The sequence below is a fragment of the Phyllobates terribilis genome, unplaced genomic scaffold, assembly GCF_046119375.1.
Source record: "Phyllobates terribilis strain yellow unplaced genomic scaffold, ASM4611937v1 Scaffold_8__6_contigs__length_399053987, whole genome shotgun sequence".
Classification (NCBI taxonomy): Eukaryota; Metazoa; Chordata; class Amphibia; order Anura; family Dendrobatidae; genus Phyllobates; species Phyllobates terribilis.
This window is the reverse complement of record NW_027362768.1, coordinates 380,645,663-380,717,751: the sequence shown is the minus strand read 5'-3', so window position 1 is coordinate 380,717,751 and position 72,089 is coordinate 380,645,663.

Here is a 72,089-nt window from a genome sequence, read left to right as displayed (position 1 = left end):
AAATTCATGAGAGATCCAGGCCTTGTTCATTTTGAGAAAAGTAAGCCGGTCAACGTTATCGGAGGATACTCGCATGCGACGGTCTGTTAGTACACCACCTGCGGCACTAAAGACGCGTTCCGATAATACACTAGCAGCAGGGCAAGCTAGCACCTCCAATGCATACTGACTAAGCTCTGGCCATGTATCCAGCTTACAGACCCAAAACTTGAAGGGAGAAGAGCCGTCTGGGAGTACACTAAGAGGGCAAGACATGTAGTCTGTCACCATCTGACGGAAACGTTGCCTCCTGCTGACTGGAGCCGTCTGTGATGGTGTAGACATTTGTGGCGGTGGGGACACAAAACTTTGCCACATTTCGGCCATACTGGTCTTGCCTTGTGCTGAGGCGCTGCTTCTGCTCCCTCTTTGTGCAGAGCTTCCTCCACTGCCTCGACGCACTGAGCTGCTTTTTAAAGCACTAGCAGCACTGCTCTCGGTTGGAATGGAGAACATGATGGAATGCACCAGTGCGTCTTGGTACTCCCGCATTTTACGCTCCCGGTTCAACGGTGTTATGAGGCTTTGTAAGTTGTCCCGGTAGCGAGGATCTAGGAGGGTGGACACCCAATAATCAGCCGTGTTGAGAATGTGGGCGATGCGGCGGTCGTTTCTCAGGCACTGCAGCATGAAATCAACCATGTGCTGCAGACTGCCAACTGACCAAGAAACGCTGTCCCCTGCTTGAGGCGTGATCTCTGCCTGCTCTGCATCACCTCACCCTCGCTCTAGATACTGACTACTAGAGCATTGTGTACCTCCCTCCTCTGGACAGATGTCTTCCTCATCCATTGACTCCTCCTCATCCTCCTCACAAAGTGTCCCCTGCCTAGGCCTTTGTGAGGAACCACGTTGCGCAGACTGTAGAGAAGCAGATGGCATTTGTGACTCCTCATCCTCCACCTCTTCCAAAACCTCGTCCCTTAGTGCTTGCAGTGTTTTTTCAAGCAGGCAGATAAGGGGGATAGTCATGCTGACTAGTGCATCATCTGCACTCGCCATCCGCGTGGAATAATCGAAGGCACGCAAAACGTGGCAAATGTTCTTCATAGAGGCCCACTCGGTGGTGAAGTGTGAACGGCGCGCACTGCGACTTGTTTGCGCCTGCTGCAGCTGGTACTCCATTACTGCTGCCTGCTGCTCACACAACCTCTCCAACATATGTAACGTTGAATTCCACCTGGTGGGTAGGTCACATATGATGCGATGTTCCCGAAGACGTAATCGGCGCTGCAGAGCTGCAATGCGTGATCTTGCATTGCTGGAACGCCGCAAGTGAGCGCACTCTATGCGGACCTTGTGAAGCAGTGCATCAAGATCCGGATAGTCCCTCAAAAAACTCTGCACGACCAAGTTGAGCACATGTGCCAGACATGGGATGTGAGTGAGGTTGCCTAGGCCCAGAGCTGCCACCAGATTTCGGCCATTGTCACACACTACCATGCCTGGCTGGAGATTCGCTGGCACAAACCACACGTCGCTCTGCTGCTTGATGGCATTCCAGAGCTCCTGCGCTGTGTGGCTTCGATTCCCCAAAGAAATTAATTTTAATACGGCCTGTTGACGTTTGGCCACGGCTGTGCTCATATCGGTCATCATAACAGGTAACCGTTCACGGGTCGATGTGGAGGTAGACCGTGACGGCTCCTGCAGCGCTGATTCAGAGGAACTGGAGTATGAGGAGGAGTCAATGTGTACAGACTGGATTCCTGCAATCCTTGGAGTTGGCAGAACACGTACAGCGCCACTCTCAAGATTTGTACCCAGCTCCACAACATTTACCCAATGGGCAGTGAGGGAAAGGTATCGTCCCTGTCCATGCTTACTGGTCCACGCATCAGTGGTCAGGTGGACCTTGCTACTGACGGCGTTTTGTAGCGCATGTTTAATTTTTCCCTCCACATGATGTTGCAGGGCAGGGAAGGCTTGCCTGCTGAAATAAAAGCGGCTGGGCACGTTGTATTGTGGGACTGCCAATGCCATAAAGTTACGGAATGTGTCAGTCTCCACCAGCCTGAATGATAGCATTTCAAGGGCCAGTAGTTTAGCAATGCCAGCATTCAGAGCCTGTGCTCGGGGGTGGTTTGCCGAGTATGGGCGCCTTTTCTCCCATGCCTGTGCTAACGATGGCTGTAGACTGGCCTGGGAGTGTGAGGATGACTGGGAAAGTGGTGCTGTGGGTGGAATTACACTGTGTCTCTGTACAACAGTGCCAGAGATTCTTCCATGGCGATCCTGTGAGGAAGCCGAACCAGCTGTGTGTGAGCTGGAGGAAGAGGCTACAACACGAGCTGAAGAGGTGGTAGGTGGCGCTGTAGGTTGGCCTAGGTCTTCAGTGTGTTTTTGTAACTCCACCACATGCTTGGTCCGCACATGTTTCCACATATTTGTGGTATTGAGGTTGCTGACACTTTTCCCTCTTTTCACCTTCTGATTACACAGCTTGCATTTGACAAAGCAAATGTCATCTGCAACTGTGTCAAAAAAGGACCAGGCACTGCAAGTCTTGGGAGCACCCGCTTTGGATTTTGGAAGAGCCATGCTCCTAATGGGTGCCGAAGTGGAGGCTACAGGCAACCAAGTCTGCCCCCTCCCTCTCCCTCCTTTTTGGGCCGTTCGGGGAATCTCTTCCTCAGAGCTGCTCCCACCACCTTCCTGTCCCTCACGCCATGATGGGTCAAGGACCTCATCATCTACACCACCCTCTTCAAACAACTGCTTCTCCTGGGTAGTCTCGACAGCACAGTACGCACCAGAAAGTGGCACCTGAGTCTCATCATCAGATGCGTACTGAGGTGTGCTGCTGACCATAGGCACTGGCCCACCCGCCTCTTCAGATTCAGAGAGACAAAACGGTTGCGCATCACTGCATACTACCTCTTCTTCAAATTCTAGAATTCTGCTTGGCTGGCCCCCTCTTTCCAAGCCAAGAGATTCAGAGAACAGAAGTAGAGATGGCTCCTGTCCAGGGCTCTCTGACTGCCTGGGCAATTTGGCAGGTGGTGAAGAGACAGATGGGTGCTCTTCAGTGCTCAGGACCTGAGAGGATCTGGAACTAATTGAAGTCGATGCGTTAGCTGCCATCCATCCGACAACGGCTTCAATTTGGTCCTCGCGCAGCAGTGGGGTACGGCTAGCTCCTACAAAGCTGCACATAAAGGACTGTTCCCTGGTAAAACTGGGGGATGCTGAGTCACTGGTGCCCGCAGCAGGCACAGAATCCCCACGTCCTCTCCCTGCAGGCACAGAATCCTCACGTCCTCTCCCTGCAGAAACTCCACGCCCGCGCCCACGCCCACATGCCTTACTCCCTGCCTTCTTCATCTTGGTAGACTGATAAAGATAGGCAGAAAAGTACTAAGGGCTTAGTGTGCTTATTCCTGAACAGCTGCTAACAGGTATAAGAAACACTAATTTTATAAAGTGTGGACTAGACTTTAATATGAGCTAATGTGGCCTACACAACTGTAAAGTGGAGTGTTTGGTGAACTTTATTTAGGTTTTTTTTTGTCACAAAAAGACACTGGATGTGCCTAAAGATGTAATAACGATAGTATCACAAACTTTTTGTAGCTATTACAATGTAGGAAGGTAACCTACAATGCAATAGATGAGGCTGCAAAAAATAGGCTAATACTAATCTGGCTGGGGCTGCAGGGCCCAATGCTGCAGAAAGGCTCCTCTATCTACTCCTATATAGTGTGTTTGGAACCAATTTAGCTGAATACGGATGGAACCACCACACTAATAGGAGATATCAGGAAAAATTATGAATTGGCAAAAAAGGACAATGTATGAGGCAGTGACACACACTGAGTGCGCTACAACCAGACGTGGCTGAAGCATACACTACAGGGTGAGCTGCACTCACACACACAGACCTTGCAGACAGCGGTGAACAGCTCAGAGAACTGTGCACTAGCGCTGCAAGGCACAGCGATTTAGAAAGTAGCTTGGGTAAAGCAGTATAGAGCAAATAGGTAGCTAAAACTGTCCCTCAGAACAACAGCGTCCTATCCCTAACTGAATTCACAGCAGAGTGAGCTCAAAATGGCGGCGGCGGCTTTTATAGTGCATCATGACATCATTTCAGCAGCCAATCACAGCCATGCCATTAGTTAAGATGCCTACATGCCTAACAGGATGTGCCCACACTTCTTAGGATCCTCATTGGCTGAATAAAATGAAAATGGCTCATTGCATTATGGGAACTTCCGATTCCGGTATACGATATTGCAAAAGTATCGGAATTAAGTATCGGAATTCCGATACCGCGAATATCGGCCGATACCCGATATTTCAGTATCGGAATGCTCAACACTATACAGAACCATGTGTAGTCTCATCCTGCAGTCATGTGTTACTCTCTTCTAAATATCACCATGGAGACATATTTCTTTTTTACTGGAGCTGCATACACAAAACGGTATCAGATTTTTAACTAAGAAGATTATTATTTTTTCTTAAAGTTGCTTCATTTGTAGCATAGATGAACTGAAGAAATACAAATGTATCTAGCTACAGATAAGTATCCAGACCGTTCCTTACAGAGACTTTTCTGGACTCTTTGTATACAGTGTAACTTTTATCTTGGACTCTTTGTATACAGTGTAACTTTTATCTTGGACTCTTTGTATACAGTGTAACTTTTATCTTGGACTCTTTGTATACAGTGTAACTTTATCTTGGACTCTTTGTATACAGTGTAACTTTTATCTTGGACTCTTTGTATACAGTGTAACTTTTATCTTGGACTCTTTGTATACAGTGTAACTTTTATCTTGGACTCTTTGTATACAGTGTAACTTTATCTTGGACTCTTTGTATACAGTGTAACTTTTATCTTGGACTCTTTTTATACAGAGTAACTTTTATCTTGGACTCTTTGTATACAGTGTAACTTTTATCTTGGACTCTTTGTATACAGTGTAACTTTTATCTTGGACTCTTTGTATACAGTGTAACTTTTATCTTGGACTCTTTGTATACAGTGTAACTTTTATCTTGGACTCTTTGTATACAGTGTAACTTTTATCTTGGACTCTTTGTATACAGTGTAACTTTATCTTGGACTCTTTGTATACAGTGTAACTTTTATCTTGGACTCTTTGTATACAGTGTAACTTTTATCTTGGACTCTTTGTATACAGTGTAACTTTTATCTTGGACTCTTTGTATACAGTGTAACTTTATCTTGGACTCTTTGTATACAGTGTAACTTTATCTTGGACTCTTTGTATACAGTGTAACTTTTATCTTGGACTCTTTTTATACAGAGTAACTTTTATCTAAGTGTTCTGTGTTCTCATTAAAGTCACTGATGGAACCAAGGCCATATTCTTATGGATCCTGCCATGACAGTAAACTTTGTGACTTACTTATAGAACTTGGGAACTGAGAGTAGTTTAATACTTCAAAAACTTGTAAAAAAAAACTTATTTCAAAGCCTTTATTAGCATGCGTTGTCCTCTGCACCTTGACTGTTAGCGAAATAAAGGGAAAGTGCATGTTTACAGGTCGCCTCCATATTCTCCACAGTCTTTGAAAAAGTCTTTGTTTTTCTTTTTGAAGTAGTAAAAAAAAATAAAACAAAGAATTTCTTAAACCTTCCCAAATGTTCTTTGTAATTATAATCCTATATACAGTACAGCGTTGTTATATCGGAGCAGCAACACTTGTATATACTATATACACAATCATGGTTATCTTATATCGGCTGTACATATATAATTATATACAGGAGATGCCCAGGTTATACCAGCTGTACATATATAATTATATACAGGAGATGCCCAGGTTATACCAGCTGTACATATATAATTATATACAGGAGATGTCCAGGTTATACCAGCTGTACATATATAATTATATACAGGAGATGCCCAGGTTATACCAGCTGTACATATATAATTATACACAGGAGATGCCAGGTTATACCAGCTGTACATATATAATTATATAAAGGAGATACCAAGGTTATACCGGCTGTACATATATAATTATATACAGGAGATGCCCAGGTTATACCAGCTGTACATATATAATTATATACAGGAGGTGCCCGGGTTATACCAGCTGTACATATATAATTATATACAGCAGATGTCCAGGTTATACCGGCTGTACATATATAGTTATATACAGGAGATGCCCAGGTTATACCAGCTGTACATATATAATTATATACAGGAGATGCCCAGGTTATACCAGCTGTACATATATAATTATATACAGGAGATGCCCAGGTTATACCAGCTGTACATATATAATTATATACAGGAAATACCAAGGTTATACCAGCTGTACATATATAATTATATACAGGAGATGCCCAGGTTATACCAGCTGTACATATATAATTATATACAGGAGATACCCAGGTTATAGCAGCTGTACATATATAATTATATACAGGAGATGCCCGGGTTATACCAGCTGTACATATATAATTATATACAGCAGATGTCCAGGTTATACCGGCTGTACATATATAGTTATATACAGGAGATGCCCAGGTTATACCAGCTGTACATATATAATTATATACAGGAGATGCCCAGGTTATACCAGCTGTACATATATAATTATATACAGGAGATGCCCAGGTTATACCAGCTGTACATATATAATTATATACAGCAGATGTCCAGGTTATACCGGCTGTACATATATAGTTATATACAGGAGATGCCCAGGTTATACCAGCTGTACATATATAATTATATACAGGAGATGCCCAGGTTATACCAGCTGTACATATATAATTATATACAGGAGATGCCCAGGTTATACCAGCTGTACATATATAATTATATACAGGAAATACCAAGGTTATACCAGCTGTACATATATAATTATATACAGGAGATGCCCAGGTTATACCAGCTGTACATATATAATTATATACAGGAGATACCCAGGTTATAGCAGCTGTACATATATAATTATATACAGGAGATGCCCGGGTTATACCAGCTGTACATATATAATTATATACAGGAGATGTCCAGGTTATACCGGCTGTACATATATAGTTATATACAGGAGATGCCCAGGTTATACCAGCTGTACATATATAATTATATACAGGAGATGCCCAGGTTATACCAGCTGTACATATATAATTATATATAGGAGATGCCCGGGTTATACCAGCTGTACATATATAATTATATACAGGAGATGCCCAGGTTATACTGGCTGTACATATATAATTATAGACAGAAGATGCCCAGGTTATAACGGCTGTACATATATAATTATATACAGGAGATGTCCAGGTTATACCAGCTGTACATATATAATTATATACAGGAGATGCCCAGGTTATACCAGCTGTACATATATAATTATATACAGGAGATGCCCAGGTTATACCAGCTGTACATATATAATTATACACAGGAGATGCCAGGTTATACCAGCTGTACATATATAATTATATAAAGGAGATACCAAGGTTATACCGGCTGTACATATATAATTATATACAGGAGATGCCCAGGTTATACCGGCTGTACATATATAATTATATACAGGAGATGCCCAGGTTATACCAGCTGTACATATATAATTATATACAGGAGATGCCCAGGTTATACCAGCTGTACATATATAATTATACACAGGAGATGCCAGGTTATACCAGCTGTACATATATAATTATATAAAGGAGATACCAAGGTTATACCAGCTATACATATATAATTATATAAAGGAGATACCAAGGTTATACCGGCTGTACATATATAATTATATACAGGAGATGCCCAGGTTATACCGACTGTACATATATAATTATACACAGGAGATGCCAGGTTATACCGACTGTACATATATAATTATATAAAGGAGATACCAAGGTTATACCGGCTGTACATATATAATTATATACAGGAGATGCCCAGATTATACCAGTTGTACATATATAATTATATACAGGAGCGGCCTAGGTTATACCAGCTGTACATATATAATTATATACAGGAGATACCCAGGTTATACCAGCTGTACATATATAATTATATACAGGAGATGCTCAGGTTATACCAGCTGTACATACATAATTATATACAGGAGATGCCCAGGTTATACCAGCTGTACATATATAATTATATACAGGAGATGCCCAGGTTATACCAGCTGTACATATATAATTATATACAAAAGATGCCCAGGTTATACCAGCTGTACATATATAATTATATACAGGAGATGCCCAGGTTATACCAGCTGTACATATATAATTATATACAGGAGATGCCCAGGTTATACCAGCTGTACATATATAATTATATACAGGAGATGCCCAGGTTATACCAGCTGTACATATATAATTATATACAGAAGATGCCCAGGTTATACCAGCTGTACATATATAATTATATACAGGAGATACCCAGGTTATACCGGCTGTACATATATAATTATATACAGGAGATGCCCAGGTTATACCAGCTGTACATATATAATTATATACAGGAGATGCCCGGGTTATACCAGCTGTACATATATAATTATATACAGGAGATGCCCAGGTTATACCAGCTGTACATATATAATTATATACAGGAGATGCCCAGGTTATACCAGCTGTACATATATAATTATATACAGGAGATGAACGGGTTATACCAGCTGTACATATATAATTATATACAGGAGATGCCCGGGTTATACCAGCTGTACATATATAATTATATACAGGAGATGCCCAGGTTATACCAGCTGTACATATATAATTATATACAGGAGATGCCCAGGTTATACCAGCTGTACATATATAATTATATACAGAAGATGCCCAGGTTATACCAGCTGTACATATATAATTATATACAGGAGATGCCCAGGTTATACCAGCATCCTCCATATCACTATAGGCAATGATATGGATAAGTCTTTCTTTCTGTCCTATATACAGTGATGTTATACCCAGGTTGTAGCAGCAGATATTTATACTTCTTTGCAGCTGCTGGTTGTTCTTGCTGGTGCGGCCGCCTGTAGGTCTCATCAGGAGCTGTCCTCGGATCCTTGTGTCTCCAGAGTGTAAATCAGAATGAAAGTGTCTGATACCAAATGTACAAAAGCCAAGAAGTCAGAGAAACATCTGATACCAGAAGGCACCGGGGAGGTAGAAGGGCGCGGGCCCAGGTGGCGGCTCTATGGGCGCAGGTACCGGCTGTCACCTGCCTGAGTCGTTCTCTGTACCTGCACAGTGGGGCACAATCACTTCCAGCGAGCAGTGGCAGCTACAGCCGCTCGCTCCCCACACTGCAAAGGAATCATTGCACATAAGATCCTATTAACATCTGGACAAACCCTGATAGTGACACAAACAGTCCAGGGTGAGCATGTGGCCAGTGCGGCCTGTGAGGGCTCCTCTATAAACAGTACCTAACAGAACGTGTGGCCATACATGCTGACTGCCATATAGAGTGCTAACCAGAGAGTGCTCCATATGCAGAGCCTACCACAGAGTGCTCCATATGCAGAGCCTACCAGAGAGTACCCCATATGCAGAGCCTACCAGACAGTGCTCCATATGCAGAGCCTACCAGAGAGTACCCCATATGCAGAGCCTACCAGACAGTGCTCAATATGCAGAGCCTACCAGAGAGTGCTCCATATGCAGAGCCTACCTTAGAGTACTCAATATGCAGAGCCTACCACAGAGTGCTCCATATGCAGAGCCTACCAGAGAGTGCTCCATATGCAGAGCCTACCAGAGAGTGCTCCATATACAGAGTCTACCAGAGAGTGCCCCATATGCAGAGTCTACCATAGAGTGCTCCATATGCAGAGCCTACCAGAGAGTGCCCAATATGCAGAGCCTACCAGAGAGTGCCCCATATGCAGAGCCTACCAGAGAGTGCCCCATATGCAGAGCCTACCATAGAGTGCTCCATATGCAGAGCCTACTAGAGAGTACCCCATATGCAGAGCCTACCAGAGAGTGCCCCATATGCAGAGTCTACCAGAGAGTGCCCCATATGCAGAGCCTACCAGGGAGTGCCCCATATGTAGAGGAGCCTACCAGAGAGTGCCACATATGCAGAGCCTACCAGACAGTGCTCCATATGCAGAGCCTACCAGAGAGTGCTCCATATGCAGAGCCTACGAGAGAGTGCCCCATATGCAGAGCCTACCATAAAATGCCCCATATGCAGAGCCTACCAGAGAGTGCTCCATTTGCAGAGGCTACAAGAGAGTGCCCCATATGCAAAGCCTACCAGAGAGTGCCCCATATGCAGAGCCTACCAGAGAGTGCCCCATATGCAGAGTCTACCAGAGAGTGCCCCATATGCAGAGCCTACCATAGAGTGCTCCATATGCAGAGTCTACCATAGAGTGCTCCATATGCAGAGCCTACCAAAGAGTGCCCCATATGCAGAGCCTACCAGAGAGTGCCCCATATGCAGAGTCTACCAGAGAGTGCCCCATATGCAGAGTCTACCATAGAGTGCTCCATATGCAGAGCCTACCAGAGAGTGCCCCATATGCAGAGCCTACCAGAGAGTGCCCCATATGCAGAGCCTACCATAGAGTGCTCCATATGCAGAGCCTACTAGAGAGTACCCCATATGCAGAGCCTACCAGAGAGTGCCCCATATGCAGAGTCTACCAGAGAGTGCCCCATATGCAGAGCCTACAAGAGAGTGCTCCATATGCAGAGCCTACCAGAGAGTGCCCCATATGCAGAGCCTACCAGGGAGTGCCCCATATGTAGAGGAGCCTACCAGAGAGTGCCCCATATGCAGAGCCTACCAGAGAGTGCCCCATATGCAGAGCCTACCAGACAGTGCTCCATATGCAAAGCCCACCAGAGAGTGACCCATATTCAGAGCCTACCAGAGAGTGCCCCATATGCAGAGCCTACCATAGAGTGCTCCATATGCAGAGGCTACCAGAGAGTGCTCCATATGCAGAGCCTACCATAGAGTGCTCCATATGCAGAGCCTACCAGAGAGTGCTCCATATGCAAAGCCTACCATAGAGTGCCCCATATGCAGAGCCTACCATAGAGTGCTCCATATGCAGAGGCTACGAGAGAGTGCCCCATATGCAGAGCCTACCATAGCGTGCCCCATATGCAGAGCCTACCAGACAGTGCTCCATATGCAAAGCCTACCATAGAGTGCCCCATATGCAGAGCCTACCAGAGAGTGCCCCATATGCAGAGCCTACCATAGAGTGCCCCATATGCAGAGCCTACCAGCGTGTACCCCATATGCAGAGCCTACCCGTGAGTGCTCCATATGCAGAGCCTACCCGAGAGTGTTCCATATGCAGAGCCTACCAGAGAGTGCCCCATATGCAGAGGAGCCTACCAGAGAGTGCTCCATACGCAGAGCCTACCAGAGAGTGCTCCACATGCAGAGCCTACCAGAGAGTGCTCCATATGCAGGGCCTACCAGAGAGTGCCCCATATGCAGAGCCTACCAGACAGTGCTCCATATGCAAAGCCTACCAGAGAGTGCCCTATATGCAGAGCCTACAAGAGAGTGCTCCATATGCAGAGCCTACCAGAGAGTGCTCCATATGCAGAGCCTACCATGGAGTGCCCCATATGCAGAGCCTACCAGAGAGTGCTCCATATGCAGAGCCTACCAGAGAGTACCCCATATGCAGAGCCTAACTTAGAGTGCTCCATATGCAGAGCGTACAAGAGAGTGCTCCAGATGCAGAGCCTACCAGAGAGTGCTCCATATGCAGAGCCTACCAGAGAGTGCTCCATATACAGAGCCTACCAGAGAGTGCTCCATATGCAGAGCCTACCAGCGTGTACCCCATATGCAGAGCCTACCCGAGAGTACTCCATATGCAGAGCCTACCCGAGAGTGCTCCATATGCAGAGCCTACCAGAGAGTGCCCCATATGCAGAGGAGCCTACCAGAGAGTGCTCCATATGCAGAGCCTACCAGACAGTGCTCCATATGCAAAGCCTACCAGAGAGTGACCCATATTCAGAGCCTAGCAGAGAGTGCCCCATATGCAGAGCCTACCATAAAATGCCCCATATGCAGAACCTACCATAGAGTGCTCCATATGCAGAGGCTACAAGAGAGTGCCCCATATGCAGAGCCTATCATAGCGTGCCCCATATGCAGAGCCTACCAGACAGTGCTCCATATGCAGAGCCTACCAGAGAGTGCTCCATATGCAGAGCCTACCAGAGAGTGCTTCATATGCAGGGCCTACCAGAGAGTGCCCCATATGCAGAGCCTACCAGACAGTGCTCCATATGCAAAGCCTACCATAGAGTGCTCCATATGCAGAGCCTACCAGAGAGTACCCCATATGCAGAGCCTACCTTAGAGTGCTCCATATGCAGAGCCTACCAGAGAGTGCCCCATATGCAGAGCCTACCTTAGAGTGCTCCATATGCAGAGCCTACCTTAAAGTGCTCCATATGCAGAGTCTAACAGAGAGTGCTCCATTTGCAAAGCCTACCAGAGAGTGCTCCATATGCAGAGCCTACCAGAGAGTGCTCCATATGCAGAGCCTACCAGAGAGTGCTCCATATGCAGGGCCTACCAGAGAGTGCTCCATATGCAGAGCCTACCATAGAGTGCCCCATATGCAGAGTCTACCAGAGAGTGCTCCATATGCAGAGCCTACCAGAGAGTGCATATGGGGTACATGCTGGCAGGCTCTGCATATGGAGCACTCTCTGGTAATCTCTGCATATGGGGCACTCTCTGGTAGGCTCTGCATATGGAGCACTCTCTGGTAATCTCTGCATATGGGGCACTCTCTGGTAGGCTCTGCATATGGAGCACTCTCTGGTAATCTCTGCTTATGGAGCACTCTCTGGTAGGCTCTGCATATGGAGCACTCTCTGGTAGGCCCTGCATATGGAGCACTCTCTGGTAGACTCTGCATATGGAGCATTCTCTGGTAGGCTCTGCATATGGGGCACTCTCTGGTAGGCTCTGCATATGGAGCACTCTCTGGTAGGGTCTGCATATGGAGCATTCTCTGGTAGGCTCTGCATATGGAGCATTCTCTGGTAGGCTCTGCATATGGAGCACTCTCTGGTAGGATCTGCATATGGAGCACTCTCTGGTAGACTCTGCATATGGAGCACTCTCTGGTAGGCTCTGCATATGGAGCATTCTCTGGTAGGCTCTGCATATGGAGCACTCTCTGGTAGGCTCTGCATATGGAGCACTCTCTGGTAGACTCTGCATATGGAGCACTCTCTGGTAGGCTCTGCATATGGAGCACTCTCTGGTAATCTCTGCATGTGGGGTACTCTCTGGTAGGCTCTGCATATGGAGCACTCTCTGGTAATCTCTGCATATGGGGCACTCTCTGGTAGGCTCTGCATATGGAGCACTCTCTGGTATTCTCTGATTATGGAGCACTCTCTGGTAGGCTCTGCATATGGAGCACTCTCTGGTAGGCCCTGCATATGGGGCACTCTATGGTAGGCTCTGCATATGGGGCACTCTCTGGTAGGCTCTGCATATGGAGCATTCTCTGGTAGGCTCTGCATATGGAGCACTCTATGGTAGGCTCTGCATATGGAGCATTCTCTGGTAGGCTCTGCATATGGAGCACTCTCTGCTAGGCTCTGCATATGTGGCACTCTCTGGTAGACTTTGCATATGGAGCACTCTCTCGTAGGCTCTGCATATGGAGCACTCTCTGGTAGGCTCTGCATATGGAGCATTCTCTGGTAGACTCTGCATATGGGGCACTCTCTGGTAGACTCTGCATATGGAGCACTCTCTGGTAGGCTCTCCATATGGGGTACACTCTGGTAGACTTTGCATATGGAGCACTCTCTCGTAGACTCTGCATATGGAGCACTCTCTGGTAGACTCTGCATATGGGGCACTCTCTGGTAGGCTCTGCATATGCAGCACTCTCTGGTAGGCTCTGCATATGGGGCACTCTCTGTTAGGCTCTGCATATGGAGCACTCTCTGTTAGACTCTGCATATGGAGCACTCTCTGGTAGGCTCTGCATATGGAGCACTCTCTGGTAGGCTCTGCATATGGAGCATTCTCTGGTAGACTCTGCATATGGGGCACTCTCTGGTAGACTCTGCATATGGAGCACTCTCTGGTAGGCTCTCCATATGGGGTACACTCTGGTAGACTTTGCATATGGAGCACTCTCTCGTAGACTCTGCATATGGAGCACTCTCTGGTAGGCTCTGCATATGGAGCACTCTCTGGTAGGCTCTGCATATGGGGCACTCTCTGTTAGGCTCTGCATATGCAGAGCCTACCTTAGGGTGCTCCATATGCAGAGCCTTTCCAGACTGCTGAATATACAGAGTCTACCAGAGAGTGCCCCATATGCAGAGCCTACCAGAGAGTGCTCCATATGCAGAGTCTACCAGAGAATGCTCCATATGCAGAGCCTAACAGAGAGTGCCCCATATGCAGAGCCTACCAGAGAGTGCTCCATATGCAGAGCCTACCAGAGAGTGCTCCATATGCAGAGTCTACGAGAGAGTGCTCCATATGCAAAGTCTACCAGAGTGTACCCCATATGGAGAGCCTACCAGAGAGTTCTCCATATGCAGAGTCTACCAGAGAGTGCCCCATATGCAGAGTCTACCAGAGAATGCTCCATATGCAGAGCCTACCAGAGAGTGCTCCATATGCAGAGCCTACGAGAGAGTGCTCCATATGCAAAGTCTACCAGAGAGTGCTCCATATGCAGAGCCTACCAGAGTGTGCTCCAGATGCAGAGCCTACCAGAGAGTGCTCCATATGCAGAGCCTACCAGAGTGTGATCCAGATGCAGAGCCTACAAGAGTGTGCTCCAGATGCAGAGCCTACCAGAGAGTGCTCCATATGCAGAGCCTACCAGAGAGTGCTCCATATGCAGAGCCTACCAGAGAGTGCTCCATATGCAGAGCCTATCAGAGAGTACCCCATATGCAGAGCCTACCTTAGAGTGCTCCATATGCAGAGCCTACCATAGAGTGCCCTATATGCAGAGTCTACCAGAGAGTGCTCCATATGCAGAGCCTACCATAGAGTGCTCCATATGCAGAGCCTACCAGAGAGTGCTCCATATGCAGAGCCTACCAGAGAGTGCTCCATATGCAGAGCCTACCAGAGAGTGCTCCATATGCAGAGCCTACCAGAGAGGACCCCATATGCAGAGCCTACCTTAGAGTGCTCCATATGCAGAGCCTACCTTAGAGTACTCCATATGCAGAGTCTACCAGAGAGTGTTCCATATGCAGAGCCTACCAGAGAGTGCTCCATATGCAGAGCCTACCAGAGAATGCTCCATATGCAGAGCCTTCCAGAGAGTACCCCATATGCAGAGCCTACCTTAGAGTGCTCCATATGCCGAGCCTACCAGAGAGTGCTCCATATGCAGAGCCTACCAGAGAGTACTCCATATGCAGAGTCTACCAGAGAGTGCTCCATATGCAGAGCCTACCATAGAGTGCTCCATATGCAGAGCCTACCAGAGAGTACCCCATATGCAGAGCCTACCTTAGGGTGCTCCATATGCAGAGCCTTTCCAGACTGCTGAATATGCAGAGTCTACCAGAGAGTGCCCCATATGCAGAGCCTACCAGAGAGTGCTCCATATGCAGAGTCTACCAGAGAATGCTCCATATGCAGAGCCTAACAGAGAGTGCCCCATATGCAGAGCCTACCAGAGAGTGCTCCATATGCAGAGCCTACCAGAGAGTGCTCCATATGCAGAGTCTACGAGAGAGTGCTCCATATGCAAAGTCTACCAGAGTGTACCCCATATGGAGAGCCTACCAGAGAGTGCTCCATATGCAGAGTCTACCAGAGAGTGCCCCATATGCAGAGTCTACCAGAAAATGCTCCATATGCAGAGCCTACCAGAGAGTGCTCCATATGCAGAGCCTACGAGAGAGTGCTCCATATGCAAAGTCTACCAGAGAGTGCTCCATATGCAGAGCCTACCAGAGAGTGCTCCATATGCAGAGTCTAACAGAGAGTGCTCCATATGCAGAGCCTAACAGAGATTGCCCCATATGCAGAGCCTACCAGAGAGTGCTCCATATGCAGAGCCTACCAGAGAGTGCCCCATATGCAGAGTCTACCAGAGAGTGCTCCATATGCAGAGTCTACGAGAGAGTGCTCCATATGCAAAGTCTACCAGAGTGTAACCCATATGGAGAGCCTACCAGAGAGTGCTCCATATGCAGAGTCTACCAGAGAGTGCCCCATATGCAGAGTCTACCAGAGAATGCTCCATATGCAGAGCCTACGAGAGAGTGCTCCATATGCAAAGTCTACCAGAGAGTGCCACATATGCAGAGCCTAGCAGATTGTGCTCCATATGCAGAGCCTACCAGAGAATGCTCCATATGCAGAGCCTACCATAGAGTGCTCCATATGCAGAGCCTACCAGAGAATGCTCCATATGCAGAGCCTACCAGAGAGTGCCCCATATGCAGAGCCTACCATAGAGTGCCCCATATGCAGGGCCTACCAGAGAGTGCTCCATATGCAGAGCCTACCAGAGAGTGCTCCATAATCAGAGAATACCAGAGAGTGCTCCATATGCAGAGCCTACCAGAGAGTGCCCCATATGCAGAGATTACCAGAGAGTGCTCCATATGCAGAGCCTACCAGAGAGTACCCCACATGCAGAGATTACCAGAGAGTGCTCCATATGCAGAGCCTACCAGAGAGTGCTCCATATGCAGAGTCTACCAGAGAGTGCTCCATATGCAGAGCCTACCAGAGAGTGCTCCATATGCAGAGCCTACCAGAGAATGCTCCATATGCAGAGCCTACCAGAGAGTGCTCCATATGCAGAGTCTACCAGAGAGTGCTCCATATGCAGATCCTACCAGAGAGTGCTCCATATGCAGAGCCTACCAGAGAATGCTCCATATGCAGAGCCTACCAGAGAATGCTCCATATGCAGACCCTACCAGAGAGTGCTCCATATGCAGAGCCTACCAGAGAATGCTCCATATGCAGACCCTACCAGAGAGTGCTCCATATGCAGAGTCTACCAGAGAGTGCTCCATATGCAGAGCCTACCAGGGAATGCTCCATATGCAGAGCCTACCAGAGAGTGCTCCATATGCAGAGTCTACCAGAGAGTGCCCCATATGCAGAGCCTACCATAGAGTGCTCCATATGCAGAGCCTACCAGAGAGTGCTCCATATGCAGAGCCTACCAGAGAATTCTCCATATGCAGAGCCTACCAGAGAGTGCCCCATATGCAGAACCTACCAGAGAATGCTCCATATGCAGAGTCTACCAGAGAGTGCTCCATATGCAGGGCCTACCAGAGAGTGCTCCATATGCAGAGCCTACCAGAGAGTGCTCCATAAGCAGAGATTACCAGAGAGTGCTCCATATGCAGAGCCTACCAGAGAGTGCTCCATAAGCAGAGATTACCAGAGAGTGCTCCATATGCAGAGCCTACCAGAGAGTGCCCCATATGCAGAGATTACCAGAGAGTGCTCCATATGCAGAGCCTACCAGAGAGTCCCCCATATGCAGAGATTACCAGAGAGTGCTCCATATGCAAAGTCTACCAAAGAGTGACCCATTTCTCATTTGCAGTGTCACCGCAGATTGCCCCGTATGTAGTGCCCATCAGACAATGCCCCATGATCAGTGCCTATCAGAGGATGTCCCTATATGCAGTGCCTATCAGTGCTCCTATGTTGAAGATCTCCTACAGGCTCAGTGACAAGCAGTCTGGTAATTGTAGTGGTGGCCTGTTGGTTGTCATTCGTCTAGAGCGGACTCCTGTGCCCGGGACCCTTCACTCCAGCCGTGCACATCCGATGCCCGCAGACATGACCGTGGCCCTTAGATGTTTGGCTGCAGCTCCTGCCCGGGGACATTAGAGGATTGATGGTGACTTCGGACTGGAGGCCCCGGCTCGGCCAGTGCTCCGCTCATCTATTCCGCTCATCTATTCCGCTCGCGTTGCAGGACTTCTTTGGGTAAATCCGTCTCCCCCTCCCGCAGCTCCTCGGCTGATTTAATGCTCCCGGCCCGGAGATGAATACATTTACTCCGTGTATTTCTAAATCAAAACAGAATGAAAAAGACGCTTTTATCCTACTTTATTCCAGCGCCACTTATCTCTGTCACCTCCAGCCTGCCGCTGTCACTAGTGATATTTCTGTATTATCCCCTCCCCCTCCATTACCGGGATCGCCTATATGATGCTAACACTCGGCACTCCGCCTGCTCCCGGTACTGGAGGTCCCAGCCAGTAGATACAATATTCATCCCAATTGGTGTCCCGGGGCCCCTTTGGGGACTTCATTTACCCACTGTTGTCACTTCCCCACAGACCTGAAGCTGACAAGTGCTACTGATCGGTGGTGGTCTTAGTCCTGAGACTCCCACCCATTGGCCAAAATACCAGTAAGGAGGCAGCTATTGTATGACCCTATGACAGCAGTGGATGGACCCATAGAGTCACTATGGAGCCCACACATCCATCTGTGTGTAAGAAGGTGGAGGTGTTGCCCACGTTTCCGCTTGAAGACAAATGTATTTTTATGTGCAATATGTTTAGTGATGTACGTTATTAGTGATGGAGTTGTGTTCTGCCCAGCGCTAGGTAGATGACAGGGAGGGACAGTGTTAATGGTTGGGACTAGCCCAGAGTGGGAGGGGCTAATGTGAAAGGACAGAGGGGTTTCATGTCAGGAGTCAGATAGGGCCCGGTGTGAAGTAAAAGCAGACCTATGGTCTGACCAGCGAGCAGAGACGTGGGGGGTGTCCCTGAAGATAGAGGAGACCAAGGCTACGGATAGTGTGATCCAGAGAAGAAATGAGGAAAGTGATAGAAGAAGTGAGTGATTCTCTGGAGACGGATTCTGGGGCAGGAGGCATAGTGGGACCGTCCCGAGTTTGCAAGCTGAAGAGGCGACGGGCCGAATCAGAGGAGGGAAGGCGAGATGAAGAGAGTGCGCCATGTGGTAGTTCCAAGTCGTCAGCAAGCAGAGAAGCTAAGTAACGGCCATAGTGGCAGAAGTAGCTCCCATAAGGGAAAAGGCCGAGGAGGCAGGGGTTGAGAAATAGGACTGTCGCTTACTGGACTGTAGTGCTGTTATTGGGAACAAGGGGAGTTCCCGGAGCACTGTGTGCGGGGTGGTGGTGAAGGCAGGGGAGCTGAGACAGAACTGAGCGAGTTTAGGAAGGAAAGAAAGAACGTGTATAAGATGTTCCATGTGTTAAGAGAAGTGTCCATGAAGATTGCACCCGCTGTCCATTGTACATACCCCTCCCCTCGTTATTGTTCAGTAAAAGACAATTTATTTTTGGGTGGTGGTCTCCCTCTTTGATCTCTACAACATCTGGTCCTGGCCAGCCGAAGTCACTGGCATCATGCAGTCTGCAATGGCATAACGCCCCAACAGCTAAAGTCCACACACCCAGCCTGGACCTCCAATTTCCTGCAGCGTGCCAGAGCGTAGAACACGAGTACCTCGCCCACAGATACCCCCTCGCACCACGTTACATGGGCCCGCACTCGTGCAGGAGCCCAGTGCTTCTGCATGGTGTCTTATGCAATCTGTGGTGGTCTTAGAACCTGGACCCCCATCGGTCATCAGCAAATGACAGCTACCCTTTAATAAAACTGACCCTAAAACTCATCAATACTTTCTAAAATAAATGAACCCAATGGAGCCTTTGACTATTGTGGTCTCACCGGTGCTGCTTAAAGACACCCCTTGTGGAAATCTCAGGGCATGCTGGGAGTTGTAGTCTTTGATCAGCTTGTAGTAGACCACCAACACCAAAACAGATAAAAAAAAGAAAGGGACATCCGATTACATTGTATCAAGTGCGGCACTGGAAATAATAAGGTGCATTGGTGCAACTATATGGGGTCATGGATGACTCTCTAAATACAGGAGCACAAGTCTGACAACCAAGGCACCGCTGCACCGAAGCCGAAAACCTTGCAGACAATGAGCTGCATTATTAACCATTATTATTATTATCTGTTAGAGTCTGCGTCGTCTTATTTACTGCATTATTGCTGTGTCCTGTTGAGTATAATATGTGACTCCTCAGATATTGCATTATACTGACACCCGATGAAGACGTCTCCAGAGCTGCTACTTGTTACCATCTTCTCAGTTCGCCATTGCAAAGGATCAACCACTGAGGACTCGCAAACTTTAATAATTTTCTATAAAGTTTTATAAATCCATTTGCAAGTTGCTCCAGACTCCGCGGACCACACGGTATTGGTCACGTCTCTTCTGCACCTCAACTTCTGTTCCCAGAGACGTCTGCCCATTATTATCCCGGAATCCCACCCTCCAACATCCGTCTCTGAGTCACGGCTCATCATTACTGTATTATCCTGGTATTGTCGCCCCCCAAAGATCGTGGGGATGAGTCAAAGGAAATGATGTGAAAGGTTCGATACCACTGGATAAAGCGCTGATGACGGAATCCCGTCGCCTGTCAGTGGGAATCGTTAATATTTGCATCATTAAGTGACCTCATATCACGGGACCATCATTTCGGGGTTTCTTCTCCCTCTGGTCACATGCAGACTACCCCCAGTATCATCACGACCAGTGACAGCGGGGGGCTGTGGGGAGACGCTGCGGGTCTTCTGCGCACGCACGGGAGCACGATGCATGGTCGGTCTTGTGGGGTGAACCAGCAGGAAAATGAAGAACTGGAAGTCAGGATGTAAAGACGTGGGCAGCTGAACAATGTGAAAAACGGAAACAGCAAAGTAAAAACGTGGGAAAAACTGCAGTGAGCGGAGCCCATTATTATCAGATTGCAACATTATAATATACTGCAGACGAACCGACCGCCATCTAATATCCCATAAACCCCATCATTTACACTATATACTGTCAATACTGAGGTGTCACAGCAGATTGAATAAGTGATCAAAGGCTCTCCCTAAGGAAAGTAGAAAGAGAGTAAAAAAATGTATCAACAATATTAAAAATCTGCACAACTGACAGCAACAGCAAATTATGCTTTTTTCACCCGTTTCTTCCCCCTAGTGGTGGCTGCAGACAGAATCTTATCATGTATCTCTGTATACAGGGAGCTCCCCCTAGTGGTGGCTGCAGACAGGATCTTATCATGTATCTCTGTATACAGGGAGCTCCCCCTAGTGGTGGCTGCAGACAGAATCTTATCATGTATCGCTGTATACAGGGAGCTCCCCCTAGTGGTGGCTGCAGACAGGATCTTATCATGTATCTCTGCATACAGGGAGCTCCCCCTAGTGGTGGCTGCAGACAGGATCTTATCATGTATCTCTGTATACAGGGAGCTCCCCCTAGTGGTGGCTGCAGACAGGATCTTATCATGTATCTCTGCATACAGGGAGCTCCCCCTAGTGGTGGCTGCAGACAGAATCTTATCATGTATCTCTGTATACAGGGAGCTCCCCCTAGTGGTGGCTGCAGACAGGATCTTATCATGTATCGCTGTATACAGGGAGCTCCCCCTAGTGGTGGCTGCAGACAGGATCTTATCATGTATCGCTGTATACAGGGAGCTCCCCCTAGTGGTGGCTGCAGACAGGATCTTATCATGTATCGCTGTATACAGGGAGCTCCCCCTAGTGGTGGCTGCAGACAGGATCTTATCATGTATCTCTGTATACAGGGAGCTCCCCCTAGTGGTGGCTGCAGACAGGATCTTATCATGTATCTCTGTATACAGGGAGCTCCCCCTAGTGGTGGCTGCAGACAGAATCTTATCATGTATCGCTGTATACAGGGAGCTCCCCCTAGTGGTGGCTGCAGACAGGATCTTATCATGTATCTCTGCATACAGGGAGCTCCCCCTAGTGGTGGCTGCAGACAGGATCTTATCATGTATCTCTGTATACAGGGAGCTCCCCCTAGTGGTGGCTGCAGACAGGATCTTATCATGTATCTCTGCATACAGGTAGCTCCCCCTAGTGGTGGCTGCAGACAGAATCTTATCATGTATCTCTGTATACAGGGAGCTCCCCCTAGTGGTGGCTGCAGACAGGATCTTATCATGTATCGCTGTATACAGGGAGCTCCCCCTAGTGGTGGCTGCAGACAGGATCTTATCATGTATCTCTGCATACAGGGAGCTCCCCCTAGTGGTGGCTGCAGACAGAATCTTATCATGTATCTCTGTATACAGGGAGCTCCCCCTAGTGGTGGCTGCAGACAGAATCTTATCATGTATCTCTGTATACAGGGAGCTCCCCCTAGTGGTGGCTGCAGACAGAATCTTATCATGTATCTCTGTATACAGGGAGCTCCCCCTAGTGGTGGCTGCAGACAGGATCTTATCATGTATCTCTGTATACAGGGAGCTCCCCCTAGTGGTGACTGCAGACAGGATCTTATCATGTATCTCTGTATACAGGGAATTCCCCGTAGTGGTGGCTGCAGACAGAATCTTATCATGTATCTCTGTATACAGGGAGCTCCCCCTAGTGGTGGCTGCAGACAGAATCTTATCATGTATCTCTGTATACAGGGAGCTCCCCCTAGTGGTGGCTGAAGACAGAATCTTATCATGTATCTCTGTATACAGGGAGCTCCCCCTAGTGGTGGCTGCAGACAGAATCTTATCATGTATCTCTGTATACAGGGAGCTCCCCCTAGTGGTGGCTGCAGACAGGATCTTATCATGTAACTCTGTATACAGGGAGCTCCCCCTAGTGGTGGCTGCAGACAGGATCTTATCATGTATCTCTGTATACAGGGAGCTCCCCCTAGTGGTGGCTGCAGACAGGATCTTATCATGTATCTCTGTATACAGGGAGCTCCCCCTAGTGGTGGCTGCAGACGTGATCTTATCATGTATCTCTGTACACAGGGAGCTCCCCCTAGTGGTGGCTGCAGACAGAATCTTATCATGTATCTCTGTATACAGGGAGCTCCCCCTAGTGGTGGCTGCAGACAGAATCTTATCATGTATCTCTGCATACAGGGAGCTCCCCCTAGTGGTGGCTGCAGACAGTATCTTATCATGTATCTCTGCATACAGGGAGCTCCCCCTAGTGGTGGCTGCAGACAGGATCTTATCATGTATCTCTGTATACAGGGAGCTCCCCCTAGTGGTGGCTGCAGACAGGATCTTATCATGTATCTCTGTATACAGGGAGCTCCCCCTAGTGGTGGCTGCAGACAGGATCTTATCATGTATCTCTGCATACAGGGAGCTCCCCCTAGTGGTGGCTGCAGACAGAATCTTATCATGTTTCTCTGTATACAGGGAGCTCCCCCTAGTGGTGGCTGCAGACAGAATCTTATCATGTATCTCTGTATACAGGGAGCTCCCCCTAGTGGTGGCTGCAGACAGGATCTTATCATGTATCTCTGTATACAGGGAGCTCCCCCTAGTGGTGACTGCAGACAGAATCTTATCATGTATCTCTGTATACAGGGAGCTCCCCCTAGTGGTGGCTGCAGACAGAATCTTATCATGTATCTCTGTATACAGGGAGCTCCCCCTAGTGGTGGCTGCAGACAGAATCTTATCATGTATCTCTGTATACAGGGAGCTCCCCCTAGTGGTGGCTGCAGACAGGATCTTATCATGTATCTCTGTATACAGGGAGCTCCCCCTAGTGGTGACTGCAGACAGGATCTTATCATGTATCTCTGTATACAGGGAATTCCCCGTAGTGGTGGCTGCAGACAGAATCTTATCATGTATCTCTGTATACAGGGAGCTCCCCCTAGTGGTAGCTGAAGACAGAATCTTACATGTATCTCTGTATACAGGGAGCTCCCCCTAGTGGTGGCTGCAGACAGAATCTTATCATGTATCTCTGTATACAGGGAGCTCCCCCTAGTGGTGGCTGCAGACGTGATCTTATCATGTATCTCTGTACAAAGGGAGCTCCCCCTAGTGGTGGCTGCAGACAGAATCTTATCATGTATCTCTGTATACAGGGAGCTCCCCCTAGTGGTGGCTGCAGACAGAGTCTTATCCTGTATCTCTGTATACAGGGAGCTCCCCCTAGTGGTGGCTGTAGACAGTATCTTATCCTGCATCTCTGTATACAGGGAGCTCCCCCTAGTGGTGGCTGTAGACAGTATCTTATCCTGCATCTCTGTATACAGGGAGCTCCCCCTAGTGGTGGCTGTAGACAGTATCTTATCCTGTATCTCTGTATACAGGGAGCTCCCCCTAGTGGTGGCTGTAGACAGTATCTTATCCTGCATCTCTGTATACAGGGAGCTCCCCCTAGTGGTGGCTGTAGACAGTATCTTATCCTGTATCTCTGTATACAGGGAGCTCCCCCTAGTGGTGGCTGTAGACAGTATCTTATCCTGTATCTCTGTATACAGGGAGCTCCCCCTAGTGGTGGCTGTAGACAGTATCTTATCCCGTATCTCTGTATACAGGGAGCTCCCCCTAGTGGTGGCTGCAGACAGAATCTTATCATGTATCTCTGTATACAGGGAGCTCCCCCTAGTGGTGGCTGCAGACAGAATCTTATCCTGTATCTCTGTATACAGGGAGATCCCCCTAGTGGTGGCTGCAGACAGAATCTTATCATGTATCTCTGTGTACAGGGAGCTCCCCCTAGTGGAGGCTGCAGACAGAATCTTATCCTGAATCTCTGTATACAGGGAGCTCCCCGTAGTGGTGGCTGCAGACAGGATCTTATCATGTATCTCTGTATACAGGGAGCTCCCCCTAGTGGTGACTGCAGACAGAATCTTATCCTGTATCTCTGTATACAGGGAGCTCCCCCTAGTGGTGGCTACAGACAGGATCTTATCATGTATCTCTGTATACAGGGAGCTCCCCCTAGTGGTGGCTGCAGACAGAATCTTATCACGTATCTCTGTATACAGGGAGCTCCCTCCAGTGGTGGCTGCAGACAGAATCTTATCATGTATCTCTGTATACAGGGAGCTCCCCCTAGTGGTGGCTGCAGACAGGATCTTATCATGTATCTCTGTACACAGGGAGCTCCCCCTAGTGGAGGCTGCAGACAGGATCTTATCCTGTATCTCTGTATACAGGGAACTCCCCCTAGTGGTGGCTGTAGACAGTATCTTATCCTGTATCTCTGTATACAGGGAGCTCCCCCTAGTGGTGGCTGTAGACAGAATCTTATCATGTATCTCTGTATACAGGGAGCTCCCCCTAGTGGTGGCTGCAGACAGAATCTTATCATGTATCTCTGTATAGAGGGAGCTCCCCCTAGTGGTGGCTGTAGACAGAATCTTATCATGTATCTCTGTATACAGGGAGCTCCCCCTAGTGGTGTCTGCAGACAGGATCTTATCATGTATCTCTGTATGCAGGGAGCTCCCCCTAGTGGTGGCTGCAGACATGATCTTATGTATCTCTGTATACAGGGAGCTCCTCCTAGTGGTGGTTGCAGACAGGATCTTATCATGTATCTCTGTATACAGTGAGCTCCCCTTAGTGGTGACTGCACACAGGATGTTATCATGTATCTCTGTATACAGGGAGCTCCCCCTAGTGGTGGCTGAATGTATCACAATTTTATCATATAACACTGTGTCTATGCAAAGGATTTGGAGCTTAGTATCAGACAAACAAGATGTTGTACATGGTGGATATTCAATATTACGGACTTGTTTGTTCTCTTAGGACACATTGATACATTTTGAACCAGTAGAAATCTTGTTACGTCAATCGCTTTCTTTTATTCCTTTGACTCCTAAATTGGCGAATCGATTTTTCTACTTCCTAATTGACAGATGAGGAAATCACTAATGAACTGTAAGTGATGTGTAATGATAGTCGCGGGGCGGGCGCTCGATGGAAAAGTGTTTCTGACTTATGAAGTTTTTTTCTTTCTGACGGATATGGTGCTGACAAAGCGCAACGTTATCACCCAGAAGATGAGCGCTGATGATTTACTGTCAGATCGAAGCCGATGACAGAACCCGCCTTTAAATTTTAATTAATCCCATTTAGCATTTAAGCTTCCTATATATCTGGCGTCTGCGGGTTTCGTTCCTGGATGGTGTTTATTAGAGGATAATTGGCTGCTGCGCCAGGCTGGCCGTCAGCCCAGATGAAGAAGCTTTATATGTTTTGGTAGATGCAAAAAAAAAATAAAAAAAAAAGCTTCGGATTAATTACAACAAAGGCAGATGTTTCGCCTCATTGTAAGGTGAGCAATCTGAGGTGGTGGTAACCCCCCTGAGCGCTGGAAGCCCCTGCAGCAAATGTCATTGGCTCCATCATTAATGTCACATTCTTTTTTCATGCGATTTTGCTGATTTTGTTTTGTTCTTAAAGGGGGTGTCTAACTTTATAAAAACTTTATAAAAACATTTTTTTTTAATTACCGTAAATAACTTTCCCAGAAAATGGGGAGACATCCTGGATACTTGGAAGAGTCAGCAAATTTTTGAGTCCCACCCCCCTGAAATCAGAGATTTTAGAAGTTTTCTAGAGCCCTGGTGTCTCTGTGAGTTCTGGAGCAGATGGGGGGCGGAGTGGTCCCTAAAAGCAACATAGGTACAGTCTTCTTTTAAGGGGGTTTTCTTTTAAGGACCCTTATTTCTAAGTCAAAATGTAGAATCGTCATCCCTTATTCTGGAAGTGCAGGAAATTTTTTTTTTTTTTTACATTAAATGAAGGAACTGAAAACTTTCTTCCAGGTTACCCCACAGATCACAACCGATCCCTGGGGATCCCAACACCCTGTAGTAGGCTAATCATTGGGGGACGCCTTCAATAGAAAGTGATCAGTACAAATCCTTAATAAGTTCTAGGAAATAAAAAAAAAAAACCTTTCCACTAATCATTGGGGAGGGGGGGGGGCACATACTTTTTCATATCTCAGCTATCTGCACCATTGCAGAGTTTATGGTGTCACTGTTTGTCCTATGTAAATGATATTCTACAATTTCAAGAATTTCAGTCCAATAAGATATTTATAAACTCAATATATCAGAAGCTACAAAGTCGAATCTACCTCCATTTACTGCAGATAGGATCAGGATCCAAGCAGTGAGGGGCTCATAGTGCGGGGGGTTCATGTATCATCATCAGTTCATAGTGCGGGGGTTCATGTATCATCATCAGCTCATAGTACGGGGGGTTCATGTATCATCATCAGCTCATAGTACGGGGGGTTCATGTATCATCATCAGCTCATAGTGCGGGGGGTTCATGTATCATCATCAGCTCATAGTACGGGAGGTTCATGTATCATCATCAGCTCATAGTACGGGGGGTTCATGTATCATCATCAGCTCATAGTACGGGAGGTTCATGTATCATCATCAGCTCATAGTGCGGGGGGTTCATGTATCATCATCAGCTCATAGTACGGGAGGTTCATGTATCATCATCAGCTCATAGTACGGGGGGTTCATGTATCATCATCAGCTCATAGTACGGGGGGCTCATGTATCATCATCAGCTCATAGTACGGGGGGTTCATGTATCATCATCAGCTCATAGTGCGGGGGGTTCATGTATCATCATCAGCTCATAGTACGGGGGGCTCATGTATCATCATCAGCTCATAGTACGGGGGGTTCATGTATCATCATCAGCTCATAGTACGGGGGGTTCATGTATCATCATCAGCTCATAGTGCGGGAGGTTCATGTATCATCATCAGCTCATAGTACGGGGGGTTCATGTATCATCATCAGCTCATAGTACGGGGGGTTCATGTATCATCATCAGCTCATAGTGCGGGAGGTTCATGTATCATCATCAGCTCATAGTACGGGGGGTTCATGTATCATCATCAGCTCATAGTGCGGGGGGTTCATGTATCATCATCAGTTCATAGTGCGGGGGGTTCATGTATCATCATCAGCTCATAGTGCGGGGGGTTCATGTATCATCAGCTCATAGTACGGGGGGTTCATGTATCATCATCAGCTCATAGTGCGGGGGGTTCATGTATCATCATCAGCTCATAGTGCGGGGGGTTCATGTATCATCATCAGCTCATAGTACGGGGGGTTCATGTATCATCATCAGTTCATAGTGCGGGGGGTTCATGTATCATCATCAGCTCATAGTACGGGGGGTTCATGTATCATCATCAGCTCATAGTGCGGGGGGTTCATGTATCATCATCAGCTCATAGTGCGGGGGATTCATGTATCATCATCAGCTCATAGTATGGGGGGTTCATGTATCATCATCAGCTCATAGTGCGGGGGGTTCATGTATAATCATCAGCTCATAGTACGGGGGGCTCATGTATCATCATCGGCTCATAGTGCGGGGGGTTCATGTATCATCATCAGCTCATAGTACGGGGGGTTCATGTATCATCATCAGCTCATAGTACGGGGGGTTCATGTATCATCATCAGCTCATAGTACGGGGGGCTCATGTATCATCATCAGCTCATAGTACGGGGGGCTCATGTATCATCATCGGCTCATAGTACGGGAGGTTCATGTATCATCATCAGCTCATAGTGCGGGGGGTTCATGTATCATCATCAGCTCATAGTGCGGGGGCTACATGTATCATCATCAGTTCATAGTACGGGGGGTTCATGTATCATCATCAGCTTATAGTACGGGGGGTTCATGTATCATCATCAGCTCATAGTATGGGGGGGGTCATGTATCATCATCAGCTCATAGTGTGGGGGGGTTCATGTATCATCATCAGCTCATAGTACGGGAGGTTCATGTATCATCATCAGCTCATAGTGCGGGGGGTTCATGTATAATCATCAGCTCATAGTACGGGGGGCTCATGTATCATCATCAGCTCATAGTACGGGGGGTTCATGTATCATCATCAGCTCATAGTACGGGGGGTTCATGTATCATCATCAGCTCATAGTACGGGGGGTTCATGTATCATCATCAGCTCATAGTACGGGGGCTTCATGTATCATCATCAGCTCATAGTACGGGGGGCTCATGTATCATCATCGGCTCATAGTACGGGAGGTTCATGTATCATCATCAGCTCATAGTACGGGAGGTTCATGTATCATCATCAGCTCATAGTGCGGGGGGTTCATGTATCATCATCAGCTCATAGTGCGGGGGGTACATGTATCATCATCAGTTCATAGTACGGGGGGTTCATGTATCATCATCAGCTCATAGTGCGGGGGGTTCATGTATCATCATCAGCTCATAGTGCGGGGGGTTCATGTATCATCATCAGCTCATAGTGCGGGGGGTTCATGTATCATCATCAGTTCATAGTACGGGGGGTTCATGTATCATCATCAGCTTATAGTACGGGGGGTTAATGTATCATCATCAGCTCATAGTATGGGGGGGTCATGTATCATCATCAGCTCATAGTGTGGGGGGTTCATGTATCATCATCAGCTCATAGTATGGGGGGTTCATGTATCATCATCATCTCATAGTGCTGGGGGGTTCATGTATCATCATCAGCTCATAGTACGGGGGGGTTCATGTATTATCATAAGCTCATAGTGCGGGGGGTTCATGTATCATCATCAGCTCATAGTGCGGGGGGTTCATGTATCATCATCAGCTCATAGTGCGGGGGGTACATGTATCATCATCATCTCATAGTGCTGGGGGGTTCATGTATCATCATCAGCTCATAGTACGGGGGGTTCATGTATCATCATCGGCTCATAGTGCGGGGGGTTCATGTATCATCATCAGTTCATAGTGCGGGGGGTTCATGTATCATCATCAGCTCATAGTGCGGGGGGTTCATGTATCATCATCAGCTCATAGTGCGGGGGGTTCATGTATCATCATCAGCTCATAGTGCGGGGGGTTCATGTATCATCATCAGCTCATAGTGCGGGGGGTTCATGTATCATCATCGGCTCATAGTGCGGGGGGTTCATGTATCATCATCAGTTCATAGTGCGGGGGGTTCATGTATCATCATCAGCTCATAGTGCGGGGGGTTCATGTATCATCATCAGCTCATAATACGGGGTGTTCATGTATCATCATTAGCTCATAGTACGGGAGGTTCATGTATCATCATCAGCTTATAGTGCGGGGGGTTCATGTACCATCATCAGCTCATAGTGCGGGGGGTTCATGTATCATCATCAGCTCATAATACGGGGTATTCATGTATCATCATTAGCTCATAGTACGGGAGGTTCATGTATCATCATCAGCTCATAGTGCGGGGGGTTCATGTATCATCATCAGCTCATAGTGCGGGGGGTTCATGTATCATCATCAGCTCATAGTGCGGGGGGTTCATGTATCATCATCAGCTCATAGTACGGGGGGTTCATGTATCATCATCATCGGCTCATAGTGCGCGGGGTTCATGTATCATCATCAGCTCATAGTACGGGGGGTTCATGTATCATCATCAGCTCATAGTACGGGGGGTTCATGTATCATCATCAGCTCATAGTACGGGGGGTTCATGTATCATCATCATCGGCTCATAGTGCGCGGGGTTCATGTATCATCATCGGCACATAGTACGGGGGGTTCATGTATCATCATCAGCTCATAGTACGTGGGGTTCATGTATCATCATCAGCTCATAGTACGGGGGGTTCATGTATCATCATCAGCTCATAGTACGGGGGGATCAAGTTTCATCATCAGCTCATAGTATGGGCGGTTCATGTATCATCATCAGCTCATAGTATGGGGGGTTCATGTATCATCATCAGCTCATAGTATGGGGGGTTCATGTATCATCATCAGCTCATAGTATGGGGGGTTCATGTATCATCATCAGCTCATAGTACGGGGGTATCAAGTATCATCATCAGCTCATAGTATGGGGGGTTCATGTATCATCATCAGCTCATAGTACGGGGGTATCAAGTATCATCATCAGCTCATAGTATGGGGGGTTCATGTATCATCATCAGCTCATAGTATGGGGGGTTCATGTATCATCATCAGCTCATAGTGCGGGGGGTTCATGTATCATCATCAGTTCATAGTACGGGGGGTTCATGTATCACCATCGGCTCATAGTGCGGGGGGTTCCTGTATCATCATCAGCTCATAGTACGGGGGGTTCATGTATCTTCATCAGCTCATAGTACGGGGGGTTCATGTATCACCATCGGCTCATAGTGCGCGGGGTTCATGTATCACCATCGGCTCATAGTGCGGGGGGTTCATGTATCATCATCAGCTCATAGTACGGGGGGTTCATGTATCATCATCGGCTCATAGTACGGGGGGTTCAAGTATCATCATCAGCTCATAGTACGGGGGGATCAAGTTTCATCATCAGCTCATAGTATGGGGGGGTTCATGTATCATCATCACCTCATAGTATGGGGGGATCAAGTATCATCATCAGCTCATAGTATGGGGGGATCAAGTATCATCTTCAGCTCATAGTACGGGGGGTTCATGTATCATCATCAGCTCATAGTATGGGGGGTTCATGTATCATCATCAGCTCATAGTGCGGGGGGTTCATGTATCATCATCAGCTCATAGTATGGGGGGTTCATGTATCATCATCAGCTCATAGTATGGGGGGTTCATGTATCATCATCAGTTCATAGTACGGGAGGTTCATGTATCATCATCAGCTCATAGTGCCGGGGTTTCATGTATCATCATCAGCTCATAGTACGGGAGGTTCATGTATCATCATCAGCTCATAGTGCGGGGGGTTCATGTATCATCATCAGCTCATAGTATGGGGGGTTCATGTATCATCATCAGCTCATAGTATGGGGGGTTCATGTATCATCATCAGTTCATAGTACGGGAGGTTCATGTATCATCATCAGCTCATAGTACAGGGGGATCAAGTTTCATCATCAGCTCATAGTATGGGGGGTTCATGTATCATCATCAGCTCATAGTACGGGGGGTTCATGTATCATCATCACCTCATAGTACAGGGGGATCAAGTATCATCATCAGCTCATACTATGGGGGGTTCATGTATCATCATCAGCTCATAGTGCGGGGGGTTCATGTATCATCATCAGCTCATAGTGCGGGGGGTTCATGTATCATCATCAGCTCGTAGTATGGGGGGTTCATGTATCATCATCAGCTCATAGTGCCGGGGGTTGATGTATCATCATCGGCTCATAGTACGGGGGGTTCATGTACCATCATCAGCTCATAGTGCGGGGGGTTCATGTATCATCATCAGCTCATAGTGCCGGGGGTTGATGTATCATCATCGGCTCATAGTACGGGGGGTTCATGTACCATCATCAGCTCATAGTGCGGGGGTTGATGTATCATCATCACCTCATACTATGGGGGGTTCATGTATCATCATCAGCTCATAGTACGGGGGGTTCATGTATCATCATCAGCTCATAGTGCGGGGGGTTCATGTATCATCATCAGCTCATAGTATGGGGGGTTCATGTATCATCATCAGCTCATAGTACGGGGGGATCATGTATCATCATCAGCTCATAGTGCGGGGGGTTCATGTATCATCATCAGCTCATAGTACGGGGGTTCATGTATCATCATCAGCTCATAGTGCGGGGGGTTCATGTATCATCATCAGCTCATAGTACGGGAGGTTCATGTATCATCATCAGCTCATAGTACGGGGCTTCATGTATCATCATCAGCTCATAGTACGGGGGGTTGATGTATCATCATCAGCTCATAGTATGGGGGGTTGATGTATCATCATCAGCTCATAGTGCCGGGGGTTGATGTATCATCATCAGCTCATAGTACGGGGGGATCATGTATCATCATCAGCTCATAGTACGGGGGGTTCATGTGCCATCATCAGCTCATAGTGCCGGGGGTTGATGTATCATCATCAGCTCATAGTACGGGGGTTCATGTATCATCATCAGCTCATAGTGCGGGGGGTTCATGTATCATCATCAGCTCATAGTACGGGAGGTTCATGTATCATCATCAGCTTATAGTACGGGGCTTCATGTATCATCATCAGCTCATAGTACGGGGGGTTGATGTATCATCATCAGCTCATAGTATGGGGGGTTGATGTATCATCATCAGCTCATAGTGCCGGGGGTTGATGTATCATCATCAGCTCATAGTACGGGGGGATCATGTATCATCATCAGCTCATAGTACGGGGGGTTCATGTGCCATCATCAGCTCATAGTACGGGGGGTTCATGTATCATCATCAGCTCATAGTACGGGGGGTTCATGTATCATCATCAGCTCATAGTATGGGGGGTTCATGTATCATCATCAGCTCATAGTACGGGGCTTCATGTATCATAATCAGCTCATAGTACGGGGCTTCATGTATCATCATCAGCTCATAGTACGGGGGGTTCATGTATCATCATCAGCTCATAGTATGGGGGGTTCATGTATCATCATCAGCTCATAGTACGGGGGGTTCATGTATCATCATCAGCTCATAGTACGGGGGGTTCATGTATCATCATCGGCTCATAGTGCGGGGGGTTCATGTATCATCATCAGCTCATAGTACGGGGGGATCAAGTATCATCATCAGCTCATAGTAAGGGGGGTTCATGTATCATCATCAGCTCATAGTACGGGGGGTTCATGTATCATCATCAGCTCATAGTGCGGGGGTTCATGTATCATCATCAGCTCATAGTGCGGGGGGTTCATGTATCATCATCAGCTCATAGTAAGGGGGGTTCATGTATCATCATCAGCTCATAGTGCGGGGGGTTCATGTATCATCATCAGCTCATAGTAAGGGGGGTTCATGTATCATCATCAGCTCATAGTACGGGGGGTTCATGTATCATCATCCTTTGTCCATTATTACAGGTGACGTGGAACAGGCATAGTAAACGTGGATGTTTGTTACAATCGATGTGTCACCGTGATTCACAGCTGGATGAAACAATCAATTATTAGCAATTTGCACCTTACACCGGATGTGCAGCAATAATAGTGCAGGAAGGCAGAAGAAACGACACAATGTCCAAAAAAGACAGAAGTATTACAGAATAATATTATCTACAAGCTTTCAAGGCACCAAAGGTTGTGAATATCATTGTACGGTTTCGCCTATAAATGTATCACTGCTGGAACACTGATGCCCAATGTCACAAATATATTTACACCGGAAAAATCTTCTATTTGTCACTAATATAAATATAATTTATAGGGAACCTGACATTAGATTCATGCGGCCCAACCTATGGCAGCAAGAATCAGTGATTTTATTATGAAATGCTGCTGTTTTAGTCTTTTTCTCGCCCTGCTTCAGATGAGTGACAGGTCTCCATGTGTGGGCAATGGGAGAGACTTATCAGCCATGGTGAATGGGGTCAGGAGAAGGAGCTGGAGACCTACCTTGGACTAGTCACAGCTCAGACATGTAGACCGGTTATTCAAAGTATATGTACTCTGAACCCCACAGCATACCTGGCTGCAATAATGCGCAGTTTGAGCAGCGCGATGTGACAGGTTGACATTAAAGCGTTGCTGTCATTTTATTTGATTGTTCAGACTAATCTGTCCTTATATCCTGCAATTTCACCAGTTTTTCCCAGTGCAGATCCTATTTCTAATTTTCAGTTGTCTCTGAGCTGGAGACTGGAAACGAGCTGCTATGTTGTCTCCCATAAACAGTACACCCAAAGATGAGGAATTCCTGCTCTCCTGTCTCTATGTAGAAAAAGTGGAAAAACAGCAGCATGGACATTAGTATACAGAAGCATTGGTGACATTATACAGCAGTGCTGAGCAGTGTAGCTGTGAATCCAGCTCCAAGATTAAAGAAAACACTTACCAGATAGCAGCAGCAGCATGGAAGACATTACACAGCAGGACCGAGCAATGTCACTGTGGAAAGTGACAACAGTATGAAAAACAATATACAGGAGCATGGAGCAGTGCAACTGATAGTACAGCTTTGAGCTGAGATAAAAAGTAGAAAGCAGCAGCAAGGAGGACATTATACAGTAATAATGAGCTGTGTAACTGTGAATCCAGCACTAGGGTGAGATACAACACTTACTAGATAGCAGCAGTAGCATGGAGCATGATATACAGCAGTACCGAGCAGTGTAGATGTGAATCCAGCCCTGAGACAAATAAACATTTACTTGAAGGCCATGGCATCTTCTGTATGTGCCTTTGTTTTCCACTCTCCTTCTTTCTCCATAAACCTAAATTAATAGCTGTAATCTGATCCTTCAGTCAACCAGGCAGCTGCTGCAAAAGCAAAGAAAATTAGGGTACATAAAAAAGATACAGTTATAATACCAGCACTATATACATCACATGTGAGACCACAATGACTCGATGCCTTTGATGTTGTATTTTCCACCACATAGTGATGTTGTACTCGAGAGATGAGGGTCTTTTTTCGGCTCATGGATGCACCACTTTATGTTCTGTAATCACGATAATCCTGCCGGCAACAAGAGCAGTCGTCTTCTATGTGATAGCACAGAGGAATCCTGGGCTAAAGCAATTAAATACGCCCTGGATATCAATGAGTATATTAAACCTTAAAAAAAGTATTTTATTGAAAATTTCTGTACATACATAAAAAACACATAACAAACAACAGAGAGCCGCTACAAAAGCAGGATAAATATGTACAAGAGCCTTCATTTAATCATGTAGCAGTAAGTAACATCTTGCTACATTTATTTGCTTCTTTTTGCCCTTTGGGGAATGGTCTATTGTGCAGTTGCATTACCCCATATTAATAACATGTGCGCTCTATTTTGCAATGATGCCATTAATTGCATTTTTACAATATAACCAAAACATGGGTTTGGTACGGTGAATCGACCCTTGGTGAATGTATGTCAATGAATTGGACAGAACTTGTATTAGCTTTGGCAAGCGAGGACTGTTCAATGAAATGTAATGCTATACAATAGACATTCTATATTTACTAGGTGTAATTAATTATTGGGCTACATGATTAAATGAAGGCTCTTGTACATATTTATCCTGATTTTTTACGGGCACTCTGCTTTTTGTTATGTGTTTTTTATGTATGTACAGAAATTTTCAATAAAATATTTTTTTAAGGTTTAATACAGTGGGTACAGAAAGTATTCAGACCCCTTTACATTTTTCACTCTTTGTTTCATTGCAGCCATTTGGTAAATTCTAAAAAGTTAATTTTTTTTCTCATTAAAGTACACTCTGCACCCCATCTTCACTGAAAAAAAACAGAAATGTAGAAATTTTTGTAAATTTATTAAAAAAGAAAAACTGAAATATCACAAGGTCATAAATATTCAGACTCTTTGCTCAGACACTCATATTTAAGCCACATGCTGTCCATTTCCTTGTGATCCTCCTTGAGATGGCTCTACTCCTTCATTGGAGTCCAGCTGTGTTTAATTAAACTGATAGGACTTGATTTGGAAAGGCGCACACCTGTCTATATAAGACCTCACAGCTCACAGTGCATGTCAGACCCAATGAGAATCATGAGCTCAAAAGGAACTGCCCAAGGAGCTCAGAGACAGAATTGTGGAAAGGCACAGATCTGGCCAAGGCTACAAAAGAATTTCTGCATTACTCAAGGTTCTTAAGAGCACAGTGGCCTCCATAATCCTTAAATGGAAGAAGTTTGGGACCACCAGAAGTCTTCCTAGACCTGGCCGTCCGCCAAACTGAGCAATCGTGGGAGAAGGGCCTTGGTGAGAGAGGTAAAGAAGAACCCCAAGATCACTGTGGCTGAGCTCCAGAGATGCAGTAGGGAGATGGGAGAAAGTTCCACAAAGTCAACTATCACTGCAGCCCTCCACCAGTAAGGTCTTTATGGCAAAGTGGCCGACGGAAGCCTCTCCTCAGTGCAAGACATATCAAAGCCCACATAGAATTTGCTCAAAAACACATGAAGGACTCCCAGACTATGAGAAATAAGATTCTCTGGTCTGAGGAGATGAAGATAGAAATTTTTGGTGATAATTCTAAGGGGTATATGTGGACAAAACCAGGCACTGCTCATCACCTGCCAATACAATCCCAACAGTGAAACATGGTGGTGGCAGCATCATGCTATGGGGGTGTTTTTCAGCTGCAGGGACAGGATGACTGGTTGCAATTGAAGGAAACATGAATGCAGCCAAGTACAGAGATATCCTGGATGAAAACCTCTTCCAGAGTGCTCTGGACCTCAGACTTGGCCGGAGGTTCACCTTCCAACAATACAATGACCCTAAGCACACAGCTAAAATAACAAAGGAGCGGCTTCAGAACAACTCTGTGACCATTCTTGACTGGCCCAGCCAGAGCCCTGACCTAAACCCAATTGAGCATCTCTGGAGAGACCTGATAATGGCCGTCCACCAACGTTCACCATCCAACCTGACGGAACTGGAGAGGATCTGCAAGGAAGAATGGCAGAGGATCCCCAAATCCAGGTGTGAAAAACTTGTTGCATCATTCTCAAGAAGACTCATGGCTGTACTCGCTCAAAAGGGGGTTTCTACTCAATACTGAGCAAAGGGTCTAAATACTTATGACCATGTGATATTTCAGGTTTTCTTTTTTAATAAATTTGCAAAAATTTCTACATTTCTGTTTTTTTCAGTCAAGATGGGGCGCAGAGTGGACTTTAATGAGAAAAAAATGAACTTTTTAGAATTTACCAAATGGCTGCAATGAAACAAAGAGTGAAAAATGTAAAGGGGTCTGAATACTTTCCGTACCCACTGTATATTCATTGATATCCAGGGCGTATTTAATTGCTTCAGCCCAGGATTCCTCTGGGCTATAATGGCAATGGAGTTTGACCTATTCTATGTAGGATTTCATGTGGAGACTATGTGTCTGTCTAACTCTTCTACGTGAGCAGGAATTTACCCGATGGTCCGATCCTGGGTGGGTCAAAGGCTCAGGATCACAGGAAGCAGAACTGCGAGAATCGAGTTTAGGTGATCATCATATATCTAAACTCGATTCTCGCATAAAGATAGCAGATTATCAAAATATTACTCTACAACTTGCAACATTGTATCTAAGGGTCACAGAACTGGAAGATTAATATGGTTGTGGCCCTGGCAGGTAGGATGAGTCCGGCCCAAGTTCTTTGGCTGCCAGTAGAGATTTTACTGACGCTTTATTGCTATTTCCAGTAATGATCCCTACAGTCAGACAAGCTGCGCTCCTGCCAATGTCAGTAATAAAAGCCATGTATGCAGCTGCGGGTTCACACAGTGCCTCCTCCCTGCAGCGGAGGATACTTGAAGGATTGTTTATTACAGTAATAAAGAACAGGTTTGTGTTGCGATAAATCACCCTGACAGCCCGAGGAGGTGAGCGAGGACTGATCAGGAGTTTCATGATGTCTGCAACCTTCTCTACGTGCTGAAAAATGAGCGTCCGGGACTTTCCATAGGAGGGGCTGCCCTGTGCCATCACACAGAGCAAGACCCCCTGATACAGCCCCACAGAGGCTTTATCCCAGCTTTTCGGATGCCCGATCGGCACGTTTGTTATTTTCCCTTACTGCTGTATATTATCCTTCAGGAGTCTGGGAAAGTCTGATCCTGGGGCGCAACCATTGGGGACACAACCAAAGGGGGCACAACCATAGGGGGCACAACCAAAGGGGGCACAACCATAGGGGGCACAGAGGTCACCATCAAACTGGACACTGGTGCTTAAAAGAGTCTCGAAGTTCAGTATAAGAAGATGTAACGTCCATGATAGTGGAACCACTGTGCCGTGGACCAAGGAGAGCCAGGAGGGGCTTAAGTAGGCGAACACCTGACCCTTCACTGGAGCCCCTGATGATGGAGTTAGACTTGACGCCAGGTGGTACTTCAGGGCAGGAGTGGGTGGTGGTGCCTTAAATAATAAGTGTCTCCCAGCCATTGGCTGAGCACACTTTAGGACAGTGCGCGCTGTCTCTTTAAGAGACCGGGAACACGCGAGCACTCTAAGCGCAGTGGCCGGGAATCTGTCAGACATGCGCAGACCCCAGGAGACCACAGGAGAAAGCACGGGCCGAGGGCCGGGGCACTGACTGAGTCGACGTCCCTGCCAGGGGAGAGGAGGATGGGAATAGCGCAGGGACGCCGACACTGGGGGTTATAAGGAGTGGGGCTGATACAGATGTTGTATTGGGGGCAGTGAAGGTGCACGCTGGATCAATGCCATGAATTGGCTGAGTGGTTGGCGTCTGATAAAATTGGCCACTAGAGTTCAACAAAATCATTTTGCAGGACGCTGGTCCAGTAGCCAGGTTGGTAGTCCATGGCTGCTCCTGGTTCTCCATCTGCCAGCGTCTCTGGGTAGTCTTCTGGTGTGACTCCATTGTTGCAGTTTGATGCACATTTGACGTCGTGATGGACCCACTAGTGAGAATTAGCGCCTGTGATACCGGCAGGTAGAAGGAAGTTCTGGTCTGGTGGCCACCGACTACCGACTTTGCTTCTGGACCGGGATTCTGTGATTCATTTTGCTCAACTCTATTGGCCACAGTTTGATACTTGAACCCTCTCCAGCTCCTCTATCAATTATATAGGACCAACGGCACCGACAATACCACCCAATGTACCACCCATGTCCCTGGCCATCATGCTCAGGTGGGATGGCCTCTGAACACTCAATGACCTGTGTTGGCCCACCAGTCTGTATTAACCCCTGTGTCCCATCAGCGGGTGACTTGGTTAGGACTCCACATATCCGGCCCCCCTTCCCTTAGGGCCCTATAGCAGCATGGCGCCCTCCTCGCTGACAGCTCCTCCACATCAGACATCTAATTTTGGCTCTTCTATCCTCTTCACGCTCATTATTCTGCTGTGTTCTATAAGTGAAATCTCCAGCGGTCGTCGGGATGTATAATTGGCCCAATCACTGGCTGCCACTGTAATAAAATGATCTAATGAGAATGATGATGATAATTCAACTAGATTGGAGTCTTTACAGATAGGAGAGAATTTCAGGACAAAATATTCGCATCAACATTAACCCTGTGGGGGGGGGACACACGATCAAAGTGTTAAAACGTTTAAGTCAATGAGGGTAAAAACATATGGACAATACTGGGGACTTCATTAACTCCAATAAACAGTATCACCTCTAATATAAAGCTAGAAGAAAACACAGCAATAAAGCAGCTTGTCTTCCCTCTCTCCGCGCAGTCACCTCTGCACAGGCCAGGGAGCGTGCTCACTCCCATAGAAGTCAGTCATATTCTGACTTTTTTTTTTATGGCCAGTTGTTTGCTGTAAGAGAAATATCTGGAATTGCTATTGCAGCAGCATAATGTAAAGGAAGAGGTACAATCAATAAATGAAAAGTGGCGCATGGTACTGTGCAGTAATTAGGCGCAGGAGTTAATGCCGCCTCTTTGACGCATAGTCGCAGTCATTTTCATGCACACGGAGTTGCAGGCGCACGGGGCCACAGGTGCCGCTTCCTTTGCAATGATTTTGCTCACTTTCATGCTTTTTTTTTGGACTTTCACGATATTTCTGTATTTCCAAGATAAAGTATATTCAATTCCTGCAATATAAAAAGTGCACCCACCATGAAGGCATTGGAAAGCCTGTTATTATAAGCCGCGCTGGCTTCTATGTAGCGGGGAGCGATTCACAAAACATTTCTACATGATTGATTTAGTGTTTGTAGTTACAGGAAAAAAAAAAAAAAAAGCAGAAAATTACAGACAATTATTATTATACTTAGAAAAGAAGAAGCACCGGTGTTTGCCATAGCAACTCATCAAACTCTAACTTTAGATGTGGCAATCACAGGACTGTCATACAATGTACCAGCAAATACAGTGTAACCAGAAATGGAATGCCAAGTGCAATGTGTAATTCTACCACTAGGTGGAGCAGCCTGAATAAAACAGTTTCTGAACTTGTTTCCTTGTGACAGCGCACCATGTGGTCAGATGTGGTAGTGCAAGTCATTCTTATCAATGGGTTTAATGCAAAATATGTATCTATTAGAAAGATCTAATAAGTATATCAGAAGCACCATCAATACGGGGAACTCCGTTCTGGTTTCTTTTTCCAATTTTACACCCAATTTAACACTCCTCATTTCCATGAAAAGTAGTATGATGTAAACCATCTCACCAGGCGCTAACGTTATTCTTCTTCCACAATCATAAACCACAATACATAATATGGATCTATAGAATGAACGGTGATTATATCCAGGTAATGAATAACGAGGCTGCAGGGATGAGAAGAACTTTATGTAAACTGCGTAGATGAGGACTCAATCAATACGGTATCATTCAGACCTGGGGCTGCGCTGCTGATTTAGGAAGGATTGATCCGTTCTTCTCTAAGTAAATTAGATGAAAAGGTTTTACTCCTGTTCATTGTACCAAAGCAAAAAGAACAAAAAGTCCGAGTCCTCGGCTGCGGAGGAGTCTGTCCCCGGGAGCCGGGCCCCCATTACACCTCTCCACGTCTACACAAGACTCCAGAGCTACTTTAAGAAATGATCAAGGAGCAATTAAGACACAAGGACATTTGTAGCAGCGCTGTGTCCAATCTCCACTAATGTCTGCTGTGATTCAGGCGCTCATTCAGACTGACGAGATGTTCCTTTACGGTGAGCAAAAATTCACTATTCAGCCCAAAGGACACGTTCACACGTTCAGTATTCGGTCAGTAATTTACATCAGTATTTGTAAGCCAAAACCAGGAGTGAAACAATCAGAGGAAAAGTATAATAGAAACGTCACCTCTTCTGTATTTATCACCATCTCCTGGTTTTCATATCAAAATCTGTATTAAAAAAACAAACAAACCCTTTACACTCCTTGTGGAATTACTGAAAGATCGATCACAGGAAGATTTCTAAATATTTTTTTTACATATAAATTGAGATATGGAAAATTTAAAAAAAAAAACACATTTCCAAAATGTAAAAAATAAATAAATATAAATAAATATAGATTTAACTCCCAAACTTGATTTAAAAAATAGGTCATTCTCTGATGATACATTCCTTTTAATATATTGTATAATAAAGGTTTGCAATAAATTTTGGGGAGGATTTATCATTGTAGTTTTCGTCATGGAGATTGTTTCCATCATTTCATTGAGCATTTTGCACTTGTTTCACAGCCATTTTACTAAAGTTTCTGGACCTGTGTGTCATTTGGGGTAAAGTGAGGTGTTTCCACAGATTTATGACTTATGCAAGTTGTGACTTTTTCAAGTTTTGGTGCAATTTCACACTAGTTACAAAGAGAAGACACATCTGATGGCAGTTGCAATAAATTCACCATTTGATACAATTTGTACTTGTAATGATAAATTCCCCACTTTGTGTTTCATTTCCTCTTTATTTTCAATTAACAGAACGTCCCTGTGCGAGTCTATAGACCTTACAGTTTTAGGATTGAGATTTGCTACAATGTGCACAATTCTCTGCTAATACTTTGCTACAATGTATCAGTATAGTAAAGTGTTAATTAGTCTCCCTGATTCTGCTGTTGTTGGATCCCAGCTCCATTCTCCTGGTGAAGGTAAAAAGAGTCTGCTGCCAAAATAAATGTACCTCTGATGCCAGCAGTGCCCCTCTCATACCCAGCACATGGGAACATTCCCCAGACCTTGCTACACCCCTGCAGCTTTTCTTATAGATGCGGGTCAGCGGCCTTTTGACATTTATCCTTTTATTTTTTTTTTCCAGGATTAGAAAGACCTCTTTTCAAAAACAGAGCCGCCACCTTTCTGCAGGCTGTGTCTTATCAGTACAGCTCAGCTCCATTAAAGTAAATGGTGTAGAGCTGCAATACCACACACAACCTGTAGGCATGGGTGGCGCTGTTCTTGAATGAAGGCAGCTATGTTTTTCTAATCCTGAACAACCCCTTTAAGATACTGTTAAAGGTAAATAGAATTGCATTGTGCAAAGTTGAGTATTTTGTTTGCAGGACTGAATCCCTTCTTCTCATCCTGCCACATTGTATCTATAGAAGTACTGAGATAATGTATGGATATTGGACCGTAGGTTGTAATTAACTAGTCAGAACAGAAAACATTTCCTAATTCTGTGCCTCGTCTCTTCCAGGACATTGATCCTTGTTTTGAAGTAGACGAGACCCCGCGCGGCTCCCTAGTGCTCCCTGGTGCTCCATTCTGCTCCATGTGCACTTGTGCTTATAATTTGGATGGGAAATATCCCATTAGACATCTGTACTTAAACGCAGACCTCGTGTGACATCCGCTGAGTGTTGGCTTCTCCGGTCTCCTCGTCCATCTATCACACACAAAGGGCTAACGTGGGAATTTCAGCGAGGCTTGTAGCAGCATGTGGGATGCTCTTTTGTTAATTTGAGTGTAAATAATGAATTTCCAACAAAAAGAAATCAAACCATATAGATTATAAGCTTGCGAGCAGGGTCCTCACTCCTCATGTAACTGTTGAAATGTGATACATTTTGTTGTTTTTATTGTTTATATATGTCCCTACTCAGGGCCGGCGTCAGCATCCGGCACACCCGGACAAGTGCCGGGGCCCTGAGAAGGCAGGGGGGCCCACTCACGGGCGGGCACCCCGCCGGGCTATGGGCGGAGAAGAGCGGTGCCAGCGCCCGCCCTTCTCCCCCGCCTGCTCAGGGCCCCGGCAGCCGGATACTTACCTCTCGCGCGTGCCTCCGCAGATCCGCTGTCTTCCTGCTCTGCGCTGCCTGTGACGTCTTTCCACCGCGCGCTCCCCTGAGCCGTCACAGGCAGCGCAGAGCGGGAAGACGCCGGCGACGCTGGAGGTGAGTATTGGATTCTTTTTTTAATGTATGGAGGCATGGGGCATTATACGGGGGGTGACATCCTGCATGGGGCATTATATGGGGGGAGTGATATCTTGCATGGGGCATTATATGGGGGGTTGACATCCTGCATGGGGCATTATATGGGGGGTGACATCCTGCATGGAGCATTATATGGGGGGGTGACATCCTGCATGGGGCATTATAGGGGTGGTGACATTCTGCATCGGGCATTATATGGGGGGGTGACATCCTGCATGGGGCATTATATGAGGGGGTGACATCCTGCATGGGGCATTATATGGGGGGTGACATTCTTCATGGGGCATTATATGGGGGTGACATCCTGCATGGGGCATTATATGGGGGGTGAAATCCTGCATGGGACATTATATGGGGGGGTGACATCCTGCATGGGGCATTATATGGGGGGGTGACATCCTGCATGGGGCATTATATGGGGGAGGGTGACATCCTGCATGGGGCATTATATGGGGGGGTGACATCCTGCATGGGGCATTATATGGGGGGAGTGACATCCTGCATGGGGCATTATATGGGAGGGAGAGGTAACATCCTGCATGGGCCATTATATGGGGGGGAGAGGTGACATCCTGCATGGGGCATTATATGGGGGGGGAAGTGATATCCTGCATGGGGCATTATATGGGGGGGGAGAGGTGACATCCTGCATGGGGCATTATATGGGGGGGGGAGGTGACATCCTGCATGGGGCATTATATGGGGGGGGGTGACATCCTGCATGGGGCATTATATGGGGGGAGTGACATCCTGCATGGGGCATTATATGAGGGGTGACATCCTGGATGGGGCATTATATGGGGGGAAGGGACATCCTGCATGGGGCATTATATGGGGGGAATGGACATCCTGCATGGGGCATTATATGGGGGGGAAAGGAAAATCCTACATAGGGCATTATATGGGGACAAGAGGTGATATCCTGCATAGGGCATTATATGGGGGGTTGCCATCCTGCATGGGGCATTATATGGTGGGGGAGTGACATCCTGCATTGGGCATTATATGGGGGGTGACATCCTGCATGGGGCATTATATGGGGGGGAGTGACATCCTGCATGGGGCATTATATGGGGGGGGGGAGGTGACATCCTGCATGGGGCATTATATGGGGGGAGAGGTGACATCCTGCATGGGGCATTATATGAGGGGGAGAAGTGATATCCTGCATGGGGCATTATATGGGGGGGTGGCATCCTGCATGGGGCATTATATGGGGGGAGTGACATCCTGCATGGGGCATTATATGGGGGGGTGGCATCCTGCATGGGGCATTATATGGGGGGGTGACATCCTGCATGGGGCATTATATGGGGGGGTGACATCCTGCATGGGGCATTATATGGGGGGAGTGACATCCTGCATGGGGCATTATATGGGGGGGAGAGGTGACATCCTGCATGGGGCATTATATGGGGGGAGAGGTGACATCCTGCATGGTCCATTATATGGGGGGGAGAAGTGATATCCTTCATGGGGCATTATATGGGGGGGGAAAGGTGACATCCTGCATGGGGCATTATATGGGGGGGAGAGGTGACATCCTGCATGGGGCATTGTATGGGGGGGAGAAGTGATATCCTGCATGGAGCATTATATGGGGGGAGTGACATCCTGCATGGGGCATTATATGAGGGGTGACATCCTGCATGGGGCATTATATGGGGGGAAGGGACATCCTACATAGGGCATTATATGGGGGCGAGAAGTGATACCCTGCATGGGGCATTATATGGGGGGGTGCCATCCTGCATGGGGCATTATATGGGGGGTGACATCCTGCATGGAGCATTATAAGGGACAAACAGCTTGCATAGGGCATTATGTGGGGGGAACAGCCTGCATGGAGCATTATATGGGGGCCAATATCCTGTATGGAACATTATAAGGGGACCAGTATCCTGTACGGAGCGTTATATGGGGGCCAGTATCCTGTACGGAGCATTTTATGGGGGCCAGTATTCTGTATGGAGCGTTATATGGGGGCCAGTAGTCTGTATAGAGCGTTATATGGGGGCCAGTATTCTGTATGGAGCGTTATACGGGGGCCAGTATTCCGTATGGAGCGTTATATGGGGGCCAGTATTCTGTATGGAGCGTTATATGGGGGCCAGGATTCTGTATGGAGCGTTATATGGGGGCCAGTATTCCGTATGTAGCATTATATGGGGGCCAGTATTCTGTATGGAGCGTTATATGGGGGCCAGTATCCTGTATGGAGCATTTTATGGGGGCCAGTATTCCGTATGGAGCGTTATATGGGGGCCAGTATTCTGTATGGAGCATTATATGGGGGCCAGTTTTCCGTATGGAGCGTTATATGGGGGCCTGTATTCTGTATGGAGCGTTATATGGGGGCCAGTATTCCGTATGGAGCGTTATATGGGGGCCAGTATTCTGTATGGAGCGTTATATGGGGGCCAGTATTTTGTATGGAGCGTTATATGGGGGCCAGTATTCCGTATGGAGCGTTATATGGGGGCCAGTATTCTGTATGGAGCGTTATATGGTGGCCAGTATTTCGTATGGAGCCTTATATGGGGGCCAGTATCCTGTATGGAGTGTTATATGGGGGCCAGTATCCTGTATGGAGCGTTATATGGTGGCCACTATCCTGTATGGAGCGTTATAAGGGGGCCAGTATCCTGTGTGGAGCGTTATATGGGGGCCAGTATCCTGTATGGAGCATTATGTGGGGGGAACAGCCTGCATGGAGCGTTATATGGGGACCAGTATTCTGTATGGAGCGTTATATGGGGGCCAGTATCCTGTATGGGGCCTTATATGGGGGCCAGTATCCTGTGTGGAGCGTTATATGGGGACCAGTATTCTGTATGGAGCGTTATATGGGGCCAGTATCCTGTATGGAGCATTTTATGGGGGCCAGTATCCTGTGTGGAGCGATTCGCCGGTCTCTGAGCTATTGTAGAATTTACAATAGATATCGCTCATGTAATGTACTGTAGTAAGTGAAATCTTTGGCCTTGTACGATATATATATATATATAGATTTCTCTGCGGTATCTGTGCATCATGAATCGTGGTATTTGTTAAAGGGGCCACTGAGACTCTTTCGCCCGGGGCCCAGAAAAACCTGGAGCCGGCCCTGTCCCTACTTAATTGTAAAGTGCTTCTTAATATGTTGGCGCTATATAAATAAAGCAATTATTATTATTATTATTATTATTATTATTAATCTGATACTTGTCATAGACGCACAAGGTGAGAACCTGGTGGAGATGACCATCCGGATCTCCGCTGTGTCACCCACATTGGCTCCAGTACAAGGACTAAGTGATAGAGCAGCACTTTCAGCACCACGAGCCGCGGAAAGCGCCAAGTCCGCAGCCTTGATACTCAGCATCTTGGAATCCAAAAATGCCCAATAAAAAAGTGTAAATGTATTGTCAAAGCCGATGAAGGATTAGTCGTCGTAAAGTGTCGTCATCTGCAGACGAATTATATGCGATTTACCTGCCTTGAGAATGACAACTATTATACCTGGAGACAGGGGTCCGAGCCTGGATATTGTGGGGCTGATAATAGACAGAAAGTCCCTAGTTTTATAAAGTATGATGAGCATCCGCTTTACTTGCATTGTAACATATGAAATGCCTGTGCTAATATCATTATAAACAAGTAACTTTGTAAAGTATTCTATATGGAAAGATCAAGGATGATAAGGGATAAAGGGAACCCCTGTTGCACAGAGATGGCCTGTCTTCTCTGCCCAATTTAGTAAATCTCTTCTATTCTTTTTTTTGCCGATGTTTCATACGATGTTTCAGTATTTTATATATATACTAGGACATGAACAGGAAGAAGCAGATATAGCTTTGGTTTTCTTATTCCATACAAATAGTATTGTGAACAAAGACCTATGTGCACACTGATATTTGCGGAGTTTTTCGATGAGGATCTGCCCCAAAAACCTGCTGAAAAATCCCTCAAAAATCCTTGAGACTCTTCCTTTTCATTTATATTGGGAAATCACTTCGCTGTTGAGTCGTTTGAGTGATTTTCTTTCTGCAATAAGTTTTGAAAACAAAATAACACCTGTTGGGAGAAAAGAAAGTAAATGTCAGCTCTGGAAGGAATCAGCTCCAAACTAGCTGAGCTGTTTAATCAAAAGGCTTCAAAAAACACTTCTGGAAAAAAAAAAACTTTCAAAACTTTTTAAAATCAAAAAAACATATCCAGAAACTCCCAGAGAAGGAAACTTTCCTGATGTAATCTCTACTTGAAACATCGTTTTTTGACCTATTTTTTTCAATATCTCAGTTTTTCAAGCAGAAACTGATTCAGGAAACGCTTCTGTTTTGGTGAGTTTTTGACCTCCTGAAGCTGTTCTATAAAGTTTTTAAGAATTTTTGAAGAGTTTTTTTCCCTGAAGAGTTTTTTTTTCAGCCTTTTAATTATACAGAGCCTAGTTTGGAGAGGTTTATTTCAAGACCCATTTATGAAAACGTGACGTGCAATTTCTTTTTGTCCCTATTAATTTTGCAAAACCTCTTCAGGAAAAAAAGCTAAAAAACCCTTATATGAACAATAAAGTGGACTTGCCATAGAAATGAAATGGAAACGTTTTCCAAGAGATTTTGAAGTGGTTTTGAGGAGGATTTTGGTGAGGATCCACACCAATTTCATCTGGATGTATTGCGGCACAGAGTCACTTTACTGCAATACACGCTACCGGCCAATCAGGAACCGGCAGCAGATGCCGGCTTGCCCCTTGCCGGGTAACGTATAGCAGTGACATCATGCTGGCCCACTAAAGTCAGCTGCCGAATTCTTCGCTGGCTATAGAGAAGGGCGCTGCACGTCATGGAAGCAGAGGATGCTTAGAATAATTGTTTGTTGTTTTTTAAAATGTGCTGGAGAAAAACAGAAGGGGTCTAGGATGGGGGACATGATAACAGGAAGGGGCCCAGGATGAGGGACATGATACCAGGAAGGGACCCATGATGAGGGACATAATACCAGGAAGGGGCCCTGGATGAGGGACATGATAACAGGAAGAGGCCCATGATGAGGGACATGATACCAGGAAGGAGCCCATGATGAGGGACATGATACCAGGAAGGGACCCATGATGAGGGACATGATACCAGGAAGGGGCCCTGGATGAGGGACATGAGACCAGGAAACTTTCCTACATCCATGATCTTTTAACCAATAACAAACTTTCCTTCCTCGGCATCACTGAAACCTGGCTCACCCCCTCTGACACAGTCTCTCCAGCTGCACTTTCATATGGTGGATTCTACCTTTCCAACACCCTCCGCCCCAATGGCAAGCATGGTGGAGGAGTAGGTTTTCTCCTGTCAGACAACTGCTCCTTCACCCAAATCCCACTGCCACCCTGTGTTATTCTCCCCTCTTTTGAGGTGCACTGTGTGTGCATCTACTCCCCATCCAACCTCCAACTGGCCGTCATCTACTGTCCCCCTTAACCTGCCACCACCTTCTTAGACCATTTCACCACCTGGCTACTTCACTTCCTTTCCGCTGACATCCCCACCATCATCATGGGCAACTTCAACATCCCCATTGACACTTCTCTCTCAGCTGCCTCTAGGCTTTTATCCCTCACTTCCTCTTTCGGCCTTGCTCAATGGTCTTCAGCCCTCAATGGTCTTCGGCCCTCACTCACAAAGACGGCCACACACTCGACCTCATCTTCACCTGCCTCTGTTCCCTATCTAACCTCTCTAATTCCCCTCTCCCACTATCTGACCACAATCTACTTACATTCTCTACCCTCTCCTCTCCAGGGCAATAATCCCCACTCCACAAACTTGCACACCCTCGCAGAAATATTAAACACCTTGAATCCCTCCTTCCTCTTACAGACATCAGTTCCTTACATGACGCGGATGTTGCTGCCGCTCTATATAACGCCACAACAGCTGCAACTCTCAAATCGGTCGCCCCCCTCACACATACCAAAGCTCGCACAATCAACAGGCAACCCTGGCACATCCGCCTAACCAAAGAACTGAGACGGGCCTCCAGGGTTGCTGAGCGTAGATGGAAAAGGTTCCACTCCAATGAGCACTTCATCGCATTCAAACAGTCCCTCATTACCTTCAAATCCACACTCACTGCTGCAAAACAAACATACTTCGCATCTCTCATATCCTCCCTGTCTCACAACCCTAAACAATTATTCAACACCTTCAATTCTCTCCTCCGTCCCCCAGCGCCTCCTCCCACTCCTCTCATCTCAGCCAAAGACTTTGCCTCATTCTACAAGCAGAAGATTGACACCATCAGACAAAGCTTTTGCGTAAAGTCCCCCCAGCCGTTCCTCACACCTACTCAATCCTCCTCCTCCTCCAAAACCACATTCTCCACCATTATGGAAGACCAATTTTCCTCTTTACTCTCCAAATCACACCTCACCAGCTGTGAACTTGACCCAATCCCGTGCCATCTCATTCCCAACCTTACCACAATCTTCATCCCAACCCTTACCCACCTTTTCCAACCTGTCACTAACAATTGGTGTCTTCCCCTCATGTTTCAAACATGCCTCGATCACACCCATCCTCAAAAAGCCCTCCCTTGACCCATCCTCTCTGACTAGCTACCGCCTCATATCACTTCTCCCGTATGCCTCAAAACTACTGGAACAACACTTCCATTCTGAAATGTCTTTACAGCTCTCCTCCTGCTCTTTCTTTGACCGTCTCCAATCTGGTTTGTGACCACACCATTCTACTGAGACTGCCCTGACTAAAGTCACCAACGACCTACTGACCACCAAATCTAAGCGACACTACTCTGTGTTCAGAATTATTAGGCAAATGAGTATTTTGATCACATGATACTTTTTATACATGTTGTCCTACTCCAAGCTGCATATTCTTGAGAGCCAACTACCAAAGAAGTAAATCTGGTGATGTGCATCTCTGTAATGAGGAGGGGTGTTGACTAATGACATCAACACCCTATATAGGGTGTGCTTAATTATTAGGCAACTTCCTTTCCTTTGGCAAAATGGGTCAGAAGAGAGATTTGACGGCTCTGAAAAGTCCAAAATTGTGAGATGCCTTGCAGAGGGATGCAACAGTCTTGTAATTTCCAAACTTTTGAAGCGTGATCACCGAACAATCAAGCATTTCATGGCAAATAGCCAACAGAGTCGCAAGAAGCGTGTTGGCCAAAAAAGGCACAAAATAACTGCCCATGAATTGAGGAAAATCAAGCGTGAAGCTGCCAAGATGCCATTCGCCACCAGTTTTGCCATATTTCAGAGCTGCAACGTTACTGGAGTACCAAAAAGCACAAGGTGTGCGATACTCAGGGACATGGCCAAGGTAAGGAAGGCTGAAAAACCACCACCTCTGAACAAGAAACATAAGATAAAACTTCAAGAATGGTTCAAGAAATATCTTACAACTGATTTTTCAAAGGTTTTATGGACTGATGAAATGAAAGTGACTCTTGATGGGCCAGATGGATGGGCCAGAGGCTGGATCAGTAAAGGGCAGAGAGCTCCACTCTGACTCAGACGCCAGCAAGGTGGAGGAGGGGTACTGGTATGGGCTGGTATCATCAAAGATGAACTTGTGGGACCTTTTCGGGTTGAGGATGGAGTGAAGCTCAACTCCCAGACCAACTGCCTGTTTCTGGAAGACAACTTCTTCAAGCAGTGGTACAGGAAGAAGTCGGTATCGTTCAAGAAAAACATGATTTTCATGCAGGACAATGCTCCATCATATGCATCCAACTACTCCACAGCGTGGCTGGCCAGTAAAGGTCTAAAAGAAGAAAAAATAATGACATGGCCCCTTTGTTCACCTGATCTGAACCCCATAGAGAACCTATGGTCCATCATAAAATGTGAGATCTACAGGGAGGGAAAACAGTACACCTCTCGGAACAGTGTCTGGGAGGCTGTGGTGAGATCTACAGGGAGGGAAAACAGTACACCTCTGGGAACAGTGTCTGGGAGGCTGTGGTGGCTGCTGCACGCAATGTTGATCGAAAACAGATCAAGCAACTGACAGAATCTATGGATGGAGGCTGCTGAGTGTCATCATAAAGAAAGGTGGCTATATTCATCACTAATTATTTTGGTTTTTGTTTTTGCATGTCAGAAATGTTTATTTCTAAATTTTGTGCACTGATATTGGTTTACCTGGTGAAAATAAACAAGTGAGATGGGATTATATTTGTTTTTTATTAAGTTGCCTAATAATTCGGGACAGTAATAGTTACCTGCACAAACAGATATCCTCCTAAGATAGCCAAATCTAAAAAAAACACCACTCCAACTTCCAAAAATATTAAGCTTGGATATTTATGAGTCTTTTGGGTTGATTGAGAACATAGTTGTTGATCAATAATAAAAATAATCCTCTAAAATACAACTTGCCTAATAATTCTACACACAGTGTAATCTGTCCTCCTCCTCCTGGACCTGTCATCTGCCTTCGACACAGTGGACCATTCCCTCTTACTACAGACTCTCTCATTTCTCGGCATCACAGACTTGACCCTATCCTGGATCTCCTCATACTTAACAGACAGGACATTCAGCGTCTCCCACTCACACACCACCTCCTCATCTCGCCCCTTATCTGTCGGTGTCCCCCAAGGTTCAGTTCTAGGACCTCTGCTCTTCTCCATCCACACCTTTGGCCTGGGAAAGCTCATAGAGTCTCATGGCTTTCATTATCACCTCTATGCTGATGACACATAGATCTACCTCTCTGGACCCGATATCTCCTCCCTACTAACCAGAATCCCACAATGTCTGTCCGCTATCTCATCCTTCTTCTCTGACAGATTTCTAAAACTTAACATGGATAAAACAGAATTCATCATCTTTCCGCCATCTCATTCACCCCCCCAACTGACCTATCTATCAACGTCAATGGCTGTCCACTCTCCTCAGTCCCTCAAGCTCCCTGCCTCGGGGTAACCCAGGACTCTGATCTCTCCTTCAAACCACATATCCAAGCTCTTTCCACTTCCTGCCGACTCCAACTCCAAAATATCTCCCGGATACGCACATTCCTCAGCCAGGAATCTGCAAAAACACTAGTGCACGCCCTCATCATCTCCCGCCTCGACTACTGCAACCTCCTGCTCTGTGGCCCTTCTAACACTCTTGCACCCCTCCAATCTATCCTAAACTCTGCTGCTCGACTAATCCACCTGTCCCCCCGCTATTCCCCGGTCTCTCCTCTCTGTCAATCCCTTCACTGGCTCCACATTGCCCAGAGAATCCAGTTCAAAACCCTAACCCTGGCATACAAAGTCTCCTCCTTATAGCTCTGACCTAGTCTCCCGGTACATACCTGCTCGCAACCTCCGATCCTCACAAGATCTCCTGCTCTACTCCCCTCTTATCTCCTCCTCCCACAATCGCATACAAGATTTCTCCCGTGCATCCCCCCTACTCTGGAACGCTCTACCCCAATATATCAGACTCTCGCCTACCGTGGAAACCTTCAAAAGGAACCTGAAGACCCACCTCTTCCGACAAGCGTAACCCTCACTCCACCATACCGCTGCACGACCAGCTCTACCCTCACCTACTGTATCCTCACCCATCCCTTGTAGACTGTGAGCCCTCGCGGGCAGGGTCCTCGCTCCACCATACCGCTGCACGACCAGCTCTACCCTCACCTACTGTATCCTCACCCATCCCCTGTAGACTGTGAGCCCTCGCGGGCAGGGTCCTCGCTCCACCATACCGCTGCACGACCAGCTCTACCCTCACCTACTGTATCCTCACCCATCCCTTGTAGACTGTGAGCCCTCGCGTGCAGGGTCCTCGCTCCTCCTGTACCAGTTGTCACATCACGTTTTGTTAATAGTTCATGTATTTATACCCCCTTTTTCACATGTAAAGCGCCATGGAATAAATGGCACTATAATAATAAATAATAATCTCAGAGCAACAATGTATTTTGAGACTGGACCCCCAGGTTTTGTTGGGACTTAAACTATTGATAAATGAAACTTATTAGCCAGATGCAACATTTCCGTCCAGTCCCTGAGTACAGATCATCCTATGAAGCCGTCTCATTTCCAGCGATATCACTCACCTCCTTCTAATACAAAGTCATTAGCATCACTTTGTCTCCACTCTCCAATGACTGAACCAATTAGACGTCAATTAGCATATCTGCAGATGAAGATTTGGGAGGGGGTTGTGTTTGTTGGTAGTGATCGCTCGGCTCTCCGCGCCGCTCACCTTGCTGACATGTTGCTCCTGGCTTTCTGACTTTTGTCAACCATTTTAATGAACACTTGAGAAATACTAATCAGTCTGAGCCTTTGTTCATGTCAAAGAAGCGCAGTTATCAGGGCACATTCCCGGGAGTCAGCTGCATTCACCAACAGGAACATATGGAGAGAAAACCATGAGTATGTCTGTATGAATAAATTCAGATGTGCTCTGAACAAGGCGGCTAATTGTGTGGAAGACACCTGCGCACACTCAGACTCAGGTGACTAACCCAATGATTGACGGCAGCGCTAATGAATTAACCAACAAGGCACCAAGTGTGCTGGCAAGCTGATCTAAAGGAAAGAGCGTACGCAGCTCCGATGACTCACAATGTAAAGTATTATATGAATAAACTGACAGAGGGAGGAGAAGAAACGTGACTTCCCTGCAGATCAGGACCATCCAAGATGCACCTTTGGCATCAAGTAAATCCTGTAATCAAATATTGGTAACGTCAGAACATGATCAGGATTCTCCATGCAAAAAAAAAATCCAATCCCCTGCACAAATGCACAAATAGTGACCCCCCTCAGCTCCACGAGGGACAAGACAGGTCAGTATTCATAATTACATATAGATCTCAGCATATTGCTCAAAAGATGTAAGGTCAACTAGCAGACTAATAAAAATCTATACTAAGCAGGTAAGAAAATTCCCTGACCTTTTCTATCTCCTACAGTGATTGTATTCTTGTACACAGGGGCAGCATTATAGTAGCTATATTCTTGTACATAGGAGCAGTATAATAGTAGTTATATTCTTGTACACAGGGGCAGCATTATAGTAGTTATATTCTTGTACACAGGGGCAGTATTATAGTAGTTATATTCTTGTACATAGGGGCAGTATTATAGTAGTTATATTCTTGTACATAGGAGCAGTATTATAGTAGCTATATTCTTGTACATAGGAGCAGTATTATAGTAGTTATATTCTTGTACATAGGGGCAGTATTATAGTAGCTATATTCTTGTACATAGGAGCAGCATTATAGTAGTTATATTCTTGTACATATGGACAGTATTATAGTAGTTATATTCTTGTACACAGAGGCAGCATTATAGTAGTTATATTCTTGTACACAGGGGCAGTATTATAGTAGTTATATTCTTGTACATAGGAGCAGTATTATAGTAGTTATATTCTTGTACATAGGAGCAGTATTATAGTAGCTATATTCTTGTACATAGGAGCAGTATTATAGTAGTTATATTCTTGTACATAGGGGCAGTATTATAGTAGCTATATTCTTGTACATAGGAGCAGCATTATAGTAGTTATATTCTTGTACATATGGACAGTATTATAGTAGTTATATTCTTGTACACAGGGGCAGCATTATAGTAGTTATATTCTTGTACACAGGGGCAGTATTATAGTAGTTATATTCTTGTACATAGGAGCAGTATTATAGTAGTTATATTCTTGTACATAGGAGCAGTATTATAGTAGCTATATTCTTGTACATAGGAGCAGTATTATAGTAGTTATATTCTTGTACATAGGGGCAGTATTATAGTAGTTATATTCTTGTACATAGGAGCAGTATTATAGTAGTTATATTCTTGTACATAGGAGCAGTATTATAGTAGTTATATTCTTGTACATAGGGGCAGTATTATAGTAGTTATATTCTTGTACATAGGAGCAGTATTATAGTAGTTATATTCTTGTACATAGGAGCAGTATTATAGTAGTTATATTCTTGTACCTAGTGGGCAGTATTATAGTAGTTATATTCTTGTACATAGGAGCAGTATTATAGTAGTTATATTCTTGTACATAGGGGCAGTATTATAGTAGTTATATTCTTGTACATAGCAGCAGTATTATAGTAGCTATATTCTTGTACACAGGGGCAGTATTATAGTAGTTATATTCTTGTACATAGGGGCAGTATTATAGTAGTTATATTCTTGTACATAGGGGCAGTATTATAGTAGTTATATTCTTGTACATAGGGGCAGTATTATAGTAGTTATATTCTTGTACATAGGGGCAGTATTACAGTAGTTATATTCTTGTACATAGGGGCAGTATTATAGTAGTTATATTCTTGTACATAGGAGCAGTATTATAGTAGTTATATTCTTGTACATAGGGGCAGTATTATAGTAGTTATATTCTTGTACATAGGGGCAGTATTATAGTAGTTATATTCTTGTACATAGGGGCAGCATTATAGTAGTTATATTCTTGTACATAGGAGCAGTATTATAGTAGTTATATTCTTGTACATAGCAGCAGTATTATAGTAGTTATATTCTTGTAAACAGGGGCAGTATTATAGTAGTTATATTCTTGTACATAGGGGCAGTATTATAGTAGCTATATTCTTGTACCTAGGGGGCAGTATTATAGTAGTTATATTCTTGTATATAGGGGCAGTATTATAGTAGTTATATTCTTGTACATAGGGGCAGTATTATAGTAGTTATATTCTTGTACATAGGGGCAGCATTATAGTAGTTATATTCTTGTACATAGGAGCAGTATTATAGTAGTTATATTCTTGTACATAGCAGCAGTATTATAGTAGCTATATTCTTGTACACAGGGGCAGTATTATAGTAGTTATATTCTTGTACATAGGGGCAGTATTATAGTAGTTATATTCTTGTACATAGGGGCAGTATTATAGTAGTTATATTCTTGTACATAGGGGGCAGTATTATAGTAGTTATATTCTTGTACATAGGGGCAGTATTATAGTAGTTATATTCTTGTACATAGAGGCAGTATTATAGTAGTTATATTCTTGTACATAGGGGCAGTATTATAGTAGTTATATTCTTGTACATAGGGGGCAGTATTATAGTAGTTATATTCTTGTACATAGGGCAGTATTATAGTAGTTATATTCTTGTACATAGGGGCAGTATTATAGTAGTTATATTCTTGTACATAGGGGGCAGTATTATAGTAGTTATATTCTTGTCCATAGGGTGCAGTATTAAAGTAGTTATATTCTTGTACATAGGGGCAGTACTATAGTAGTTATATTCTTGTACATAGGGGCAGTATTATAGTAGTTATATTCTTGTACATAGGGGGCAGTATTATAGTAGTTATATTCTTGTACATAGGGCAGTATTATAGTAGTTATATTCTTGTACATAGGGGCAGTATTATAGTAGATATATACCTGTACATGGGGGGCAGTATTATAGTAGTTATATTCTTGTACATAGGGGGCAGTATTATAGCAGTTATATTCTTGTACATAGGGGGCAGAATTATAGTAGTTATATTCTTGTACATAGGGGCAGTATTATAGTAGTTATATTCTTGTACATAGGAACAGTATTATAGTAGTCATATTCTTGTACATAGGAGCAGTATTATAATAGTTATATTCTTGTACATAGGGGTAGTATTATAGTAATTATATTCCTGTACATGGGGGGCAGTATTATAGTAGTTATATTCTTGTACACAGGGGACTGTATTATAGTAGTTATATTCTTGTACATAGGGGCAGTATTATAGTAGTTATATTCTTGTACATAGGGGCAGTATTATAGTAGTTATATTCTTGTACATAGGGGCAGTATTATAGTAGTTATATTCTTGTACATAGGGGCAGTATTATAGTAGTTATATTCTTGTACATAGAGGGCAGTATTATAGTAGTTATATTCTTGTACATAGGGGGCAGTATTATAGTAGTTATATTCTTATACGTAGGGGGCAGTATTATAGTGGTTTTATTCTTGTACACAGGGGACTGTATTATAGTAGTTATATTCTTGTACATAGGGGCAGTATTATATTAGTTATATTCTTGTACACAGGGGACTGTATTATAGTAGTTATATTCTTGTACATAGGGCCAGTATTATAGTAGTTATATTCTTGTACATAGAGGGCAGTATTATAGTAGTTATATTCTTGTACATAGGGGCAGTATTATAGTAGTTATATTCTTGTACATAGGAGCAGTATTATAGTAGTTATATTCTTGTACATAGGGGGCAGTATTATAGTAGTTATATTCTTGTACATAGGGGCAGTATTATAGTAGTTATATTCTTGTACATAGGAGCAGTATTATAGTAGTTATATTCTTGTACATAGGGGGCTGTATTATAGTAGTTATATTCTTGTACATAGGGGCAGTATTATAGTAGTTATATTCTTGTAGATAGGGGCAGTATTATAGTAGTTATATTCTTGTACATAGGGGCAGTATTATAGTAGTTATATTCTTGTACATAGGCGCAGTATTATAGTAGTTATATTCTTGTACATAGGAGCAGTATTATAATAGTTATATTCTTGAACATAGGGGTAGTATTATAGTAGTTATATTCCTGTACATGGGGGGCAGTATTATAGTAGTTATATTCTTGTACACAGGGGACTGTATTATAGTAGTTATATTCTTGTACATAGAGGGCAGTATTATAGTAGTTATATTCTTGTACATATGGGGCAGTATTATAGTAGTTATATTCTTGTACACAGGGGACTGTATTATAGTAGTTATATTTTTGTACATAGAGGGCAGTATTATAGTAGTTATATTCTTGTACATATGGGGCAGTATTATAGTAGTTATATTCTTGTACTCAGGGGGCAGTATTATAGTAGTTATATTCTTGTACATAGGGGGCAGTATTATAGTGGTTATATTCTTGTACATAGGGGGCAGTATTATAGTAGTTATATTCCTGTACATAGGGGGCAGTATTATAGTAGTTATATTCTTGTACATAGGGGCAGTATTATAATAGTTATATTCTTGTACATAGGAGCAGTATTATAGTAGTTATTTTCTTGTACATAGGAGCAGTATTATAGTAGTTATATTCCTGTACATAGGGGGCAGTATTATAGTAGCTATATTCCTGTACATAGGGGGCAGTATTATAGTAGTTATATTCTTGTACATAGAGGGCAGTATTATAGTAGTTATATTCCTGTACATAGGGGCAGTATTATAGTAGTTATATTCTTGTACCTAGGGGGCAGTATTATAGTAGTTATATTCTTGTACATAAGAGCAGTATTATAGTAGTTATATTCTTGTACATAGGGGCAGTATTATAGTAGTTATATTCTTGTACATAGGGGCAGTATTATAGTAGTTATATTCTTGTACATAGGGGCAGCATTATAGTAGTTATATTCTTGTACATAGGAGCAGTATTATAGTAGTTATATTCTTGTACATAGCAGGAGTATTATAGTAGCTATATTCTTGTACACAGGGGCAGTATTATAGTAGTTATATTCTTGTACATAGGGGCAGTATTATAGTAGCTATATTCTTGTACCTAGGGGGCAGTATTATAGTAGTTATATTCTTGTACATAGGAGCAGTATTATAGTAGTTATATTCTTGTACATAGGGGCAGTATTATAGTAGTTATATTCTTGTACATAGGAGCAGCATTATAGTAGTTATATTCTTGTACATAGGAACAGTATTATAGTAGTTATATTCTTGTACATAGCAGCAGTATTATAGTAGCTATATTCTTGTACACAGGGGCAGTATTATAGTAGTTATATTCTTGTACATAGGGGCAGTATTATAGTAGTTATATTCTTGTACATAGGGGCAGCATTATAGTAGTTATATTCTTGTACATAGGAGCAGTATTATAGTAGTTATATTCTTGTACATAGCAGCAGTATTATAGTAGCTATATTCTTGTACACAGGGGCAGTATTATAGTAGTTATATTCTTGTACATAGGGGCAGTATTATAGTAGTTATATTCTTGTACATATGGGGCAGTATTATAGTAGTTATATTCTTGTACATATGGGGCAGTATTATAGTAGTTATATTCTTGTACTCAGGGGGCAGTATTATAGTAGTTATATTCTTGTACATAGGGGGCAGTATTAGAGTGGTTATATTCTTGTACATAGGGGGCAGTATTATAGTAGTTATATTCCTGTACATAGGGGGCAGTATTATAGTAGTTATATTCTTGTACATAGGGGCAGTATTATAGTAGTTATATTCTTGTACATAGGAGCAGTATTATAGTAGTTATTTTCTTGTACATAGGAGCAGTATTATAGTAGTTATGTTCCTGTACATAGGGGGCAGTATTATAGTAGCTATATTCCTGTACATAGGGGGCAGTATTATAGTAGTTATATTCTTGTACATAGAGGGCAGTATTATAGTAGTTATATTCCTGTACATAGGGGCAGTATTATAGTAGTTATATTCTTGTACCTAGGGGGCAGTATTATAGTAGTTATATTCTTGTACATAAGAGCAGTATTATAGTAGTTATATTCTTGTACATAGGGGCAGTATTATAGTAGTTATATTCTTGTACATAGGGGCAGTATTATAGTAGTTATATTCTTGTACATAGGGGCAGCATTATAGTAGTTATATTCTTGTACATAGGAGCAGTATTATAGTAGTTATATTCTTGTACATAGCAGGAGTATTATAGTAGCTATATTCTTGTACACAGGGGCAGTATTATAGTAGTTATATTCTTGTACATAGGGGCAGTATTATAGTAGCTATATTCTTGTACCTAGGGGGCAGTATTATAGTAGTTATATTCTTGTACATAGGAGCAGTATTATAGTAGTTATATTCTTGTACATAGGGGCAGTATTATAGTAGTTATATTCTTGTACATAGGAGCAGCATTATAGTAGTTATATTCTTGTACATAGGAACAGTATTATAGTAGTTATATTCTTGTACATAGCAGCAGTATTATAGTAGCTATATTCTTGTACACAGGGGCAGTATTATAGTAGTTATATTCTTGTACATAGGGGCAGTATTATAGTAGTTATATTCTTGTACATAGGAGCAGTATTATAGTAGTTATATTCTTGTACATAGCAGCAGTATTATAGTAGCTATATTCTTGTACACAGGGGCAGTATTATAGTAATTATATTCTTGTACATAGGGGCAGTATTATAGTAGCTATATTCTTGTACCTAGGGGGCAGTATTATATTAGTTATATTCTTGTACATAGGGGCAGTATTATAGTAGTTATATTCTTGTACATAGGGGTAGCATTATAGTAGTTATATTCTTGTACATAGGAGCAGTATTATAGTAGTTATATTCTTGTACATAGCAGCAGTATTATAGTAGCTATATTCTTGTACACAGGGGAGTATTATAGTAGTTATATTCTTGTACATAGGGGCAGTATTATAGTAGTTATATTCTTGTACAAAAGGGGCAGTATTATAGTAGTTATATTCTTGTACATGGGGGCAGTATTATAGTAGTTATATTCTTGTACATAGGGGCAGTATTATAGTAGTTATATTCTTGTACATAGGGGGCAGTATTATAGTAGTTATATTCTTGTACATAGGGCAGTATTATAGTAGTTATATTCTTGTACATAGCGGCAGTATTATAGTAGTTATATTCTTGTACATAGGGGGCAGTATTATAGTAGTTATATTCTTGTACATAGGGTGCAGTATTAAAGTAGTTATATTCTTGTACATAGGGGCAGTATTATAGTAGTTATATTCTTGTACATAGGGGCAGTATTATAGTAGTTATATTCTTGTACATAGGGGGCAGTATTACAGTAGTTATATTCTTGTACATAGGGCAGTATTATAGTAGTTATATTCTTGTACATAGGGGCAGTATTATAGTAGATATATACCTGTACATGGGGGGCAGTATTATAGTAGTTATATTCTTGTACATAGGTGGCAGTATTATAGCAGTTATATTCTTGTACATAGGGGGCAGAATTATAGTAGTTATATTCTTGTACATAGGGGCAGTATTATAGTAGTTATATTCTTGTACATAGGAACAGTATTATAGTAGTTATATTCTTGTACATAGGAGCAGTATTATAATAGTTATATTCTTGTACATAGGGGTAGTATTATAGTAGTTATATTCCTGTACATGGGGGGCAGTATTATAGTAGTTATATTCTTGTACACAGGGGACTGTATTATAGTAGTTATATTCTTGTACATAGGGGCAGTATTATAGTAGTTATATTCTTGTACATAGGGGCAGTATTATAGTAGTTATATTCTTGTACATAGGGGCAGTATTATAGTAGCTATATTCTTGTACATAGGGGCAGTATTATAGTAGTTATATTCTTGTACATAGAGGGCAGTATTATAGTAGTTATATTCTTGTACATAGGGGGCAGTATTATAGTAGTTATATTCTTATACATAGGGGGCAGTATTATAGTGGTTATATTCTTGTACACAGGGGACTGTATTATAGTAGTTATATTCTTGTACATAGCAGCAGTATTATAGTAGCTATATTCTTGTACACAGGGGACTGTATTATAGTAGTTATATTCTTGTACATAGGGGCAGTATTATAGTAGTTATATTCTTGTACATAGAGGGCAGTATTATAGTACTTATATTCTTGTACATAGGGGCAGTATTATAGTAGTTATATTCTTGAACATAGGAGCAGTATTATAGTAGTTATATTCTTGTACATAGGGGGCAGTATTATAGTAGTTATATTCTTGTACATAGGGGCAGTATTATAGTAGTTATATTCTTGTACATAGGGGCAGTATTATAGTAGTTATATTCTTGTACATAGGGGCAGTATTATAGTAGTTATATTCTTGTACATAGGGGTAGTATTATAGTAGTTATATTCCTGTACATGGGGGGCAGTATTATAGTAGTTATATTCTTGTACACAGGGGACTGTATTATAGTAGTTATATTCTTGTACATAGAGGGCAGTATTATAGTAGTTATATTCTTGTACATAGGGGGCAGTATTATAGTAGTTATATTCTTGTACATAGGGGGCAGTATTATAGTAGTTATATTCCTGTACATAGGGGGCAGTATTATAGTGGTTATATTCTTGTACATAGGGGGCAGTATTATAGTAGTTATATTCCTGTACATAGGGGGCAGTATTATAGTAGTTATATTCTTGTACATAGGGGCAGTATTATAGTAGTTATATTCTTGTACATAGGAGCAGTATTATAGTAGTTATTTTCTTGTACATAGGAGCAGTATTATAGTAGTTATATTCCTGTACATAGGGGGCAGTATTATAGTAGCTATATTCCTGTACATAGGGGGCAGTATTATAGTAGTTATATTCTTGTACATAGAGGGCAGTATTATAGTAGTTATATTCTTGTACATAGGAGCAGTATTATAGTAGTTATTTTCTTGTACATAGGAGCAGTATTATAGTGGTTATATTCCTGTACATAGGGGGCAGTATTATAGTAGCTATATTCCTGTACATAGGGGGCAGTATTATAGTAGTTATATTCTTGTACATAGAGGGCAGTATTATAGTAGTTATATTCCTGTACATAGGGGGCAGTATTATAGTAGCTATATTCCTGTACATAGGGGGCAGTATTATAGTAGTTATATTCTTGTACATAGGGGCAGTATTATAGTAGTTATATTCTTGTACATAGGGGGCAGTATTATAGTAGTTATATTCTTGTACATAGGGAGCAGTATTATAGTAGTTATATTCTTGTACATAGAGAGCAGTATTATAGTAGTTATATTCTTGTACATAGGAGCAGTGTTATAGTAGTTATATTCTTGTACATAGGGGCAGTATTATAGTAGTTATATTCTTGTACATAGGAGGCAGTATTATAGTAGTTATATTCTTGTACATAGGGAGCAGTATTACAGTAGTTATATTCTTGTACATAGGGGGCAATATTATAGTAGTTATATTCTTGTACATAGGAGCAGTATTATAGTAGTTATATTCTTGTACATAGGGAGCAGTATTATAGTAGTTATATTCTTGTACATAGGAGCAGTATTATAGTGGTTATATTCTTGTACATAGGGGGCAGTATTATAGTAGTTATATTCTTGTACATAGGGGCAGTATTATAGTAGTTATATTCTTGTACATAGGAGCAGTATTATAGTAGTTATTTTCTTGTACATAGGGGCAGTATTATAGTAGTTATATTCTTGTACATAGAGGCAGTATTATAGTAGTTATATTCTTGTACATAGGGGCAGTATTATAGTAGTTATATTCTTGTACATAGGGGGCAGTATTATAGTAGTTATATTCTTGTACATAGGGCAGTATTATAGTAGTTATATTCTTGTACATAGGGGCAGTATTATAGTAGTTATATTCTTGTACATAGGGGGCAGTATTATAGTAGTTATATTCTTGTCCATAGGGTGCAGTATTAAAGTAGTTATATTCTTGTACATAGGGGCAGTACTATAGTAGTTATATTCTTGTACATAGGGGCAGTATTATAGTAGTTATATTCTTGTACATAGGGGGCAGTATTATAGTAGTTATATTCTTGTACATAGGGCAGTATTATAGTAGTTATATTCTTGTACATAGGGGCAGTATTATAGTAGATATATACCTGTACATGGGGGGCAGTATTATAGTAGTTATATTCTTGGACATAGGGGGCAGTATTATAGCAGTTATATTCTTGTACATAGGGGGCAGAATTATAGTAGTTATATTCTTGTACATAGGGGCAGTATTATAGTAGTTATATTCTTGTACATAGGAACAGTATTATAGTAGTTATATTCTTGTACATAGGAGCAGTATTATAATAGTTATATTCTTGTACATAGGGGTAGTATTATAGTAGTTATATTCCTGTACATGGGGGGCAGTATTATAGTAGTTATATTCTTGTACACAGGGGACTGTATTATAGTAGTTATATTCTTGTACATAGGGGCAGTATTATAGTGGTTATATTCTTGTACATAGGGGCAGTATTATAGTAGTTATATTCTTGTACATAGGGGCAGTATTATAGTAGTTATATTCTTGTACATAGGGGCAGTATTATAGTAGTTATATTCTTGTACATAGAGGGCAGTATTATAGTAGTTATATTCTTGTACATAGGGGGCAGTATTATATTAGTTATATTCTTATACATAGGGGGCAGTATTATAGTGGTTTTATTCTTGTACACAGGGGACTGTATTATAGTAGTTATATTCTTGTACATAGGGGCAGTATTATAGTAGTTATATTCTTGTACACAGGGGACTGTATTATAGTAGTTATATTCTTGTACATAGGGGCAGTATTATAGTAGTTATATTCTTGTACATAGAGGGCAGTATTATAGTAGTTATATTCTTGTACATAGGGGCAGTATTATAGTAGTTATATTCTTGTACATAGGAGCAGCATTATAGTAGTTATATTCTTGTACATAGGGGGCAGTATTATAGTAGTTATATTCTTGTACATAGGGGCAGTATTATAGTAGTTATATTCTTGTACATAGGAGCAGTATTATAGTAGTTATATTCTTGTACATAGGGGGCAGTATTATAGTAGTTATATTCTTGTACATAGGGGCAGTATTATAGTAGTTATATTCTTGTACATAGGGGCAGTATTATAGTAGTCATATTCTTGTACATAGGGACAGTATTATAGTAGTTATATTCTTGTACATAGGCGCAGTATTATAGTAGTTATATTCTTGTACATAGGAGCAGTATTATAATAGTTATATTCTTGTACATAGGGGTAGTATTATAGTAGTTATATTCCTCTACATGGGGGGCAGTATTATAGTAGTTATATTCTTGTACACAGGGGACTGTATTATAGTAGTTATATTCTTGTACATAGAGGGCAGTATTATAGTAGTTATATTCTTGTACATATGGGGCAGTATTATAGTAGTTATATTCTTGTACATAGGGGGCAGTATTATAGTAGTTATATTCTTGTACATAGGGGGCAGTATTATAGTGGTTATATTCTTGTACATATGGGTCAGTATTATAGTAGTTATATTCCTGTACATAGGGGGCAGTATTATAGTAGTTATATTCTTGTACATAGGGGCAGTATTATAGTAGTTATTTTCTTGTACATAGGAGCAGCATTATAGTAGTTATTTTCTTGTACATAGGAGCAGTATTATAGTAGTTATATTTCTGTACATAGGGGGCAGTATTATAGTAGCTATATTCCTGTACGTAGGGGGCAGTATTATAGTAGTTATATTCTTGTACATAGAGGGCAGTATTATAGTAGTTATATTCCTGTACATAGGGGCAGTATTATAGTAGTTATATTCTTGTACCTAGGGGGCAGTATTATAGTAGTTATATTCTTGTACATAAGAGCAGTATTATAGTAGTTATATTCTTGTACATAGGGGCAGTATTATAGTAGTTATATTCTTGTACATAGGGGCAGTATTATAGTAGTTATATTCTTGTACATAGGGGCAGCATTATAGTAGTTATATTCTTGTACATAGGAGCAGTATTATAGTAGTTATATTCTTGTACATAGCAGGAGTATTATAGTAGCTATATTCTTGTACACAGGGGCAGTATTATAGTAGTTATATTCTTGTACATAGGGGCAGTATTATAGTAGCTATATTCTTGTACCTAGGGGGCAGTATTATAGTAGTTATATTCTTGTACATAGGAGCAGTATTATAGTAGTTATATTCTTGTACATAGGGGCAGTATTATAGTAGTTATATTCTTGTACATAGGGGCAGTATTATAGTAGTTATATTCTTGTACATAGGGGCAGCATTATAGTAGTTATATTCTTGTACATAGGAACAGTATTATAGTAGTTATATTCTTGTACATAGCAGCAGTATTATAGTAGCTATATTCTTGTACACAGGGGCAGTATTATAGTAGTTATATTCTTGTACATAGGGGCAGTATTATAGTAGTTATATTCTTGAACATAGGGGCAGCATTATAGTAGTTATATTCTTGTACATAGGAGCAGTATTATAGTAGTTATATTCTTGTACACAACATCAGTATTATAGTAGCTATATTCTTGTACACAGGGGCAGTATTATAGTAGTTATATTCTTGTACATAGGGGCAGTATTATAGTAGTTATATTCTTGTACATAGGAGCAGTATTATAGTAGTTATATTCTTGTACATAGCAGCAGTATTATAGTAGCTATATTCTTGTACACAGGGGCAGTATTATAGTAATTATATTCTTGTACATAGGGGCAGTATTATAGTAGCTATATTCTTGTACCTAGGGGGCAGTATTATATTAGTTATATTCTTGTACATAGGGGCAGTATTATAGTAGTTATATTCTTGTACATAGGGGCAGCATTATAGTAGTTATATTCTTGTATATAGGAGCAGTATTATAGTAGTTATATTCTTGTACATAGCAGCAGTATTATAGTAGCTATATTCTTGTACACAGGGGCAGTATTATAGTAGTTATATTCTTGTACATAGGGGCAGTATTATAGTAGTTATATTCTTGTACATAGGGGGCAGTATTATAGTAGTTATATTCTTGTACATAGTGGCAGTATTATAGTAGTTATATTCTTGTACATAGGGGCAGTATTATAGTAGTTATATTCTTGTACATAGGGGGCAGTATTATAGTAGTTATGTTCTTGTACATAGGGCAGTATTATAGTAGTTATATTCTTGTACATAGCGGCAGTATTATAGTAGTTATATTATTGTACATAGGGGGCAGTATTATAGTAGTTATATTCTTGTACATAGGGTGCAGTATTAAAGTAGTTATATTCTTGTACATAGGGGCAGTATTATAGTAGTTATATTCTTGTACATAGGGGCAGTATTATAGTAGTTATATTCTTGTACATAGGGGCAGTATTATAGTAGATATATACCTGTACATGGGGGGCAGTATTATAGTAGTTATATTCTTGTACATAGGGGGCAGTATTATAGCAGTTATATTCTTGTACATAGGGGGCAGAATTATAGTAGTTATATTCTTGTACATAGGGGCAGTATTATAGTAGTTATATTCTTGTACATAGGAACAGTATTATAGTAGTTATATTCTTGTACATAGGAGCAGTATTATAATAGTTATATTCTTGTACATAGGGGTAGTATTATAGTAGTTATATTCCTGTACATGGGGGGCAGTATTATAGTAGTTATATTCTTGTACACAGGGGACTGTATTATAGTAGTTATATTCTTGTACATAGGGGCAGTATTATAGTAGTTATATTCTTGTACATAGGGGCAGTATTATAGTAGTTATATTCTTGTACATAGGGGCAGTATTATAGTAGTTATATTCTTGTACATAGGGGCAGTATTATAGTAGTTATATTCTTGTACATAGAGGGCAGTATTATAGTAGTTATATTCTTGTACATATGGGGCAGTATTATAGTAGTTATATTCTTGTACATAGGGGGCAGTATTATAGTAGTTATATTCTTGTACATAGGGGGCAGTATTATAGTGGTTATATTCTTGTACATATGGGGCAGTATTATAGTAGTTATATTCCTGTACATAGGGGGCAGTATTATAGTAGTTATATTCTTGTACATAGGGGCAGTATTATAGTAGTTATTTTCTTGTACATAGGAGCAGTATTATAGTAGTTATTTTCTTGTACATAGGATCAGTATTATAGTAGTTATATTTCTGTACATAGGGGGCAGTATTATAGTAGCTATATTCCTGTACATAGGGGGCAGTATTATAGTAGTTATATTCTTGTACATAGAGGGCAGTATTATAGTAGTTATATTCCTGTACATAGGGGCAGTATTATAGTAGTTATATTCTTGTACCTAGGGGGCAGTATTATAGTAGTTATATTCTTGTACATAAGAGCAGTATTATAGTAGTTATATTCTTGTACATAGGGGCAGTATTATAGTAGTTATATTCTTGTACATAGGGGCAGTATTATAGTAGTGATATTCTTGTTCATAGGGGCAGCATTATAGTAGTTATATTCTTGTACATAGGAGCAGTATTATAGTAGTTATATTCTTGTACATAGCAGGAGTATTATAGTAGCTATATTCTTGTACACAGGGGCAGTATTATAGTAGTTATATTCTTGTACATAGGGGCAGTATTATAGTAGCTATATTCTTGTACCTAGGGGGCAGTATTATAGTAGTTATATTCTTGTACATAGGAGCAGTATTATAGTAGTTATATTCTTGTACATAGGGGCAGTATTATAGTAGTTATATTCTTGTACATAGGGGCAGTATTATAGTAGTTATATTCTTGTACATAGGGGCAGCATTATAGTAGTTATATTCTTGTACATAGGAACAGTATTATAGTAGTTATATTCTTGTACATAGCAGCAGTATTATAGTAGCTATATTCTTGTACACAGGGGCAGTATTATAGTAGTTATATTCTTGTACATAGGGGCAGTATTATAGTAGTTATATTCTTGTACATAGGGGGGAGTATAATAGTAGTTATATTCTTGTACATAGGGGCAGTATTATAGTAGTTATATTCTTGTACATAGGGGCAGTATTATAGTAGTTATATTCTTGTACATAGGGGGCAGTATTATAGTAGTTATATTCTTGTACATAGGGCAGTATTATAGTAGTTATATTCTTGTACATAGCGGCAGTATTATAGTAGTTATATTATTGTACATAGGGGGGCAGTATTATAGTAGTTATATTCTTGTACATAGGGTGCAGTATTAAAGTAGTTATATTCTTGTACATAGGGGCAGTATTATAGTAGTTATATTCTTGTACATAGGGGCAGTATTATAGTAGTTATATTCTTGTACATAGGGGGCAGTATTACAGTAGTTATATTCTTGTACATAGGGCAGTATTATAGTAGTTATATTCTTGTACATAGGGGCAGTATTATAGTAGATATATACCTGTACATGGGGGGCAGTATTATAGTAGTTATATTCTTGTACATAGGGGGCAGTATTATAGCAGTTATATTCTTGTACATAGGGGGCAGAATTATAGTAGTTATATTCTTGTACATAGGGGCAGTATTATAGTAGTTATATTCTTGTACATAGGAACAGTATTATAGTAGTTATATTCTTGTACATAGGAGCAGTATTATAATAGTTATATTCTTGTACATAGGGGTAGTATTATAGTAGTTATATTCCTGTACATGGGGGGCAGTATTATAGTAGTTATATTCTTGTACACAGGGGACTGTATTATAGTAGTTATATTCTTGTACATAGGGGCAGTATTATACTAGTTATATTCTTGTACATAGGGGCAGTATTATAGTAGTTATATTCTTGTACATAGGGGCAGTATTATAGTAGTTATATTCTTGTACATAGGGGCAGTATTATAGTAGTTATATTCTTGTACATAGAGGGCAGTATTATAGTAGTTATATTCTTGTACATAGGGGGCAGTATTATAGTAGTTATATTCTTATACATAGGGGGCAGTATTATAGTGGTTATATTCTTGTACGCAGGGGACTGTATTATAGTAGTTATATTCTTGTACATAGCAGCAGTATTATAGTAGCTATATTCTTGTACACAGGGGACTGTATTATAGTAGTTATATTCTTGTACATAGGGGCAGTATTATAGTAGTTATATTCTTGTACATAGAGGGCAGTATTATAGTACTTATATTCTTGTACATAGGGGCAGTATTATAGTAGTTATATTCTTGTACATAGGAGCAGTATTATAGTAGTTATATTCTTGTACATAGGGGGCAGTATTATAGTAGTTATATTCTTGTACATAGGGGCAGTATTATAGTAGTTATAGTCTTGTACATAGGGGCAGTATTATAGTAGTTATATTCTTGTACATAGGGGCAGTATTATAGTAGTTATATTCTTGTACATAGGGGCAGTATTATAGTAGTTATATTCTTGTACATAGGAGCAGTATTATAATAGTTATATTCTTGTACATAGGGGTAGTATTATAGTAGTTATATTCCTGTACATGGGGGGCAGTATTATAGTAGTTATATTCTTGTACATAGGGGGCAGTATTATAGTAGTTATATTCTTGTACATAGGGGGCAGTATTATAGTGGTTATATTCTTGTACATAGGGGGCAGTATTATTGTAGTTATATTCCTGTACATAGGGGGCAGTATTATAGTAGTTATATTCTTGTACATAGGGGCAGTATTATAGTAGTTATATTCTTGTACATAGGAGCAGTATTATAGTAGTTATTTTCTTGTACATAGGAGCAGTATTATAGTAGTTATATTCCTGTACATAGGGGGCAGTATTATAGTAGCTATATTCCTGTACATAGGGGGCAGTATTATAGTAGTTATATTCTTGTACATAGAGGGCAGTATTATAGTAGTTATATTCTTGTACATAGGAGCAGTAATATAGTAGTTATTTTCTTGTACATAGGAGCAGTATTATAGTGGTTATATTCCTGTACATAGGGGGCAGTATTATAGTAGCTATATTCCTGTACATAGGGGGCAGTATTATAGTAGTTATATTCTTGTACATAGAGGGCAGTATTATAGTAGTTATATTCTTGTACATAGGGGCAGTATTATAGTAGTTATATTCTTGTACATAGGGGGCAGTATTATAGTAGTTATATTCTTGTACATAGGGAGCAGTATTATAGTAGTTATATTCTTGTACATAGAGAGCAGTATTATAGTAGTTATATTCTTGTACATAGGAGCAGTATTATAGTAGTTATATTCTTGTACATAGGGGCAGTATTATAGTAGTTATATTCTTGTACATAGGAGGCAGTATTATAGTAGTTATATTCTTGTACATAGGGAGCAGTATTATAGTAGTTATATTCTTGTACATAGGGAGCAGTATTATAGTAGTTATATTCTTGTACATAGGAGCAGTATTATAGTAGTTATATTCTTGTACATAGGGAGCAGTATTATAGTAGTTATATTCTTGTACATAGGGGGCAGTATTATAGTAGTTATATTCTTGTACATAGGAGCAGTATTATAGTAGTTATATTCTTGTACATAGGGAGCAGTATTACAGTAGTTATATTCTTGTACATAGGGGGCAATATTATAGTAGTTATATTCTTGTACATAGGGGCAGTATTATAGTAGTTATATTCTTGTACATAGGAGGCAGTATTATAGTAGTTATATTCTTGTACATAGGGAGCAGTATTATAGTAGTTATATTCTTGTACATAGGGAGCAGTATTATAGTAGTTATATTCTTGTACATAGGAGCAGTATTATAGTAGTTATATTCTTGTACATAGGGAGCAGTATTATAGTAGTTATATTCTTGTACATAGGGGGCAGTATTATAGTAGTTATATTCTTGTACATAGGAGCAGTATTATAGTAGTTATATTCTTGTACATAGGGAGCAGTATTACAGTAGTTATATTCTTGTACATAGGGGGCAATATTATAGTAGTTATATTCTTGTACATAGGAGCAGTATTATAGTAGTTATATTCTTGTACATAG